The sequence below is a fragment of the Phalaenopsis equestris genome, unplaced genomic scaffold, assembly GCF_001263595.1.
Source record: "Phalaenopsis equestris unplaced genomic scaffold, ASM126359v1 Scaffold000002, whole genome shotgun sequence".
Classification (NCBI taxonomy): domain Eukaryota; kingdom Viridiplantae; phylum Streptophyta; class Magnoliopsida; order Asparagales; family Orchidaceae; genus Phalaenopsis; species Phalaenopsis equestris.
The window spans coordinates 60,636,075-60,704,773 of record NW_018164444.1 but is presented as its reverse complement, the minus strand read 5'-3'; the positions used below and the strand labels follow the sequence as shown (position 1 = coordinate 60,704,773).

Genomic DNA, 68,699 nt, shown 5'->3' with positions numbered 1-68,699 from the left:
TATATATATATATATAACTTATGTCTATATAAATTATGCATTTTTATCATGATTACAAAATATATATATATCAAACATTATAAAATATATATCATCAACAAATACTATCAGCCCACTAAATTGGAGTCTTACATTTCTTTAAGAAAATTTAAATGCAACTAGAGCGAGAGCACAACATGGTAAGTTACACAAAACCTGCAACTACAATCAATAAATGTAATAAAATAATATGCATGACTACATCATAATCTTCTATTGTATACTAAAAAATAAGTCTATAGGTCACTAAACATGAAAATGTATATTGTTAGATACATAAATCACAATATGTCATCAAATCACAAATAATAATAGTGTGTATATATCATATCATTAAATATATTTACCATCATTCATATACTATGCAAGTCAGGTGCTTTAGCTAATCATATGTAGTTTTTTTTCTTAAATTAATCATAATGAGGTATGTATAATATAATATCATGCCATATCAATAAGAATAAAAAAACCAGTCAGGTGGCATAATATATGAGAGTCGCCACTCTCAACCCATTGACACTCATAACGTATTACATTCACCTCTTACAATTCCCACTAAATATCGAGTTTACAACACTAACACATTTAGTCCATCGACCCGCTCTTCTATGTAGAGTAACATATCTCTGTCAAATTAAATCATAATATCTAGCATTTCATGTATACACACATATTTCATAGTATTCAAAGCATTTTCAAACAATTGTATCATATTCAATACCTGCTTCGTCATGGTAACAGAACATAATGTACCATTTTAATTATATTTTGTTAAAATTTTATATAAATCTAATTAGATAATATGCCTAAAACATAAGAAATATTAGATGAAAATTTAATATGCTTATATCAAAATATGCAGAATAGCTAGGATAACAACATATTAAAAATTATAAGATGAAAATTTATAAAAATACAGAGATATCATAATTTTTATAAGTTTTGGACAAACAAAGATTTGGAATACTCACAAAATGACAATACTGTTTTAATGAGAGGTCAGGTAGTAGGCGCCTACATTGGGCTTCCAAAACGTCGCTCCCTCCCTCTTAATTTTTCTTAAATCCTTATTGATTTGGAAATAAGAGAAGCCATGTTGTGAAAAAAGACGGAAATAAAGCGAAAAATGGAACAAGTAAAATTACACGCAGAAAAACATCAGAGCGACACACAGATTTACGTAGTTTGACAAATTTGTCTACGTCCACGGAGCTGCAGTGTATTTTATTACTTCGCGGAATTACACCGTCGAGCATCTCGACATTTACAAGAAAATCTCTATTTTCTTCTCTCCCTTCCTCTCTCTCTCTCTCTCTCTCTCTCTCTCTCTCTCTCTCTCTCTCTCTCTCTCTCTCTCTCTCTCTCTCTCTCTCTCTCTCTCTCTCTCTCTCTCTCTCTCTCTCTCTCTCTCTCTCTCTCTCTCTCTCTCTCTCTCTCTCTCTCTCTCTCTCTCTTCCTCTCTTTCTCTTAGCTCTCAAGAGGACTTGGTTTGGTCTTGCTTGACTTGGCTTGGCTTATGACAAGTCATAAGAGGCTATTTATAGAAACTAGGAGAGCGGTATGTGGGAGGTAGGTGAGCGGTAGGTGGGATTCTTAATTAGGAAGCTAATTAAATTGCGGGGATCAGATCTCCACATTACCCAACAAAGTCATAATGTAGGCTCTGGATAAAACCATTAGTAGATTTTATATAAACCAATGTCCCAAAGACATATTTGTAACTATCCAAATTATTTGGAGATTGTTGAATAGTCTATATTCATCTTGTTATATCATGAAATATGTCTCTCCAAAAATTATGAAGAAAAAGAGATTTGAAATAAGTAATATGTTTAGGATGTTTTGGTGAAGACATGTTGCCAAAAAAATGTCATATTTGTGATTCCAGTATTGTTTCATAATCAAATAGATTATAGTTTTCTTTTATATATTTTCAAACTATTCATTGTTTCATAATCAAATAATTAAAAAATAAAAATAAAATCAAAATGATTTAAAAATATATCTTAATAAACATATTGAAGTGTTTGTTAATAAATTAAGCACTCAAGCATTGTGGTTGATTCTTATATGTACATTAGACTTGGGTATTACACAATATAACCACTAATTATAAATAGCTTGATTATTTATGTATGCAATGCTTCTATCTCATGTCTTTGCCCTCATGTAAATTAGTCATTAGTGAGGCCAATCCACAAAATAATATGAATAATCCTAAAAAATGTATTCAATTTTGGTGTTGAAACATAATTATTTAAGCTTTAAGATACTAAAAGAATTAGATTAATAGAAGTTAAGATATATAATTTCCGCTTTTTCTATCAAATATTGATAAGCTTGGGGCAAAAATTGAAGTCAATGTTCTAAAATTGGGTGATGGTTTGCAACAAGTTTACTTGCTCTCCTGATAGAGGAAGTAACATGATTGAAAAAGTTGTTTAAAATTAGGGCATTGGGTGATGGTCCATATGAAGTATTCGTTAATCCATCAACTTTTAACTATGGATCCAATTGCAAAGTTTTCATCTATAAACCTAAATTGTAAGAAATTTCATCATAAAGAAAATATATTTGACAACCATTGACAAACTCTATTATTTTCTTTGTTAGTAATTGCATTAGTGATAGGTAATACTAGAAGTTAGGTGATTGTGGGTTATCGACTTGATCATTCTCTTTATAAAAATACAGATCGAACAATCTATAAAAATGTAGGCATGAAAGTCGGTAACTCATGAATGTTGAATGTCAGTCGTTTATAGATGTACGGTGACATCAAAATTTGAAGGCTAGATGTTGGATGTTAATGGGTGGTCAGTATAATTTTTGTTCTGATTGGAGTTAGATGATATATAAGAGATGAGAAAACTCTTAACAAACTTAAATATGTGAAATATTTACAATCATACCGGTCATCTTATGTATTTACATGTATAACCCCTATAGTTTCTTTTTTACATATATGCAATTTTATCTATATTTGAAAATGCGTGTTTTCTTTTTCAAATTTAAATAATGAAATTTTTATTTTGGTAGGAAAGATTTGAATGTTATAAATGTCAAAAATAAAATTGAGTTCTTAGATATGTAAATATACATAGAATTTCGGTGGAATGAATGCCAATGCCCTAATTTTTTTTTATGTGGCCCCACCAGGGACAGTAACGCTGAAAAGTACGTTTTAAGGTCCAGGAATGAAGAACGAATAACATCTAATGATTGGCTCCCCCACATTACTAACCTGGTAATGGTCTACATTCAGTGCCCAAAGAATCACGTGCGTCTTGGCTAGTTAGCAATTTAAATTTGGCTTTTTTCTATGTATAAAATAGCCGACATGCAGCAAATTATATATATATATATATATATATATATATATATATATAGTGTAATTATTAAATATTTTATAGGGGTTTATTGTATGTGGGAAAATCAATGATGATATGAATTATTGTGTTAGTATTGCATGAAAATTTAATACATGTAGATAAGAAAATATAGCGAAGGGAAATGAAACAATTTTTATGTGGAAAAGCTCCTGAAAAGAAAAAAGATGACGGGGACTCACCCAATAAAAGTAATCTATATACGTTTGTAATTATGGAGGTACGTCTTTCTCATAACATAGAAAGAACGATGTTACAATTTTACACTGAAAACTATATTTTTCTTTATTTAGTTAAGAAAATACAAGTATTAAGAAATTCAACAACGATCATAGTCTTGTTATAACAGTTGCAAGTAGTGGTCATCAACAGCCGGTGGTCTGCAACGGCAGAGTTTGATGGCGGGTGGTTGTCGGCAGTGGTTGGCTGCTACAGAGGTTGGTGGTTACTCGCTTGGTATTTTTGGTGGTCACTCACCTGATATTTTCTCCAAAATATATTATGAAATTTCAATTATCTATCTCTTTTTCTTCTCCCTCAAGTGAAGAGAGGTAGCTTATTTATAACATTTTTTTGAGGGGCATTTTGGTTTTTTAGCACATAACTTTCTTGTTCACTTGATCAGATGGTCCATGCAGACCCCACTTGATCATAGGTGATGTTTTAAGGATTTGAGCGTCTTAATGCAACCGCTGTGTTGGTTGATTATCAAACAACCCCGTAAAATGTAATTTATTTGAATTATTACCGTAATTCACATTTTGTCAATGTCAATTAGATTTTATAGTGAATTTCCATTTTGGAAATGAAAATTAGATTTTAAAATAAATTTCTATTTTGGCAATGAAAAATAAACTTTAATTAAATGATGCAATAAAAATTCTTACATCATATGAAATAATTCATTCTAAGAATATATTTCGAGGTGTGGACTTAATAGCGTGTAGGGTTTGCAGAGACGAGAATGCTTAGATGTATGATTAGCTTTTCACTTGGAAAGAAAATGGGAAAGAAATAAACTCGTGCAAGATTTGATGTAGCTATGATGACGAACAAGATTAGATCAAAAAATATGAAAAAAAAATTAAATTGATTATCTATCTTCGACAACCATAATAATAGCAAGTTGTTAGTATTCTACTTTCTAGTCGAACTTGGATCTAATATAAAGAAATTTGATCCAAAATTTTGGCTCGTAGCTTGACTCATTTATTTCGATATGATCTCTATTCGATCAAAAATTCAAAGAAATCAATTTTTGAGCAATTAATGTTGCTCGAGCTACCTAAAGCGTTCAATTTTTTTAATGATTTGATCACACATTATTATAGCTCTGTGATTATGACAACTACTAAATATAAAGTCTCGTACTCATTGAATTGCACTTTGTAATGTGTTGATTTTTTTCAAGTTTGTAAGTAAATATGAATGTTTGTGCAACAAGATTTTGGATGTGCGATATGCTTTATCCAAACATAAAAGGTATCACCAAAGAATTCTTGAACGATGCAGAGGCCTTCACGGCTACAACATCGCAGTCTCTATCTTACCTAACTGAGGGTATGTTTCGATGTCCATATTCAAAACACAAAACTATAGCACACATAATGCCTAATGAAATAAGATATGATTTATTTCATCAGAGGGTTCAGCCTGATTATTGGATCTTAACTTTGCATGGGGAAGCTAATCCATAAATTTTTCAATTTACTTGTGATATTATCTTCAACTTTGCATTGATGGAAATATTATAACAAGCTAATTCATAAATTTTTCAATTTGGTAACAATTTATTTTTAGATTCGTTGAACTCAGTTGAAGATGATATCACAGGCAAGAAACTAGAGAATAATTTTTCTCAATGGTTCACAACACATGTAATTTAGAGTTTAAAAAATTTATTATCTTTAATGAGACATAAGTTTTTTATGAATTACTAGACTCATGATCGGAATAATAGAGTAACGGATCAGGGATTGATAGATTTTGCTTGGGGACCCATGCGCATCGCAAAAATTTGGTCATCGGTAAATATATTGCCTACGGTTTAGTTGTTATTACTAATGATATTTGATTATTGGTAATAATTAAAAATCCTGTATTGCTACGATTTATAAATAAGAGATTTTTTTTTCATGCAGTGGGTGCATTTGGGCTCTCCAACCATTTAAGCATCACATCCCCCTTCTTTTGTAACATCTTTCAATATATAAAATATGCACGAGAACCCGGAGAACATTCCCAATTTTCCCCACTGAGGACAATCACAATTGTTGGGTCACTTCTTCTTTTTTGTCGTTTTCTCTCTCTCTCTCTCTCATTTTTTCTCTCCCTCAGTCTCACACTCTATGCCTTAGGCATGCTCAAAATGAAAAATTTGCATCCAACATTAGCATTAATATATGAATTAAAATAAAGTGTTTTAAGAAAAATTAAGAATATAATTCATTACTTTTTAATTATATTACCAATCTCTAGGCTAAACAACAAAATTACATGCGCATTGTACTTTTATATTTCAAAATCATGAGTATTCTATTAATGATCAAATGACTCTAAAATTTATTTAAATCATATATTTCAATAGTCATAAAAGAAGAAAAATTTTTATCAAATATTTGATGTCCATAATAACAAACATTAAATGAGAAGAATGATGACTCGTCTCATTTAAGGAGTACAATTCATTGAATACATACATCTATGCAAACTTTGATGTCCGGATATGTTTAAGACAACTTTCTGTTTGTTTTGTGTTTCAACTCGTCCCTACCATTATGTTTGACGAATCACTTTCTAGAAATTTTTGTAGCGGAAAGCTGTTTTTTAAACCAAAAATTAAAGTGTGGTGATTGTATGAGACCTATTATCTTTTTTTTTAACAATGTATATTTATAACTCTTACCATAGCTTTCTAACAAGTTAATTTCTCCACCACAGCTTCTATAACCGTATGTTTTAAAGCCGCAACCACCCCAAACAGACCAAAATCAAAATGCAATTTATTATGATACATGGACTCACAAGAAAATAGCAATAGTTAAGAAAAGATTTAGCATATCTAAAGTGGAGAGTCAATGCCACATCTTCTTTTAATATATCCCAAAAAATGACATTAAAATTAAATGTTTTGATTCAATAGAGTGAATGAATCATTTCTCTATTAACATTAAAATCTTTGTGCAAAATATCTTTACCAAAATGAATAAAACTCATTTATGCTAAGATATGCATATTCATACATTGAAATAAGCCAAACAATGGAGGTCTATATCTTTTCCATTCCTTACCCCTCCCATGAACAAACACCTAACCGAAGTGACATGAAGGAATGTTCTCGTTAAAGTTTTATTGTCTTTTATATCTATAGATTTTCTTAGATATAAAAGGTAATAATGTAAATTATGAAAAAAAAATATCATGCCTAACTTGCCATTTTCTATGTTATTAATTGAGCTGCCTTCTTGATAACCGGCAGCTTGGGCTCACGGCCAAGTGAGCTTGGACTTCATAGAGTTATGTCCTCACATCAATTACAATCATTTATTTCTTTCTGCAATGTTGCATCTCTGTGTCTTTGTCACTCTATATAAGTGCAAGGCAGCCAGATTATTTGAAGGCATCAAGGCATAAAATGTAAGGTTTTATGGACATAAATTGATTATATATATATATATATATATATATATATGGTGGGGCAATTACATTCGGACCACCCCAAACTTGCTATTTACAATTCATTTGTCAAATTCTCTCACAAATATCATAATTCAGGGTAAAACCACAACTTATATTTTTCATTTTTTATCAAATTACCAATTATTTGATCGTGGCACATATAAATATATCGGTTCTTTAAGAAATTCACATGGATGATTAATTTGTAAATATCAATGTTTCTGAGGGTTTGTATGTAATTATCCCAAAAAAAATTATTTAGTCATGATATTATGTCATATGTGCACTTTTTTTTTTTTCTTTTTAATATCTGAATGTCGGTTAGAATGAGTTTCTTAGACAGACTTGAAAAAAGGCTATTTTCCTTTTTTTTTCCCCTTGTTAAAGAGCAATAATTTCATTTTTCTACGTGACCTTTGCAAAAACATTGTGTGGATCGACTAATTACACGTTCATAATTGCGTTTTAGCTAAAAATAAATGTGAAATTATATTGCAGCTAGTTGTTACCCCCGGTTTACTGGTTGACTCATACCCTGTGGAATAATAAGAGCATTATAGGAGTGAGGATGAAAAGAAGTTAGTCCATACAAAGTAAAAGAAGTAAAAAGACGGAAAACACAATTGGATCACACCAAGCTAGTTGAAACAACTTACTTGTCATTGACATGACTTACAAACAAATGAACTTTTCTCAAATTTGTAGAACATGGAAAAATAATACATATTAAAATAATGATGTCCTAGAAGTTTGTGATGCAAGAGATTGGGTGAGGAGAGTGATCTTATTAGCTCTCTTTGTATAATTCTACGTCATGTAACCTTAAGATGTCCAACAAGTTTGTGCTGAAGCCTAAAGATGGCCGTTAAATATGGTTGGATTAGTCCACTTCTAATGGCTAAGCGGGCATGATAAGATGATGAGAAAACATATTGTTGGTTTCAAATATCATTGAGAATACGTTCAAATCTTACTTACTTGACTCATGACATCTTAACATAGCTAAAATGAAAGCAAGATATAGAAATGAAGAGGGGAAGACAAAAGAAAGCGAAATTAAGATTGATGATTTTTTGGTTAGTAAGCTCAAAAATCTTATGACTTTCATTCGGTAGATTTTTAATTATATATGATTTGTCAAATTAGTAGCCTAACTCTACCTAATTTTCAAAACACTACTATTTAGCTTTGACAAGCATTTCAAAGTGAATTAGACCATCTTGTAATTGAATTTTAACCAAATACAACATGAAACCGTCCCAACCCAACCCGGACATATTAAACCCAAAATTAGGGAGCATTCATGTCAACCATGTCGGCAAAGAGCAACCCCGTTTCCATCCCTCTCCTCCCAATTGGCGCCTGGTTATGCAATCCGACGGCCAAGATCACGTCGGACTAACCATCTTCCCGATCATTAACGAATCCACCCCCCTTACCAACCTAGGCTACGGTCAAACCTCAAACATTTGAACCGCATGCCTGCCGTTTTTCCCTCCGTTCACATTTCACAGTGTAATTTTATAATAAATAATCCAAATCAATTAAAGTAGATAAATTACTTTATTTAATTAATATCTTCACGTTGGAATTAGCCTTCCCTCTCTTCTCCTATATAAGCCACACCGGCCAGTCTGATTTTTCTTATGAAGTCCCAAATACATGCCAAAATTTCAGATAATTGAACACAATCATTATAACTCAGGCTTATTAATGTCCTTCAAAGTGGCGAATCCACGAGAGTTTTTGCCGACGGCGGACGCGGAGGACGAAGAAGAGTTGTCGATGTTTTCGAGACGACGGCAGGCCGACGAGATGTCGGTGATGGTTTCGGCTTTAACACGAGTCATCGCCCGCGAAGAGCCGAAGGTGGGTGGCTATTTGGGTTCGGGTTCTTCAACATCAATACCACATTCTTCGCCGTATGATGCTTCTCTTCTATCCGGGCATTCTGCATTGGATGTTGGTGTTGGCAGTGGTGGTTTGAAGAGGGAGAGAGATGAGGGAAAAACAGAGTCAATGCTAGGGTATTATTCTGGAGGTAATGATCTTTTATATCATCTTCATATTATTTTCATTGCATTTGTAATTACTTGTATAATACCATGTTTGCAGCAATGTGATCAAATAGTCCTTTTGTTGTAATATTTACATTTATTTTCTTATGATAAACTTTTTAGATAAATATGATCATGTGAACTTTGCATATGAGTTTCTGATGTATTAGATATATATTTTTAATAGAAATTTTCATAAATACTACATGATTCAGATTCATTTATACATGCAACACCTAAATTTGATATTTTTATTTATAGCACAATGGAAAATGTATTTTTCACTTTTAAAATGTTACTTAAAGTGATAATTTTTATGAATGTTAAATACTTTAGTGGTATCTACTTTGTGGTATGCATGTATAAATGCCTCTATTTTTATTTTTTATTTTAACTATTTTAAAGTAATGATAAATTAATGATATTTATCTTTGGTCATTAAAATGTTCTTGTAAGTACGTTGTCGGGATGTCTGGAAAATGTCGTGGATCGTACCACGACGTGTGATTTTTCGAACATAAAATTTTCTCATTAATGATATAGAGATTAAGTACCAATAATAATATTTTCTAACTATAATGCATTTTGATTAAGCCATAAGATAATTATCAAAGTTTTTACAAGACAATAAACAAAAGTAATAACAAGAAATCATAAGAAAACATAAAATAACTAAACCATACATCTAAATAAAGATAAACTTGATTGTATGTTTAGGATTTAAGACATCTATAATAGTTCACAAATCCTAAGATTTATAAGATAATTTAAGATATTTTTTAATGCAAACTATCTTTTAATCATAAAAACATCACAATCTTGTATATTTAGAAAACAATAATATTTAATAATTTCTTAAGGTCTTTTTTTAATGATATGTTTAAACTTATCTTATATTTTGAATAATTCCTTACCAATTATAATCCTCAGCAAACTTCTTTATATCATGTTCTCAAGCTTTATTATAACATAACGCCAAAATCACATCTTTCTTATCTTCAATAAAACATTCAATCTAAAATGTTTTAGTACAGATTTAAAGACATAAAATTCATATTTTTGTATGGATATCTCTCATCATCATCACATGATTTATATGATTCATAACTCATAAGTAAGAGATAAACATTTAAAATATTTTAATTAAGTTTTGTATGAAACAAGCAAAACGGCCAAAAATGTCATTTTTTAACTGATACTCTTCTCCCCATTACAGCATCACCCTCCGTCCCTCACTCCACAATCTCCTCCCAACCTCCATCAACGCATGAACAAACACCTTCTTCCCAAACCGAAATAGAGGGCCAGCCTCGCCGGCGATACAGAGGAGTTCGCCAACGCCCATGGGGAAAATGGGCAGCCGAAATCCGCGACCCGCATAAGGCTGCCCGTGTTTGGCTTGGCACCTTCGATACCGCGGAAGCCGCAGCTCGAGCTTACGATGAAGCCGCTCTTCGCTTTCGTGGCAGCCGGGCAAAGCTCAACTTCCCGGAAAATGCGCGTTTACAGCCGCCGGAGATTGATTCAAGCGGCCAGAGTATCACGCCGGACTTAAGTGCTTCGAGGGATTATTTGGAGTATTCGAGATTGTTGAGAGGTGATGGACAGTATGCGAATCTGGAGTACTCGCGTTTGAATTCAGCTTCCCCTGTTTCTTCTTCTTCTACTTCGTCGTCTTCTTCCTCTGTTTTGAATCGTTTTTATGGAATGGGAGGGGAAGAAGAGCAGAGGATGCGGTATTTGGGGCAGTCGGAGATTTGGGGAACGGCTTTTCCGGCGAATAAATGGGAGGATTCCGGCGAGCTTCCGCCGCCGTCGTCTTCAGGCTAGATGGAAATGATGAGTAATTAGCCTTTATTATTCATTAGGGTTTAGTTGCAAGGGATTTTTTTTTTTATTTGATAATAAGAGGATTGTAATTTTGTTTTGCATTTGTTTCTTTTTCGGGTGAGAATTTGCGATGAATAAAAAGAGAAAATGGTTATTTTATATTTGACAAATATATATATATATATACACCATATAATTTTTCTGTGTATTTACATTTGTAACACAGGGAAATTTTAATATTTACGTTATAATGTTATAAATTTTTTTATAATATATATATATATATATATATATATATATATATATATTGCGGGTACCATCCCTACCATGGTGCGTGGAGGGTCGAATTATAGCCACATGGCGCGGGCTCTAATCATAGGACCGAATTGTGCAAGGGAAATCGATATTTGGGCCTCTGCCAAATATCAAATTAGTGCTCTATCAAGATCATCCACTCAAATTAAAAAACAGAAAGCAAGGTGATTCAAACCCATCTAAAAGTCCAAAATATTACCTAAATATTTTTTTTTCTTGCTCACTTGTTATGTAACCAATAAAAAAAATATGCTTCTAAAAACTAATTTCATTTTTTCTTTCAATCGCCAAAAATACAGGAGTATTACATCCGGAGTTTATATGCATGCAGACTACATGTACAATAGTGTAGTGCTACAACAAATATAACTGTGTACATCACTATTGAACATGGAGTTTGTATGCTTAAAAACTATAATACTTCTTTTCAAAAATACACCACACCTAAAAGTATGGAAGCCTTCGAGCCACATTGGAGACCTACGTGTTGCTGACTGTTCCACTCTTCAAACCCCACTCCTTAATTCAGACCAATTATTATACATATTGTAACCCCTTAGTCTAGAGGTATTGATTGTCAGAGTTAATATCAACTGAATTATTAATTTGTTGATAAAATTTATTTAATATTTTTAAATTTTTTTGTTATAAATTTGAACAATCATCAATTTTAAATATTTTTTTCCTTTTTTTTTTTTATGTTTTCATTTTTACATCTCTAATGGGAAATACTTTTTTTTTTTTTTTGGTAAAAAGGTTAAAAAAATTCATATGTTGTAGCTTTCCATTGAGATAATTCAAGTCTCTTGTGTTGCCTTCATTGCATCAAGAGTTACAATTGCAAAACAAGTTGGTATTATTTTTGTAAGTAAACTTATTATAATTGGCCTTCTCAATTTTGATTGTTGGTAATGGGGCTTTTATTTTTAGAAGAGTTAAAAAGCATAATTTGAAAGTTCAAATGTGAAATTTTTGCCTTTATTAAAGTTTTTTATATCTTGTAGTTGTTTTCTTTATTATGTTTCTTCTGTTTTTAGGATTGTTGTGACTTGAATCTATTTCGTTGTTAGCTGAATCATTCTCTGTTTTTTCTTTAATCTATATTTAGCTGGTTTGGATGAGCTTGTTTTTGGAACTTTAATTAGGCTAATTTGTAGTTTTATGGCTTCTGTTATTTTGTTTTGCAGCCTATTGTTTGGGTTGATTCTCTTATTTGTATTTTGGCTGGTTTGTTATAGCCTTTTCATGGGATTGTTTTGTGACTTATTGAGTTTTTAGTTTCTACTTTTTCTTATAATTGATATCAATTTTATACTTGATTTTTTCTGGAACGAACAATTTGGTTGAGCTATGATGATTTTCATTAATATATTAAATTTCAACCGTTCATTTGAATTTTATTATTCATTAGCTCCTGGAAGGAAATTTAGTAGTTCTGCATGTATGTTCTAACCTCTAAGTCTGTCTCTGCCTTCAAATTTTTTTTTTACCCCTCAATTCTTTTGATTTACTGGCTTTCTTTATCTTTGTTAGCTGTTTATTTTTGCTCTCTTGTTTTGTTTATTTATTTCACAAATGGAAAGTTTATTGGTCTTCAGAAGCTTTGTATAGAAGTTACTGTGGTGTTCTTTGGATTGTCTATATCAAGTCTTAGGAGTGTTTGTTGCTCTTGTGGATCTAAACTCTCGTGCCCCTTGTTTCTTCTGCCTCTTCTAGGATTGTTGTATTCCCTTTTTTTCTTCTTTAAATAAAGTTAGACGTGACTCTCATTTTCCCATAAACAAATATATATTATATGAAATTGTTTAGAACCACACATGTATCGTACCGATTCAGTAGTGCTTACAGGTAACTAAGTGGGTGTTTTTCATAGGGATTGAGGATGATAAAAATTGAACCTTGGCAATTAGGGGTGGGCGCAATTCCATTTGATTTTAATCATAAATTATTTAGAGTCAGTTCTCACCGAAAAGAATTCAACTAAAATCAGTCTGGTACCCTTTTTTTATTGTTTGCCTTACTTTAAAGCATAAAACATATTTGTTTAGTATTTTTTTTGCATATTTTTATTTTTTATTTTTAAAAATTAATTAATTTATTTTTTGAAAACACTTGAATTATAAACAACATAATAATTCCCAATGGTTTTCCCTTGAACAAAAATAAATAAGATGATGGATAATTTGCAAAATGTTGGGAAGAAAACATTAATAGTTACATAGACTATTTATGATAACAAATAGTCATTTCATTTGGTTTAAAACATGATGAAGCTAATAATTATACAGTATATCTAAATGATTTTATTTATGATGAAGCTAATGTGATTATTAATAACTCATCTTATTAAGTATCAAATGCTGCTTCATTTAAACCAAATGAACTATCAAGGTTCATAAAAAAAAAATCAAATTTTAAAACAAGAGCACATGGATTTCTATTGAACACATTGTTAACCAAAAAAATTGAGCAGGGTAGTGTTAAAAATTAGAAAAAATTATTAAATGATCATGTGACTCATTTGAGGTTGTTAGTAAAGATTTTGACATACCACTAGTTATGTGAACATTTTTTTAAAAGGGTAAATTTTGATTAAGATCTATAGTAATTTTAAGCCATGTTGTGGGTGACAAGATCTCAAGAAGGTGCAAATGATGGATTCATATTTATTATTTTCACATTAAATATGAATTCAAAACCAATATATAACACAGAAATATATAATTCAAAATCTTCTTAAACATCTTCAGCACAAACCATCAAAATTCAAAACAAATACATCAACAAGAGTCGGATACATCATCAAACTTGAATGTAGTGTCAACATAAGAAAAAAAAGCATTCTCTCATAAAAAAATGTTATTTAGAATCTCAAAATTACAACTAGAACCTCCTCCTCTTTTAAGCCTTGAGCTTTCCATAGAATTTCTGCTTCTCCTGGGTGGTCTGGAAACGTCCGTGGCCAAACTTGGACGAAGTATCAATGAATTTGAGCTTAATCTCCTCGAGGGCGAGACGAGATGTCTGCTTGAGCAGAGACTGGCGAAGCGTGACGACTCTCTTCTTCGGTCCAACGCAGCAACCTTTGATCAGAAGATAGTCATCTTTCACCACACCATAGTGAGGGAAGCCACCAATGGGAGTGATATCCTTTTCAGTCCTATGCAAGCAGGAAATAAGAAAAGATTTATCTCATCACAAGCAAACAGAGCCTAAAAGAATAAAATTTAGGTTTCAGTTTCAAATTTGGTTTACAAGGGATTAACATTGTGTTTCTTGTGAAGGGATTTGCAACTGAAATTTCACATTAATTCATATTTCTACTTGAATTAACAGTTGATAAATTATATTATAATTAGAAAGCCAGTATGATACTATAAAATTAAATACAATTCCGTTTCCCTCAATACCTTCAACACCAAAAAAATATAATTCCTTCCCCATTTCTTTCCCATTAATTAACTAACGTCAAATCAGACAACTTTTCCAAGAGGAAAATAACAGCAAAATAAGACCAATCAACAACATTAAAAAAGACATTCATGACTAATATCACATCCTAAATCGAAAAAAATGCAAGTGATGAGCAAAGAGATTACCTATCAAACTCAGTGCTTGCCGAGTGGGACTCATCTCCAGCTTTTCCGATCTTATACACCTTCTTGTTCATCTCTGTACGGTGGTGATAACCGTTCTGACCAGCACGTGCAACAGTGAAAGAAACTCGGGCAGGATGCCATGCACCGATACAAGCAACCTTGCGAAGTCCCCTGTGAGTCTTTCGAGGTAGACGAGTCACGCCCCAACGAGTAACAACACCCTCATATCCCTTACCCTTAGTCACACCAATAATATCAATCATCTCATCTTTCTGGAAGACCGCATCAATGGGGGCCTGCTTCTCAAAGAAACTATAGGCATAGTCAACTTTTTGAGCAACAGTTCCGCCATTCACCTGAATCTCCATCAAATGAGCCTTCTTCTGCTTCAGGCCCTTCATCTTCCTAATCTGAAGGGGGGAAAAAAGCAGGAAAATTTGCATAAATTTAGAATAACCATGATGACTTCACATAGAATGAACTCAGTTGCAGCAGCGTGAACCAAAAAAAAAAAAAAAAAAAAAAAAGTATGGAATTAAACTTGTGAGGATATTTGTGTAAGGTGACATGGACCCATACTCTTTCAGAATTTCAAATACAAAGATTGGATAGATACTTAATTTAATGCAAAAATTAAAAAAAATAAAATAAAATAAACATAATTGTGAAATCACGACTACAACAGAGCAACAATTTGAGCACCGAGATGAAATCAAATGTCAAATGCTGACTTTAGATCAATAAATAATTATAGGAGGCCAAAAAAATTGTTCAATCCAAACAGGCTTCTTTGCTGTGTGTTTCATGAATAACTGTTGCAGTGACAACAATCGCATATTTATTTATCTGCATTCAAGTGAAAATGCATCATATTGCAAAAAGAACTGTTTGAAGTCAAAAAGTATTAGGCTACTATTGTTCATATGGAATTATACTGGCAAGTAACAATAACACCCTAGACTCATCCAACTGTTTGAATCGGAATTATGAACCTTTATTTTCCATTCTTTTCTATTGAACATTGTTTAAAGCGTTGAAATATATTTCGCAAATTTTTCAACTTCTACCAATGCAAATTTAGGTCTAACAAATTTCCTTCATAACCCTGAAACTAATTTTATTACCTTCTCAAACATGTATACTTCCTACAATCCATTGTATATATCCAAACCATTCAAGAATATTTTTTATCACCTTATATTCAATAGATGGCACTCCAACTCATTCCTCGGTTTAGCCTTACTAGGATTATCACACACCAATCTTAATATTCTCATTTATCACACTCGATTTAGAAATCACGATTTTTTAAAGCCTCACATTTGGATACACTTAATAATTGCAGTATAAAAATTTATATTTAAGCCTTCAAAATCTTCTTATCACAAAAAAAATCCTTGAAACACTTTTTTTCCATTTTTACCATCTAGCATTAACTCTAGAAGTTAAGCCAACATACATACCTTCATTTTTTTGCAAAATAGATGCAAAATAGTTAAATCTATCTACCAAGTTAACACCTACTCTTAATAAAGATAATTGTTAATATTATACCCACTAAAATTAAATATAATGTCTTCATTTTTGCTCTAATAATTATAAAGCATCCAAATTAAAATATTTAATAAGTTCTCACAAAAAACATCTAATAGCACACGATGACGACCAATTTATAAGTAAAATATCCATATTTAGTTATAAGCTCTCTTATCATTGAATAAAGTCTTATATATGACCACATGAAAGTTGACATGAATGAATCTTTAAATAAAGATTCGCTTTGTCCACAAGCAATGAGCGCTGGAAGTAAGAAACTGTCGTAATAATGACAATTTCCAATGGCAGTAAACTGGAATTTTTTGTTTAAAGATTCCTTGGACCAATATTCATTAAAAATTTCAAACCGAAATCAAGGATATCTACCTAATTTAACAAAAATGAAAGAGTAAAAGAAAATCAAATAAACATAATTGTGTGATAGGCACCTATAACAAATCTTCCATTTGAGCAGCAAGATAAAATCAAATGTCGAATGTTGACAGTTGGTTAACAAATAATACATAGAAGGTGAAAAATTTTGCCAAATCCAAACACACGCTTCTCTCTGTTTCCACGATTAATGTTGTAGTGATGAAAGCCGCATTTATATTTCACTGCAATCAGTAAGAAATAATATAACCTCTTGTAGGACTGTCAAAAAGGCTCATTGTTTGTGAACAGCTCGTGTTCGGCTCGAAATACAACTCATCAATTATATATATATATATATATATATATATATATATTGATGAGTACTATTTTTTAAAAAAATTAATTAACTACAAGGCTACAAAGATTTATAACCAATTATAAGTACTAATTAAGAAAATAGATAAAAAATTATTATATTAAATTCAAATGATGTTTTATTGTAAACAATAATTTTTAAATCTTGCCCCAATTCTTAAAATCTTTTGGCTACGTGATTAGAGTCATTAAAATGACTCTTTGTTCGTGAACAGCTCGTGCTCGGCTCGCTAAGCTAACTGGCTAAACACGAACACACTTTTTGAGCTCGAAATATAAACGAGCCGAACACAAGCTGAGACTAGGCTCTCTCGTGTTCGGCTCGTCTACACCCCTACCCACTTGCAAATAGACTAGGGTTATAATCAAGCCGAGTTGAGTCTGTTGAATCAAGCATGTCATAGAATGGACTTGGCTCAGTCGAATCACAAGTCGTTCTTCTTTACTACAAGCTTGACTAGAGCTTACATATATATGTTCATACTTGGCATGCTTAATTTTATTAATGATCATACTTGATATGTATTTGGCTTGTTTATTTTAATTGAAGCTAAAAAATAGAATGTGTACTTGATTTTTTTTATAAACTAAAAATTTAAATTAAACATGATTTTTCATATAAACTATTAAAAACAAGCTAAAAATTCAAATAAGAATTAAATTTTTATATAGAGTAATTTAAAAATAACGTTACCAATCTAATAAATCAACAATATAAAAATTCAAATTAGACACCAAGTAAATAAAATAATATATGTAAGTTATAAGTAAACTTTCATACCATCAAATAACATAAATAAGTATTAACAAGCTAATTCATTGAAATAAAAAAATAAGAAATGCATTAAATTTTTATACATATAGACAAAAAAATTATCTTGTTACTAAAAAAATATATATTAAATTATAGTTAATCTAATCTATTTAAAAAATTATATCACATAAACATAGAGCATTTACAAGTTATTTATTGAATAAGAAAAGAGTTGTTCGTGAACATTAATAAGTAGGTTAACTATTTTATTATTTAGTTCATTTAACCTTCAAGTTTCAAAAAAAGTATTCATGATTATTTATTTACTAATTTAAACAAACATGAACAAGTATTAATCGAACTAAGTTCGAGTTGTTAATCAAATATATTAGTTCATTTACAACCCTAAAAAGGACTTATTTGAAATTGATAAGTGTTGGACAACTATTATTCCTATATTATAACACTAATCATTATTATCATCAACAACATCTTCATCATCAAACTTGTACACTAGACGGTTGGCATTATGAATCCTTTTTTTTTATTCTTATTTTGTGTGATGCAGTGTTTATGGTGGTAAAATACATTCCTCGCAAATCAATTTGAACTTCTATGCATGTTAATTTAGGTCTACCGATTTTCATCATCCTCGGGAACTAATTTTATCAACTCCTCCAACATGTGCCCAAACAACTTATCTCTATTTTCAACCATCTTATCTCCATTGAAGACACTCAATCTTTTCCTTTAATATTCATTACTTATTTTATCTCTTAAATTCTGTTACACATTCATATTAATAATTCTCATTTATCACACTCAATGTAGATATCAATTGATTATTTAAAGGCTAACATCTGAATCAAAATAATATTGTCAACGAAACTGCACTAAAAAATTTCTATTTATTTACTAATTTAAACAAACATGAACAAGTATTAATCGAACTAAGTTCGAGTTGTTAATCAAATATATTAGTTCATTTACAACCCTAAAAAAGACTTAATTGAAATTGATAAGTGTTGGACTACTATGATTCCTATATTATAACACTAATCATTATTATCATCAACAACATCTTCATCATCAAACTTATACACTAGTTGGGTTGGCATTATGAATCCTTTTTATTTATTATTCTTATTTTGTGTGGTGCAGCGTCTACGGTGGTAAAATACATTCCTCGCAAATCAATTTGAACTTCTATGCATGTTAATTTAGGTCTACCGATTTTCATCATCCTCGGGAACTAATTTTATCAACTCCTCCAACATGTGCCCAAACAACTTATCTCTATTTTCAACCATCTTATCTCCATTGAAGACACTCAATCTTTTCCTTTAATATTCATTACTTATTTTATCTCTTAAATTCTGTTACACATTCATATTAATAATTCTCATTTATCACACTCAATGTAGATATCAATTGATTATTTAAAGGCTAACATCTGAATCAAAATAATATTGTCAACGAAACTGCACTAAAAAATTTCTATTTATTTACTAATTTAAACAAACATGAACAAGTATTAATCGAACTAAGTTCGAGTTGTTAATCAAATATATTAGTTCATTTACAACCCTAAAAAAGACTTAATTGAAATTGATAAGTGTTGGACTACTATGATTCCTATATTATAACACTAATCATTATTATCATCAACAACATCTTCATCATCAAACTTATACACTAGTTGGGTTGGCATTATGAATCCTTTTTATTTATTATTCTTATTTTGTGTGGTGCAGCGTCTACGGTGGTAAAATACATTCCTCGCAAATCAATTTGAACTTCTATGCATGTTAATTTAGGTCTACCAATTTTCATCATCCTCGGGAACTACTTTTATCAACTCCTCCAACATATGCCCAAACAACTTATCTCTATTTTCAACCATCTTATCTTCCATTGAAGACACTCCATCTTTTCCTTTAATATTCATTACTTATTTTATCTCTTAAAATTTGTTACACATCCATATTAATAATTCTCATTCATCAAACTCAATTTAGATATCAATGATTATTTAAAGGCTAACATCTGATCAAAATAATATTGTCAACGAAATTGAACTAAAAAATTTCTATTTAAGCGTTTTTAATCTTCGTATCACACAAAATTCTGGAAATACTTGTCCATTTCAAACACCTAGCTTTAACTCTAAAAGTTCCTCATCTACATCTCCATTTTTTTTTTCATATAAGTATGAAATACTTAAGAATCTATCACCCAAGTAACATATCTTTTAATAATGATGATTGTTAATATCATACACACTAAAACTACATATAATAAACTCATTTTTGATCTAATAATTCTAAAGCATCTAACTTTAAAATATTTATTAACACAGTGTAACGACCAATTTATGAGTGAAGTATCAATATTTAATTATAAGCTCCATTATCATTGAACAAGAAGATTAATCATTAAATGAAGTTCCACACTATCCACAACCCGTTAAAGGTAAGAAAAAATTGTATTAATGACAACATCCGATGGTAGTACACTCGCTGGAATTTTCTTTCAAGGGACTCATTATCATTCAAAATTTTAAATAGAAAACATGGATGGCTACTTAAATATACAAATAAACATAATAGTCAAGAAAGCAACTACAACATATCTCTAATTTTAGCACTAGATGAAATCAATTGTCAAATGCTAACTGCTAGGTTAACAAATATTACAAAAATCGATAAAGCCAAACATGCTCCTCTGTGTTTCCATAATTAGTATTGCAATGACAACAATCAAACTTTTAATTCACTGCATTCAGTAAGTGATAATACTTCCTCTTGCAAAAAAAATTGTTCCAAATTGATAAGAATAGGGCTACTATTATTCCCATATTGTAACACTAATCATTATTGTCGTCATCAACATCTTTGTCATTAAACTTATACAACTATTTGGGTTGGAATTATGAATCCTTTTTAATTCTTTTTTTTTAGCATTGTCAAGGGTGTTAAAATATATTCTTCATAAATTGTTTTGAAAATATATGCATGTTAATTTAGGTTTGCCAATTTTAAACATCCTCTAACAATTAAATTATCAACTTCTCTAACAAGCGTCTCAACCAGTAATCTCTATTTTGATCATCTTATCTCTAATAGATGGCGATCAATATTCTCCTTTAATATATTCATTCCTTATTTATCTATTATAAATTTATCACACATCAATACTAATGTTATCATTTATCACACTCAATTTAGATATCAATAATCTGTATAGCCTAGCATTTAGAGCCATACAACATTGTGGACATGATTGCAGTTTAAAAAAATTCTATTTAATCCTTTGTGAATTCCTTTATCACACAAAACTCATGAAGCACTCCTCCATTATAATCATCCAACATTAAGTCTGGAAGTTACATCCACACCTACATGTCTATTTTTTTTCTTTCGTACAGTTGATCTACTATACTTAAATACATCACATATGTAACACCTCATCTTCTAACAATAAAGTTATATTTGTTAATACCGTACCCACAAAAATACATAATCATATATTCAGCTCTACCAATTCTAACACATCTTATGTATAAATATTTTCTTTGCATAGTTCTATTAATTTTTCACAAAACAACACTTAATAGCACAATGCAGTATAAATTACACTGACAGCTGACTTGTTTGAATCGAGGCACAAGAAGTGATTCGAAACAAGTTCCAACATTTAGTTGGTAGATAAAAATAAGAAACTACAACTGAAGATCACTCTCATTGGTGAGAATAAGATTGTTAAAGCTGACAAATCGCCCGAGTTTTCGCTCAAATCGAAATTTACTTGAGTTTATTTGAGTTTTGAACTCAGTGAGAAACTCAAATTTTTTCAAAGTCAATTCTCAGTATTTTTTGTTACCACGAAAATGATTTGATTAACTAAAAATGCATATAAATATAAAACTGGTTACCTTTTTTACTAAAAATTGGTAACTTAAGCTTAGTGGCTTGCTATCAAAAATCAATAGGTGGAGAAGGGCAACAGATGGTAAATTTGATTCCTGGTGGTTTCAAATTTTATCATGGTTTTTCTAAAGTAGCATACATATTGCCCATTGGGATCAGATTATTTCAAATCCAATAGCCAAATATCCCCTCAATGCCTCCATAAAAGCACACACAATAAATCTTCATAGTGCATCCTCTTCCCTCATTCACAGGCAAGGTATAAACATGAAAGAATCCAAAACATAAAGCTCGAGACCCTTTTTTTGTGGGCTTTCCTTCTGTTTTTCTTTATTCTTTTAAAGCGGCAAGGTTTGTGGCACTTTCATCCCTCATCTCTACTTCCCCTTGCCATGCATATGTAGGTGAACAATGTAGAGTTCCCACTATTATATTCATTTTTTTCCTACTTCACTGAACCCTTATCAACTATTCAATCCTCACCTTTAAGCTGCTTTCCCATACTGAATAGCAGAAAAAAATGAAGTTTTGATAAGCAAAAAAAATATGAGACCTTTGGTTAGGGTTTATGTTTTGTTCATTATTTTTTATTTGGTTCCTCGGCTTCAGCACCATATTTCCTGGGATATAAGACTATGTGTGCCTCTTCCTTGCTCGCCTATCAGGTAAAATAGCTGGACTTCATTTACTAGACCCAAGTTACCTTTAATAGTTGCATTAAGATTGTGTATTTTTTAACAGATGATAAGGTTTAGGGAATTAATCGTATACTAGTTATACAGTACTGGGCAAGGACATTCTGAAGAAGGCCTGTTGTTTTAGGTCAGTATAAGTTGCCCCTTACTAAATTATTTCATTAATCCAATGATGAATTTTAGTGGCCTAAGATCATTTATTTATGGCATCAGGGAGGCCAATGAAAGTAACAAGACAGTAAGAAATTAAAGATATTACGAACAAAAAATATTTTAAATTAAAAGAGCATCATAGCTGCATGCAACAAGAAGAAAAACAATCAGATTGAGCACCTGAGTGTGAGCCAATACACGGACAACAGATGCATATTTTTTCATCTTCTCCAGTTGAGTTTGGATCTCTTTCTTTCCATCCTCAGATTCATATTTCTTTGAATATTTGGTAAATGCCTTCTTCTTGGACTTATACCAGTTCTTATAAAACCTTCTCCTGAGTTCCTCACTCAGATGTTGAGCCCATATAGTATTAAGCGAACGAAGGCCGCGAGGGGTCTTAATATAACCAACCACCCCAACAATGACCATGGGTGGAGTCTCAATGACCGTCACAGCCTCACATGTTTCTTTCTTGTGAAGCTCTAAAAATTGTGAAAAAAAAAAAATAGATATGATTCATAAAAGATGAAACTTATGAAATTAGAGAACAATAACGAGAATCTTAAATAAATGAATAATTCTGGTAATGTTAAGCTAGGTAAAATTCATCTTATAAATTGCATTAAAAAAACACATGGATATAAATTATTTAGTTGAAAAGTAAAATGCTAAAACATGTGTAAGAACGGGCTTAACTGCTTCTGCAAGGCCCCACTTATATCCACATTTTTCACTGAAGTGGACTGAAACCATTTAAAATTTGAGAGAATTATAAATAGTGAATAATAAGATAAAGCTGCCATCAAAAAATAAACAGGATGCAATCATCTTTTGAAAAACGTGAACTAATTTTAACAAAAAGCCAATAATAAGTTCAATATTCCTATTATTAAGTCTAAGAAAATCAGTGATGTTAAGGTAAGTCGAGCTCTCCATTAAAGGTAAGATAGGATCATAGCATCTCGCACACCCTCGAAAAAGGCAAAATTATTGAAGCACATAGACAAAAGTCTCACCTTAAGGTGTTGCGCTGTGAGGTTTGCACATTGCATTGATTGAAGATATGTGCATTTAATTATTCAAATGTGAAATATGAATTACACAAACTATAGAAACAAGAACTTCATATTCTAGACTAGCAAGTTTCAAGATTGGAGAAAATGAGTCTACAAAGATAGAAAGAAATGGAGAAAGAAAAATTCATAATTAGGAAAGAGAGCACGAGTGGCAGCATAAATGAAATAGATAATCTGAAAGATAGATTATCACTCCATTCATGTTACAAAATTAAGAAAATTGATGCATTTGTTTAAGATAACGTATTTAAGAAAGCAATAACTTGACATAAAATGGAACTTCAAAATTCATAATTTTCCTCTATTTACTTTTAAAACAGAGAATATCACCACATTATCTTAAAAGGGTATTCACATACATAAAAGTAGTTTAAAAAGGATATAATTTTGTCTTTCTTAATACCCCAGTAAAAACTCGTGTAATGCTTAGCTCCTAGGAAAACGAAATTGCCTCGAGAACAAACATAGCACATTTACAACATTAAAATCAACATAGCAGGCAAATTATAACACTAAACTCTACCAGCACAAGATTTGGTTGGCAGTACAATCCTTATAGAAAAGATCTGAGTATTGTTATTGAGAAATTTTGTGATGCATCAAATTTTTATTGAAAAAAAAAAAAAGAAAAGCCAGTGGTACAGAAAGCACAAAAACTTACTTGATCCCGGTTTCTCCACCTCACGAACAATGTGAGTCATGCCCGCCTTATACCCAAGGAAAGCTGTAAGTTTGCATGGTTTTGATGGGTCATCCCTTGGGAATGACTTAACTGCGATAAAATTGCATCAGTAAGAGAGTGATTGAATACTGCACAGAAAATAAATAGGACGCATTCATGTAGAAATGTATAAAAAGTTGACAAGTACATCAAAATTACAACAGTAATGCAAACATGATAATAAGCATAATTTTCTTCGAAGAACAAGCCCTTAACACAGAATTAAATCTTTTAATGGTGAAACTTAAGAGATATGCCACCTTCTGGCACAAAGAAATAGAAATTGAGTAACCAAAAAATGATGCTTCTAATATCCATTGAAAGATCAGAAATTACAACAAACCTGACCAAACAAAGCTAACTTATCAACAATAGAAAACATAAAAAAGTACATGAATCATGCACTGTTTAAAATTGCACAATTGCCTTGCCTTGAGGTCCGTCAGAAAGGGGTGTACGGCTCAAGCAGCTTTGATGAGGCGCATGCCTCAGATTAGTTAAGGCACACATCCCAAGACACGTCTAGCCTCAATTCTGAGGAGGCATTTGTCTCTCTCGTTTAGATTTTTTCCCCCCATATTAGATTGTTCGAAAACAAACTGAAGCCTTAATCTCATGCTAAGAGCTTCCCTCTCCCCAATTCGGCTTCCCAACATCAATGCCTACTTCTTTTGCCATTGGCGCCACCTTGGTCGATGCTGCCGCCACTACTTGTTGCTTCTGGAAATAGCAACCGCCTGCTTCTTCTGCTATAGCAGCTGCTGCACTTGTTGTAGCCACCACCACCTACCACACATTTTATTGTTGCCGCCACCGTCACCTGCTGCTTTGACTTTTGATTATTAATTATGTTCTTATTTAGAACTATGGATTTTATTATATTTGTTGAATAATATGAGTGAGAGAAGGCAGCAAAGCTAAATACATCGTATGCCTTCAATATTTTATGTTATATTTATTTCATTAATGTTAGTATGATAATTTGATCAATTTACATTTACCTTATACTTTTGTATTTTGCATATTATTATGCAATCTATTATTTCAAAAAAAAAAACACAATTTATCACTTTTACTAAGATTAAATGTTAATATTGTTCCACAATTTATCACTTTTACTAAGATTTTACTAAGATTAAATGTTAATATTGTTCTTTAATAAATTTATAGGTTATGATGCCAATATATTACTTTTACCCCTTTATTTTGATTTATGCAAATTTCAAAGTGTAAGAGTTACTCGTCAAACTTCCTCAAATCTTTCCATCTCTCCTCTCGAATGTAAAATGCCCAAATACCTAATTGCGCAATTTTAAACATTACGGGCCTGTTTTGTAGACGCTTTTAAGAAGGATTTATAAATCCTGTCAAACGGCGAAAACAATCTCGTAAATCCTGAGATCCTGTAAAAATTGCAATCAAATTGATTCACGATAAATCCCGGATTTACTAAATCTTACAGTTTCGCTGATTTAAGAGGATTTATTGAAAACAAACTCTCGCGCGGCGTCCTGGCCTGTTTCATTGCACTCTTTTGTGAATCCTATGGTTTTTTATTCGCTCTTGTAATTCTCCACCATCATTCGCCACGGCTTCCTCTAACCCAATCAACTCCTTATTTGTGTGTTTTTCCTCCTCGGTCACTCACACGACGTCATTTTTTTTTTCAACTTTTCATCAGGTATGTGATGTCATCTTTTACAAGTTTTTTTTAATTTGTTTTCATGCAATATTTTCAAAAAGCTACAAAGTTGAGCTGCAAATATTGTGTAGATTATAATTTTTTGGGATGTTGGATATTTATTTATTTTTTACCTGATTTAAATATTTTTTTGGAAATTTGTAATTTTCAAGAATAATTTCATTTATAAACCTTAGAGTGCAAATCATAAATTTCTTTTGAGATGGCGATTACCAGATTTCCTCCAAGAATTGTGTAATAACTTAATGCTAATCTTTTATCTGTTTAGATCCTGGGTAATTAATATATGTATAGTATTCTAGCCGAAGTTCATTATTTCTTTTAATTAAAACTCTTTTTACTTGAATTAACTTCATATTTGAATAAATTGTTTGATTGTGTCAGTTAGGATGGTGCATAGATCTCCTCACAAGAATAATAGCAAGATGTAAGGATTAATATATAATAGGCACATAACCTATTATATATGTAAGGATTAATCTGTTTAGATCCTGGGTAATTAATATATGTATAGTATTATAGCCGAAGTTCATTATTTCTTTTAATTAAAACTCTTTTTACTTGAATTAACTTCATATTTGAATAAATTGTTTGATTGTGTCAGTTAGGATGGTGCATAGATCTCCTCACAAGAATAATAGCAAGATGTAAGGATTAATATATAATAGGCACATAACCTATTATATATGTAAGGATTAATCTGTTTAGATCCTGGGTAATTAATATATGTATAGTATTATAGCCGAAGTTCATTATTTCTTTTAATTAAAACTCTTTTTACTTTAATTAACTTCATATTTGAATAAATTGTTTGATTGTGTCAGTTAGGTGCATAGATCTCCTCACAAGAATAATAGCAAGATGTAAGGATTAATATATAATAGGCACATAACCTAGTCTAAAACATATATTGGCGCCATGATACTGTTTTCCTTCCAAATCTCAAAAAATTTCTTGTAGACATTGGAGACAAAAGGGGCTGCATGAAACACAGGTGGTAGGATAGAATTTTTGTATAGGAGTTTCTTCAAGCAACCCTGCAAATAGACTGCAAGAACAAAGATAAATGATCTCCTCACCATAATAATTGCTTTAAGACAACGCATAGATCTACCATAATAGAGTAGCACATAAACGAAGCATAATATCACAAAAGAAAATGAACACTTGTTATAACCATGAGCATTTCAACTACCATTCAATAGTATTTGATAATCTAGGAGCACTGAAGTTGAAGTTGGAGTATTAATTTGTGTGTGCGTATAGCTTTATATTCACTTAATTGATCAAGAAAGGTAGCATCTTTTCTCCCACATATTAATAATATATAAGCAGATACTGAAAAAATAGTTGTTGGAATTTATTAAAACAATCTTTCCTTTGAAGATTAGATTTCTTGATGGATTGACACCAATAAATTATCTTTATGAGCACCCTAAAGAGAATTCTAAACTACAAAAGACTTAAAAGGGCTTAACTCCACAGAACATTAATGAGCGTTAATGAAATACTTTTTAAGCTTTAATATTTTCTTGAATATTTTAATACAAAATGATGTGTAAGGCAGCAAGATTTTCCCCCTCTTAAGATTAGTTATGTTTAGCTCAATTATTTCATCTTTATTATAATATACGATGCAATAACTTAGCATTTCAAAGAAGTAGGAGATAACCAAGTATGACCACATCTGAAGACGTTTCTAGCAATGAGACTGGCACTGTCCTTAGAAAACACATCACTTTAAATATTCTCCAAATGGACTAGGACATTTAATTGATCAAGAATCATCAAATGTGTGCTACTTAACATAAGAGATGATTGCGGATAAATTAGAAAAAATTGAACAACAAAATGATATTCTTTCTTGCCAACATTCATGCTTTCTTATTAATATCTACTAAATAAATACAATAGAACTAATGAGTTGTTAATTTCGCAGTGACCATGAAAGCATTATTGAAAGGAAAATCAATTCAACAAGATAGTTCTAGCAAAAAAAAAAAACATCTCTCGATGAAGATATTTCAATTCACATGAGATTGCCAAAGGTTTCGACCAGAGTTCTGAAATGCTCTGAGGAACAAAACTTCATCCTTGTTGGGTTATTGCTTGAACAATACTTTTTGGATAATATGATAAAGAACATTGAAATGGTATACCTAATGCAATGAATCTTGTATTGGTACAAATTATACAGAAGAGATAGTGACGACACATAAGGTGTATTATCAACTACCTAATCGTAGTAATTAGGGTTAAGATGTTGAGCTGCATGTCCCAATCACGACTGATGGAATATGGGATGAGATTATTAAGGTGAGTATTTGTGCGTCAAATATTATCCAAAAAAAAAGTATTATAGGTTTAATAAAATTAATTAAAGATCTCATTACAAAAAAATATTCCAAAATGGCTAAATTTTGTAGCCACCATTCCCTCAATATGACATAATTGAGAAAATCTATGCAGAAAACATTGCAGTCGGTGCTGGCGCTCGAGGTTCGCGTAAGCCCACTACTAAATATTTTGTGGTTCGGGAGGAAACTGTGGAAGAAGTTGTTGATAATTATTATTTGCACACGATCTAACTTTTACGACAGATGAGGGAGCAAATGAGTCATTTCCAAGTATTGAGATCAGTGTTGAACCAGAAATGGAACAAATATTGCCACATAAGAGTGGAGATAAACATTTTGGGGAGTATCTGGAGAGATGTCACGAAAAAGTAGAAAACAACCTAACAAGTCTACGATGAAAAGTTTACTAGAGAAGCAAAGTGCAAATGCTACAAAAATGAGGGAGGTATTAGAACGTCATTGCAAGTACACGATGTTTGAACGGTTGGCAAATCTTGGAGGTTTTAAGAATATATCAAAAGAAATTATTGTTGTGCAAGAGGCACTGATGGAAAAAAAAATTAAATAGTAATGACTTGGAATGGAGCATTTTTACATGTGGATCGAGTATGTGCTCAGTTGTCATCAACATTTTTACGCATTTCTAGCTTGGTTGTATTAGTTTAAATTAATTCCTTACTAAGGAATATGGAGCAAACCCCTCACATTCTAGGCTTATTTATAGTGGCATAGCCACAAAAAATCAGGGAAGTTCATTTTTTAGCAATAATAACATTTAATTTGTAAATTTTATGTTTTTTGTATAAAGAAAAAAAATTCCCCTGCTCTCGTACGCCGCACGTCTTTCAAGAAACAAGAGAATATGGAAACTAAATATGTATAAAAAAAATATGTAGGTATGAATCCCAAGACAATCAGACCGTTCAAAAGAAATTGGGCGATCGGCTGAATGACTATCGTCCTTAGATATCGACAGATGGTCGCCAGACGACCAACGCATCAAAGGTTGATTAGCGTATCAAAGGACTTCACCCCTAGGAAAAACGATCGGTTGCAATCAAACTGATCACCATGTGATTCTGCCAAGGATCAACTATTAATCAAGTAAACGTAGAACGGGCAATCTACGAGGTTCCAACCAACAAGATGAGTCAACCGATCTTACTGTATTCAATATTCTTGTAACTTACTAAAAGACCCCTCCAAAATAGCTAATGATGAGGGGTTAATCTATAATTTCATAATCCCAAGGTCCTATGTCTATAAATATGTCTTCATAATAAAGGGGTTACGCACACTTTACTGTTCATTAGTTATTGGACTTTTGAGTTGATGATATGATGGGCTTCATCTTTGTAAGCAGTTTGGATGATGGCACTCCTGCATTCTTCATGTCATTCCAATTTAGATACATGATGTTTGCAAGTATATTAGTTATTCAATGAAATAATCGTGAATCCTATAACTCTGGCCCTCATGCTTCCTTCTTTGGGGTTTCATGTAGATCCTATAAGTGGAATTCAGCTAATAATACATTTTTTCCTAATGTTTTTTTTTTTCAGATTGAATAAGTAAAAATTTTGTTAGAGGACAAGCTGATCACATTGAAGGTGTGCTTTAAATGCCAATTTTTCTCTTATGAGAGGGAGTTTGAGTTTTTTTTTTTTTTTTTTGTAAATTATCTTTTATCAAAATAATATATATAATGTCGGAGTTAACCCAAACCACAATAGAAAGATAAATATTATTGTTAAACTTCGGAAGGTTACAACAGAGACTCTTTGAAATAGAAAATAAATAACAAAAAAACATATGACTCTCTAGGGTGAGAGATAGAATGACGAGTTGTCGGCTTGATAGTACCTGGAGGAAGAGTGGGTGGATGGCAGCAAGCAGGTTGGTTGGAGGAAAATTTAATTTGTTTATGTCACATGATTAGCTATTTGGACAAATATAAACAAAATTTTATTTTGGTCAAAACCTCTACTCAAAATGCGTTCACAGTCCCTCATTGTCTCGTGAACAATCAAATTTTACTGAGGATTTGTAAATAAACAAAGTCTTCAGGAATCTGGGTATTTATGGACATCATCAAAATTTTAAAGATTTTATCATTATGCAAACCTGACTGTTCCACTCCAATATTCCATGTACTATTATTGAATTTTGCTATGCAATAGAATATAATATATCTTCTGCATATTTTCTCATAAGTAACTATTGGAACCAGGACAAATTCAAACCTTATAATTATTTGCACATTTATTCTTACAAACTTCCCATATCTATGTCCATTTCTTTGTGCAATGAAGCACAACAAATACTTTCAGAAAAAGAGAAAGATCTAATAACACCAGATAAATAACAGAACTTGAACGAGAATTAAAAAAAGCTATCCTTAAAGGCTCTATATTGCAAAACCAAATGTGACTAAGAAGCAAGTCTTATTCTTGAATCATATTTTACATTTTAAGCACAGAACAAGAACTTGATAGCTGCTAATTCTTTAGAGGGGCAATCACATACATCGCCCTCGTGCTTGTTAAACCATGGATTTTGTTTCAGTTGTGTGCTTTTGCACCTAAGTTGCTGCTAAATCCTATTAATGCTATCAAATAGTTTATCAGGATTTACTAGGATTTACCTCCTAACATACCAATCAGTTTTCAGGCTTTAGCCACCTCAGGATTTGACAAAGCCTGGTCATTTCTATGATTTACTAAATCCAACTTGAAATAAATCCTACTTGCAGCCAAACAGCCCCTAAAATCATGCAAGTCGTTTACAAGATCCAGAGATCAAATCCCCGTCCAGGCAGTGAAAACTCCAAAAAAGAGGCTTAAGATTCTGTTGAAGAACAACATAAATTTTACCTTTTCCACGGTGACGACTGGAACGCTTCCTTGGAAGAAACCCTAGCGACCCGTGCCTTGGATGCTCAAATTTCCTGTGCGACATTCTGCTTCCTTACCTGTTCAGTATGGCGAAAATCACCTAAGATCTCTACGTAAGACAAAATTTAGGAAACACAAAGAGGATAAACAAATGTTACAGTGACTGTTTCTGTTAGAAAGAACTTTGCTTTCTTCCCCTATGGTGTCATGGGTTCATCAATGAAGTATTTTCGATCAAAAGCCACGTTAAGAAGCAAAATCAAAAAGGAGAAACTGTAAGGCTAGCATTATTTGAATGGAGACAAACGAACCTGATGCTCCTCGAAGACGGCGGACTTTCTCCGGCTGCGAAGCTAAACCCTAACAAGGTTATTTATGAGCGAGCGAATGCAGGATGTTATTTTAACTCGCTGACCAAAATACCCCTCGTGAAAGGCAAATTTGACGCTGTATGCCCATTTAAGCCAAATTGGGCTTGGACTGGCCATTAAACTTTATGGGGATTTACATACATTTCAAATATTTTTATTTGCACGGTGGGGATCAAAATATGAAAAAACGAGGAGACAAATTAAAAATTAAATTAAATTAATTAAAAATTAAATATTTTTCCTAATATTAATATAATTAATTAATTTAAATTTGATTTTGTAAATATTTATCTAAATATATTTTCTTAATATTTTATTATTAATATAAAAAAAAAGTTTTGTGGAAGTTGTCAGTCGCCGGAATCAGAATCTCTTCACCCACTTCAGAGGGGCATTTTAATTTATATATATATATATATATATTTAAAAAAAATTATGGTAACGATACATTTTATATTAATAGTATAGTTTATAATAATTATTAAGAATAAGAAATTTATGAAATTAAAATTTTTAAATTTTGATTTTTTTTAAATATCCTTATATTTTACAATTCAATTAATATTTCCAAAGCCAAACAAACACTACTCAATCCTTCATTTTCACGGACTAAGGATATGTTTAGAGCAGTTGCAGTTTCTCAGTTTTCAGTTGCAGCTTAGCTGTCCTAAGGAGTTGCTACAGGGAAATTGGTTGGTTGTTTGTTGCAGTTGTTTGAAAACATTTGTGGACGGATGTTTCTGGACAAATGATCATTTTGCCCCATATTTAATAATGTTGTTTGTAACAGAAATGTAATAGTCTTATATTTGATACATAATATTCTAAATTAGTTATTTACAAAACGAATACAAATGTTCATCTGTTTCTTAAATTTGTACTCAAATATAAAAATTCAAAATAAAAACCTCAGCTGATATTTTTCATTCTTATCATATCTAATCTATTAATCGTGAATTGTGTAAATGCACCCATTCTGTAGTTCACAAATTTTGTGTGAGAAAATAAAATACTCTCTTTGAGTTGTTTGGAAGGTGAATATGCATAAATTTCCAAAGAAATAATGTGCTACAAAAAAATAGTATTTTTTAACTTCGAGCAACCAGTGAGCTTTGCCCATTTAGATTTCATATTATTTCAAGGATCTTTTGTTGTAATTATGTGATAACTAGCACACATAATTACTCAAATCTAGGGTTACATCAATGCAATGTGAGTTGCAATATTTAATAGCAATAGATCCTATTAACCTGCATCTAAACATTACAAAGCTCAACAAAGAGATTTTTAAGGTTATTTTGTGGTAAATCAGAGAACCTCAAAACAAAGCATAAACTTCTCCATCAAAAACAGTAGTAGAGAGTGAAAAACAGCCTGCGACGCACTCCCGACGCACTCTCAAACGGCCGTAGTTTGCAGCCGCTCCCCTTGACTCAATGCTGATGCACTCCCAAATGGAGCCTAAATCATATATTAAGGGTCTGTTTGGGGCAGCTGCAACTTATCCAGATTATCCAGATAAGCTGTTTATCCTGATAATCTGTTGATAAGCAGCTGATCCGGATAAAATTTTTTGTTGTTTGGTTTGTGCATTTGGAAAACAGCTGATTCTGAACAAATGACCAGTCTGCCCCTATTTTGAAAAAACTGTGTAACTGTTTGGTTTGTGCGTTTTTGTAAATAGCTGATCTTCCAAAATTAAAATGAGTGTAATGGAAATCAATTAAGAAAATATAAAGTACACAAGTTGAAAATTTCATAACTTCAATTAAAAAAATGTGTTTTGATAACCGTTCTTTATATCAAAGAGTTGCTAAACATACCAAGCTCAATAAAAAATTTGTATACTCTCCTATAATGATCAAGTTTGGAAAATGTTCAATTTAAAGAATGATATATGATGACTGAAATAAAAGTACATATTTGTTAGATCCACCTTAATCCTTCAAGTGTAAGAAAATAGTAAAAATGTTTGCAAACCTAGCTCTAACGAAAGTTTCATATTGAATTTTTACAAATCTAAGGAGATGAAAGATTAAAAAAATAAAATAACAAATAATGCACAAACAAATCCAAATGAGAGAAAAAAAAGCCATCCTAAGGAGAGGAAAGAACAAATTTTTTTCTAAAAAAATACAACAGTTTATAGAGCTTGAGCCGAGAGAAATGGGGGCAAGAAGCAGGCGAGTCGGAGGAGGAGAGGAGATACTGAGTCTTCGGCGCAGGTGCTCCGCCCGTTCTCTAATCGTGTGAGAGGAGAGTCGATCGGTGCGAGAGGAGTGTTGTTTTTGCGAGATTTATATATACCAGTTGATGTGGCATATATATAAATCAAACAGGAGAACGTTCGACAAAATGAAAAATATAACGAGAAAAATTACACCAGAAAAGAACAACACAGCGGCGGAACACACAGATTTACGTGGTTCGGCAAATTACCTACGTCTACGGAGTTGCAGAGAATTTTAGTACTTGATGAATTTACACCAGTCGGTCAACTTGACTTACAAGAGGAATCTCTCACCCTCACTTCATTGCTCTCTCTTCTTCTCTCTCTTTTCTTCTCTCTCTACACCGAAATACACCGAAGAAACTTTACACTGAGATACAACGAATAAAATAAACTTAAAAGAGAAATAAACCTAATTTCTCTTCAGCCACAGGCCACCAAGAAGAAGCAAAGGGAGAACAATACTCTTCTTCTTCTTTCTTCTTCCTTCACCGCAAGGAACTATCTCTTGCACTTCTCTTCCTTCTATCCCGAGGAAGCCCAAAGAAGAAAACCGTGACTACTAAACCCAAGGAGAGTCATCCGAAGCTTTTATCACGAACAGGAGTGAGCGAAGAGATGTTTCACTTCACAAAAGAGGAAGTTGTGAGTGGTTATTTGTGAAGAGGTGTGACTCTTCAAAGCAAAGTAATCCCCCAAGCATAGTGGACCGGGCTCCACCGTTTCTGACAAGGAGAAGAGGAGATCGGTTCGATCGAACGCTTAGGCGAGAGGAGGAGGAGAGGAGATCAGTTGATCGGTGGAATGCTTGGGAGAGAGGAGATCGATCGAGCAGTTACGGCTAGGGGTGTAAATGAGCCGAACACGAGCGAGCTCGGCTCGTTTATATTTCGAGCTCAAAAAGTGTGTTCGTGTTCGGCTCGTCGAACACGAGCTGTTCACGAACAAAGAGTCATTTTAACAACCTTAATCATGCAGTCATAAGACAATAAGGGTTTGAGCAAGATTTAAAAATTATTATTTATATTAAAACAGCATTTGAATCTAATTTAATAATTTTTATTTTATTTTCTCAATCAATATTTTAATTGGTTATAAATCTTTGTAGTCTTGTAGTCAATTAGATTTTCTTAAAATACTACTTAATACATAAACTTGATGAGTAGTATTTCGAGCCAAAACGAGCCGAACACGAACTAACACATCTTAGTTCGTGTTCGACTAGTTAACTTATCGAACGAAATTAACGAGCCGAACACGAGCTGTTCGCGAACAACGAGACGTTTTGACAGCCCTAGTTACGGCAGAGAGCGAGGCGAGGGCAACGAATGTCTTTCGCTCGATCGAAATGCGGTTCACGGGGTCATACCCGCGATCCGCGTCTAAGAGAAATTAGGAAATTACATGTTAAAAAAGCCCATAAAATGCAATATTCAAACAGCCGGTGGCGTTTTCAATACGCCACTGTCGTGAATAAGCCTCCCCAAACGCACCTAACTCCAACAACTTTTTAATCTTAAATTATGAAGAAAACATCATTTCATTGTTTAAATAGAAAAAAAAAAAAAGTTTACTATTTGAGCTCCTCAGCTTGGTAGACAAGCTATGAACTAGTTTGATTCAACTCATATTATTTAGATTTAAAATTTATAAATTAATAAATATATTTTTAAATTAATATCATTTATAGAACTGTCTTATATAAAAATTTTAACCATTTAATTGATAATAGAAGTGATTTAAAATGTAAATTGAATTGGTTGGTTTTATATAACTAGTACCGATTCAATGCAAAAATTATTCTTGAGGCTATCCAGACCGCTCGTATATCTAATTCAAGAAACCAACTGAATCGGCCTACTCCAGTTAGAGGTATAAACGAGCTGAACATGAGCTGAGCATAGGCCAACTTGTGTTCGGCTCGTTTATATTTCGAGCTCAAAAAGTTTATTCGTGTTCGGCTCGTTTGTCGTTCATGAACAAAGAGTCATTTTAACAACCCTATTCACGTAGTCATAAGATGTTAATGATTGAAGCAAGGTTTAAAACATCATTTGAATCTAATTTAATAATTTTGTTCTATTTTCTTAATTAATACTTTTAATTAAATATAAATCTTTGTAGTCTTGTACTCAGTTAATTTTTTAAAAATTACAAATATATATATATATATATAATTAGTAATATTTCGAGCCAAAACGAGTCGAACACTAACGAACAAATATTGGTTTATGTTGTTCGTGTTTGGCTCGCTAACTTAGCCGAACAACAAGCCGTTTTGACAGCGCTAAATCCAGTCAAATTTTTAAAACTATGCAATTAATCATATTTTGATAAATATCCTAATCACTTGCTACTTTAAAGTGATATGCTTCTAAATTCTTTTGGGATTAAAATAAGTGAATAACATCTAAACATGCTTGCTCATAATAAATGTAATAAAATGTATTTCAACATTTTTAACAAGGCAAAACAAAAGATAAATATAAAAAGTATAATCACAATATCTATAAATCAATACATTATAAAGTTTATGTAACAATGAATCAAATGATTGTAATACAATAAAATGCTATCATAATATTATGACTCACAAAATTCTAAGATGAATATAATAATATAAATCAATATTTATAACACATATCAATGACAAGCATTAGATTATTTCATAACTAATTGGCTATGAGACAACAAAATTTAAGATAAATATACATCGTAAATCAATAGTTATAGCACATATTAATGATAAACATCACATAATTTCATAGATAATCATTTATATTACTTTAATAGTTGCAATAAATAAAAGTAATTATAATATTTTTTGACAAAAAATGAATAAAATATAAATTATTATGATGTTAGTGGGCACATTGCCTTACAAGTAACTAATCTATAACATTCACTATATAAACTGCATTAACATTACACTGCACAATTTTTCCCATTTAAAAGCCTTTGATTTTTTTAGAAGTTCGCTATTTAGCTTCACTAATGAGGTATTAAAATAACTTTATTTAATTCATTAAGAATCTCAAGAGGGACATATGTTCTAATTGGATATATATTTTAAATAAGTACATGTTGCTAATAATATTTTATATGTATGGATATATCTTATGTGCTTCCATGTTCTTTTAACATCTTCCTCCAAGCATTTATCCAAATCTATCTTATGTAATTTCATGATTTTATGAGAAACTAATTGCCTTTGAGCATGGTATCATTAATTTAATATGTTAATTTGTTTAATTGTAGTTTAATTGCACCTAAAAAAATTAATGCATTCATTAGAATATCCAAGCATATTTTTTTCATTATCAAAAACAAGAGAATGAACTTTGAAACTCATGAGGCTAGCACATCAAAGTAGGGTTAATAACGGACTTTCAATATCATTAGCATTCCCCTTATCCACTCACAATCTTTCACATTTTGCTTGGTTGAACATTTAAAAAAGGGATTGTAGTAAGGATTTAAGTTATTTTCTAGAATCTTGCATAAAAGATTTTACTGGTAAAGACAAAGAAGCTAATAATTTTTTAGAGAATTAACGTAAACAAACACATTTTGAAATTGTATATAATATGTAGGATCCTAAATTATTTGGGAAGTGAAACATTAAATTTTTTTTACTTCAATAATAAATCTCATCAAATAAAAATGGAGAAATAAAAAAATGAACACATAAAAGGACAAAATGTATATACTTTAGAATAAAATTTGACCACAAAGTTAGCATCTTATAGGTTCATCTTACACTGGATTCATCTTTGTATCTTCATGAAACAAAAGAAAACAAAAAAAAGAAAAATAAAAGAGAAAAAAGAAACACCAAAATGACATAAATACACAAAAATCCACTTTTATCTCAAAAGAGAATTCGCTCTAACTAAACTTTACTGTTGGCGTCCTCAAAGTAGCAACATTAGACCTGAAGTTCTTCTGCAAGAACCTATACAAATTATTGATCAACTACTTCCTAAAACACCCACAACTTCTGTTAATATATAATTCAAAATTTCAACCTCATTAGTATTAGCTACAAACACTTTAATCACATCAATAATAGTGCTCACATAGTCTTCTCTATGCATGTTATGTTGATCCTTATAGCCATATTGAACCAAGTATCTATAAAGTCCCTCGGATCAAAGCTTTATCGTAATGTATAGTTTTCGAGGAAGAACAACCCAAATTGGGAGGATTTTTATAATCACAAGATTTGTAATCAATCGAATGGTGGAGTTTCATTGATGAGACCAATACATAAGAAACACACTTTTGAAACTAGAGTGCTATTTCCAACTAGTCAATTGCATTCTTCAAGAACCATCGTTCTATGTTCTTGTGTTTGCTCTTTTTTACTCCTTCCATATGTTAATGAAAGAATCACAAGGCAAAAGGAGGAGATGGAAAATGGGACACAACCACCTTGCACCATTTTGTTAAATAAGCAGCTCCTTTAGATATCTTGATCCTAAGAAAAATGAGCAAGAATGTTAATAATAACTTGATATTTTATCTCATATCACTAATAAATGATCATCACATGCGCTTGATAGCTTATCGGTTAATGATGTGTAAAATGTTAATTTTCCTCCAATTTAAATTTTAATATTATCATTTCAAATGAGATATCTAAAATAACCCTTCTCTTTAACAACATTCTAGTATATTTAGTGGCATACCTGATTTCATAAATTTTGTAAGATTATTTAGTAATCAAGCGAAATTATCAAAAAAAATTTCAATGAATGTCTCCAGTTAATTTAGAGTATATAAACGTTCAATTTGGTCAAATTCAACATGGGTTCATACGGTATTAATTGACGAAATAAAGGAATAATTAAAAAGACTATTACAATGACTTTCATATGCCATCAATTTTTTTTAATTTATTTTTCCCGGTCCATAAATGAATAAATTATTATAAAAATTGAAGAAACTTGATCCACGAGTAATTTTCATGTTATGGTGCCCAATCAATAATATGATATTGAGTCTCACCCTCTTGCTCATTAAAGGTCCACACAAGAACAAGTTGACAAGCCAAACATGAGTAGCTCACGAATACAAAGCTGAGGATAGCTCATGTTGCATAATGTGCTATTTTTTTCTTACATTAGAATAATTATCTTAAGGGAAAAAAAAAACAAGCATATAATGCAAAGTTCATTAGCACCAAAAAGCTTCCATCACTTCTTTTGATTTATATGAAATAAATAGAAAGTATAATGAGTTGATAGAGCATTAAGCACACATGGGTAGAGTAAATTAATATATGTAGCTAGCCTTGCAACTGGAACAATCATTTTTTCCTTGTAGTTCATGCGCTGGCGCAGCAAGGAGTGCGGTGCAAAGGTTCCACCTAAATATAAATGTCGAGAAGAAGATTAATGAACTGTGCATTGATGTTTCAACTTCAGGTTGTGATGAAGCTGTGCAATAGTGTTTTTTAATTATGTACTTTGGAGCAAAACAAGCTCTTATAACTAATTCAGACAAAAATTTACTAAGAATAACAGTAATTCTCAACATAATAATATAGTTGTTATTTGGTTTTGATCATGTATTATTATTATAATAATTATGAAACCACTGACCCCTCAATGTGATAGACATAGAGTCTGTTTGGTGCAGTTGCAGCTTCCCAACTTTTCAACTGCAGTTACGTTGCCTCAGGAAGTTGCTGCGGGGAAGCTGACTGTCTGTTTGTTGCAGCTGTGTGAGAACAACTATGAAACTGCTGTTTTTGTAAAAATGAACATTCTGCCCCTCTTCAGTAAAGTTGTTTAAAACAAAATATAAAATAAATTTTATATTAAATAAATTATTTCTTAAGCGATAAATTTACATTAATAAATAATTAAGTAGTTTTAATAATTAAGAAAATTTATATTTTTATCAAATAATTAAGAACATAAAAATATATTTATAAATTAATTAATTGATCGATAAATAACAATATATAAATTTGTTTAGTTATGATTAATTTGAAATTAATTAATTAATCATTAATTGTTAATAAATTTATATCTTAAAAATTGCACTTAATGTATTTTTGGAATATATATTTTGTTCTGCCCCAACCATCTGATAAGAGATATTTTACATATAATCGATGCTAAAGTGCAAGTGTTTTACATATAATCGATGTTAAGTATGACATGCAAGTTTAAAACTAGGGAAATACCGGCAGGTGCAACCACCACAGTTTATTAGTTCAAAAGATATAATAATTCAATATTAAATTTGAACATCCTATAAACGTGCAACTACTACTTCCATATAAACCATTATTTTTGCTTCTAAAAAGTGAATTTTAACTTTTTATGCATAATCAAGGTTGTATACATGTAAAAATAGAAGTTTATGCATTAGATACGTAAATACATAGGAATTCCGTCGTATGTATGTAAATCTTCAAAAAAGCAAATGAAGAGGTGTAGTATGACACATCAAATTGAGAACTGGAACTGTTTGCAGGTTAAAGATTAGTGAAATCGATAGTTTTTCTTTAAGTTCTGGAGCTGATTCATGCTCAGATTCTTAGGTATGCAGCAACCGCTACCAAATTAAAAAATTATACAAAATGGCTCAACCATCCCTGAAATACCAGAAAATAAACATAAAACATAAATAACTTTTAGCCTCTTATAAGCAGGTTTACTTTGACATTTATAAAAGCACACAAGTCATAGTAAGAGCTTGAAAGGAAAATATAAGACACTCCTTAAAATGAACATGTGAAGTTTAGAATTGTACCTTAAGATTAACAGGTTATCGCCATATTTATCATGCTATGATGTGCAACTTCTATCCACAAATTCAATTTATCCAAAGAGGTGCTAGGTGCATCCTAATATTGCTTGTTTAAGCCTATTATATACATAACTAACCCACTCAACAAATAATTCAAGCACAGCACATCTAGGAAACATACTATTAAAACGACACAACTGTGAACCATAAAAAAATATGCCATCTAGAACACATCCAGTACCAGCATGAATACAGATCATGCAATAGAAAGACAACTATTCACCAAATTCAGAATAAAACTAGCAGCAATAGATCATTAATTGAAGCTATTCAAATGGTTACCCTTATTCATTTGCAGGTTGAATTGGAGGAAAGGGCAGGCTGATTAAAAAAATTTGAGCAAAGCAAAAAAAAATGACTGATGATGCGAACTCACACATGCAGTAAGGTGGCATGGAACACTATGTTCCCAATGGCAAGTATCATATTTGAGATGTGAAGAATGCTAAATCTTTTCTCAAATCATTGCCTTAAAGCATTTACAAGGGATAGCTTTACAATTGAACCGAAAGATACCATGAAAAATGCTGCAGCTATGAAAAGAGAGAACTTATTGCAAATAATCTTACATTTGTCTGCCCCCGTTGATATTTACAACTATAACAAGTGCAGGTATGACTCAAATTTCATATTCTTTAGCATCAACAACCTGCAATTTGTGCCCCTTTAGCTCTCCTAACACAATATTAAAAGAAGAAAAGGAAGATTTGCATACATTTGTTCAATTCTCTTACATTTACATGGGTAACACCTAAACTTTAAATTTTACAAATATGCTATGTTATCTATGCAAAAATAGATGTATTTCATGTTCGAAAACTTACATTAACTAATATCTTAACATGTAAATACATAGGAATTGGCTGGTACGTACGTAATTGCTCCAACAGGAAAATCAAAGTATAAAATAAGTAGTACGAACGAAACATGAATACTTAGGGCTGTCAGCACACTTTCTCTCAGCTGTTCTCCATTCTTTTATATCTAAAATAAAGAATAGATTCAAATTATAATTTAGTTGCAAACATCAGATATTATGTAACACTCATATTCAATTCCATACTCAACGGTAAACTCAGATTCAATTTTATTTTATATTCATAAATGTTTTGGCGTAAACTCATATTCAGATTCAAATATAACAAAATTAAATATAAAATCATATTGCAAAATGCAAAACATTTTGCATTTAATCCATCATTTGAATAATATTCATAAAAATAAATTTTTTGAGAAGGATAAATCGCCATTAGAGATGATAAAGGGAAATGAGAGATCGCCGGATTGAAAACGGGATAATCCTTGAAGGGGGCAGAGAATAGAGAATCCAGAAAGAAAAAGAGAAGCACCTTCTCTCTTGCTCTCTGATGGTGGGAACGAAGGCCGGTATAAGCATACTTCTCTCCTACTCTCCACCGTCCCGACGAACGCCGCTTACAGCAGGGACAAAAAACGCAGCTCACAATCGGGACAAACGCCGCTTATAGTGGGATGTGCATCGCTGAGGCGCAGATCGACACGATACCCTCTCGCTCTTGCTCTCGCATAATAGGACCGGATGGTATCCTCAGCCGCCGTGGAGGATCAAGCAGGGAGGGGCTTCGAAGGCAAGGAAGGGGCTTCGGCTCAATATGTTGCGATTCAGGGGTATTATCAAACGTTCCCCACAAACGCGGGAAGGAAAGCTGGGCCTCGTGGTCGATCCCGAGGTTGGCTTTCCGCCCTCTTTAGCTTCCTTCGGCCGTAAAGTTGGGAGCCAAACGGAAAAGTTTCGCGGTTTAGGGTTTAGGGTTAAAAAAGCGCCCCAAACGGAGCCATAATTAGATGATTAATTCTTGTATAAGCTTAATTAGAGCTGTAGATTAGTTAATAAATTAGTTAATATTGAATTAACAGTATTATATTCTATAAATAGTTCTATCTGGAGTATATTAAAGAATGTAAAATAAAGTAAGCTTCTCTCCTTTCTCTGATTTCTTCATGTCTTGAATCCAATCTAATGGCCACATCCTGGGCACTAAAGTCATCCTTTCTGCAATAGAATATTGAAGGGCTGTAGCTTTATAAAGTCCACACAGACAATTATATAAGATGTTGGTCTACTTTTACACAAGTATTTTGGAAATCAAAACCTTCAATAATTTTTTACAGATTAAGAGCTTTATCAAGACTTCAATTAGCCTATCATTTCTTCATTAATTTTATCAGCCCAAGATTCCCTTTTCTTTCAGAATCTTATATATTTTCCCTCATCCAAAGCTAATTATATATAAAATGGAGGCATTAAGATTATTGATTGTAGACATCACATAAGTCTCAAATACCTTCAAAACTTTTTTGGACCATTATCCTATGTAGCTATTGGTCAGAATTATTGGGATTAGAATATCATAAGAAGGATGATCATTTATGAATAATGATAAAATCACTTTTAAATCTATCAACATATGATAACTTTTTGCTCTTAGTTGAGGTGCATTGGAGTCTAAAAGGATGATGCACACCACCTCTTTGGAACAACATATACGCTGTTGTGAAAAACGACGACAATAAAGCGAAGAACCGGATCGAGAAAAATTGCAAAACATAGAACAACAGTGAAAACACACAGATTTACATGGTTCGGCAAATTGTCTACGTCCACGGAGTTGCAGAGGATTTTATTACTTCGAGGATTTACACAATCGACCACCTTAACGATTACAAGAAACTCTCTTTCTCTCTTCCTCTCTCTCTCTCTCTCTCTCTCTCTCTAACCGAGAGCTACAGGAAGAAGAAGAAGCCAAGAACCAAGCTTGTGTTTTTTGTCCCATAAGCACACAGGAGAGCATAACCATTGAACTCCAGCCATGCCCCTTTTAATCGTTAATTTTGTGGCCCATTAAGGAACAACTTTTTAATTAGTGAATTCCAAATTAGGAGCCTTTAATTAGCGAGTTTCAAAGAAAGAGGCGGAGGAGATATGGAGAAAACAATTTTAACCAATCTTAATAATTATTGCTTTCCTCAATCTACCAACAGAAGGAAAGAGGGAGAATCAATAGAAGAAGGAAGGAATCAAATAAAATTTAATTAACTTCCATAGATGTCAAAATTGCCAAATCAAATTGTGGACCGGGCTCCAAAATACCTAACAATTCTCCCACTTGGAGACTGGGATACTGGCTGCACAATCTATGGTTGCATCGCCCTTTTCCTCAAATGAAATATCCCTCACCTCTGCACAACTTCTGTTTCTCAAAAGTAATACCCTCAGTCAATATATCAACATTAACATAGTATTGTACCTCCAAGCGCTTTCCTGGGTTACTCTTGTATCTGCTAACAACTCTCACTGCATGGGCAATATTCTGCCTCAGTTGTAAGCCCTTTTTAACAAGCCCAGTCGTGTACCTTGACCCAAGAAAAATATGTTGAGATTTTCATATATATTTTATACTATTTTTAATGATATTGCACTTTAAAGAAATATATTTTTGATGTTTTGTTGCAGGAATGATAAATTAGGGTCATTGGAGCAAAAAAAATGCAAAAAGGAGCGAATTTGGAACGAAAATGACCAAAATGTGGAGATTTGAACTAGGTCGCCGACTGCGCCCTCGACCCCGCCAACGGCGAGTTTTTCCCGAGGCTACATGAAAAAATTCTTCAGAAGTCCGCCGACGGTGCCCTTGAGGCCGTCAGCGGTTATGCCTACTCAAGCTTTGAATAAGGCCAAATTTTGAAGGGATGTTTAGGCAACACTTAAGAAAGCTCATACACAACTTTAATAGACTATTTTGGCCGAAAATTAAAAGTGGGGGAGAATCTAGAGAGGGAAGGAAGTGCTTGAGAGAGTTCCTATAGGTTAGAAAGGTTCCAATATTGTGAGGAATTCTTTGAGAGATTGTAAGAGTGGAGGGAAATTGAGATTTTTTCCACCTTGCTGCTTCGAAGAGAAATTCTGTGTGCTGTAAAGAAAGGAAGAGATTCAGAGGAACTTTGAGGAGTGTTCTTTGGGGAGAAATTAGAGATAAGTTATTTACTTACTGTAGTTTGTATGACTTTGATTTTATATATGAATTTCGAGTTTTGTTGTGTTTTCCCCATGAGATCTGAGTAGTTTTCTCTGTTTTTCTCCTTGTCTCGAGATTTGTGAAATGGTGATTTGAATTGGTGAAGCAAGAAAATGTTTAAGAAATTGTGATGATCTTTTTACTTCGATCTTAATTGACTTTCAATCTAGCAAATTAATTTGTTAAAATATGTTGAGTTTTACAACTAAAGTGAAGATTACATCCAAGATTCAGGGAGGTCAAAGCCCTTGGAAGTTGGGTGCAAATAAATAGGAAAATAATATTATCGAACGTAGAATTGGAGATTTTAGAGTGACAGACTAAAATTCCCAATTCGGTCCTATCGTTTGGGTGCTGAAGTGTAGATATTAGCACTCAGGTGAGGGGAACATGGGAGCTCCGAAGTGAGAGCCGGTATCCTCCCAGCCTAGCCACAGATTCAATAAACAAGCGTAGGATTTGTCAATATTCTTTATGTCTGGACCAAAGAGTAAATAATAAGTATGCTCCTATTTGACACAATATAAATTGAACTAAATCAATTTATCCATTCACTATAATTTCTTGACAAGAAGAAGGATGCTTTCTTATATATTGAATATCACAATTAAACCCTCATTAGTATCATTAGTTATTTAATAGTTATTAAAATTACATACTTATTTCAATTGCCTATTAGTGATAGATAAACAAATTGAACTTCGTTGTTGTGATTAAAGTATTGCTTTTCTAAAATCTTAGTTCGCAATTCTAAATCACTCCTCGTGGGATCGATATTTAGGACTCCATTAGAGCCCTATATTACTTGAGCGATACATATACTTGCGTTGATAAGTGTGACTTTACAATTATTGAATATTTATTACATCGATATTTATCTTATATTTTAAGCATATAAAAAGTCGTTGTCATACCTCTTACTGTCATCCAACGCAACCTTCACCCGGTACACCCACTTGTTGTGCAATATCTTCTTCCTTGGTGGAAGTTCTGCCAGCTCTCACTTGCTCGAATTTTCATCTTATTTTCATCTTACAAGACTTACAAGATTTCTTCATAACTCTGTGGTTCTCCACCATCTATCCGTACAAGGTCCGGTTTTCTTGCCTTCGGCGCTCTGTCACTTTTCAGGAAACTAACTTTATTTTGCTTCCCCATAATTCATCTTTGGCTATGTGTCTACGCCTGAGTAAACCTATTGTCATATATAGTGTGTCAGTTTTCTTACCCTGAGTCAGTACTAATGCTTCTTTAGTAATCTTCCAGGTATTTTCTGAGAACACTACTGAATGACCACTCTCATCGAGCTGCCAACAGAAATGAGGTTTTTCTTCAATTCAGGAACGTGCCCGACTTTTTGCAAAATCCATTTGCTTTTGTTAGGGAGTGCAATATCAACGTCTCTCACCTCCGCCACGTCCAGAGCTTTTCCATCAACCAAATATACCTTCCCAAAGTTACCTTTAACAAAATTTCGTATCAACTTCTGGTGTGAAGATATGGAAGGAAGCACCTGAATCCAGTATCCAGTCATCAATGGAACTGTGAACTGCCAGAAATAGTGCACCATGTATCTCTTCAATTATCACAGTTGCGCTATCATTCTCCTTCTTCTTAGGATTATCGCAGTTCCTATTTATGCGACTAGCTTTGCCACAATTCGAGCAGGTTGCTTGCTGACTAGACTTTGATTTCAATCTTCCTTTGTTTGAGTTTTTGTCTTGTGATCTCTCTCTGGAATCAACAATCAGTGTCGAACTTGAACCCGAGGTCTTGTCATAATCTTTCCTGCGCACCTCCTAAACTAAGATAAAATCACGAATATCATCATATTTCAGTTTAGATTTACCTGCAGAACTGCTAACTGTCATCCTTATGGCTTCTCAGCCATTTGGTAATGAGCTAACAATATCAAGACATGTATCTCATCATCAAAATCAATTTTAACAGATGATAATTGATTTGTGATAGTATTGAAATCATTCAGGTCTTGAGTAACATACACACCTTTCACCATCTTCAAGTTAAATAAATTTTTCATCAAGTGTACCTTGTTATTCGTCGATGGCTTTTCATACATACCTGATAAAGGCGTCGAGAGATCTACAGTAGTCCTCTCATTTATGACGTTATGGGCAACAAAACTTGATAGGGTTAATCTTATAACCCCTAGAACCTGTCGATCCAACATATTTCATTCTGTCTCGACCATCTTTTCCGACTTCTTTCCCAATAACGGAACGTGAAGTTTCTTCCCATAGAGGTAGTCCTCTATCTACATCCTCCAGCAACCAAAATCTGTGTCATTGAACTTCTTGATCCCTGATGCCATCACTTCGTGTCCGCCCATTGTTTTCTTTCAGCCTCGAACCAAAACTCTGATACAAGTTATTGTGAAAAACGACAACAATAAAGCGAAGAATCGGATTGAGAAAAATCGCAAAATAGAAAATAACAGCGGAAACACATAAATTTACATGGTTTGGTAAATTGCCTACGTCCACAAGTTGCGGATGATTTTATTACTTAGAGGATTTACACCGTCGAACACCTCGACGATTACAAGAAACTCTCTCTCTCTCTCTCTCTCTCTCTCTTTCTCTAATCGAGAGCTACAGGAAGAAGAAGAAGCCGAAAACAAGCTTGTGTTTTTGGTCCCGTATGCACAGATGAGAGCATAACCATTGAACTTCAGCCAGATCCCTTTTAATTGTCAATTTTATGGCCCATTAAGGAAACAACTTTTAATTAGCTGCCTTTTAATTAGCGAATTGCAAATTAGGAGCCTTTAATTAGCGAGTTCCAAGGGAAGCGGCAGAGGAGATATGGAGAAAGCAATATTAAACAATCTTACTTAATATTGTTTTCCTCAATTTAATAGCAGGACGAAGGCGGGAGAATCAATAAAAGAAGGAAGGAATTAAATAAAATTTGATTAACTTCCATAGAAGTCAAAATTTCCAAATCAAATCGTGGACCGGACTCTGCAACACCCAACAATACCCTTCATATAGAGGATGATTGCAGCCTGCAAACGGGGAATAATGCATTACCTATACACAATAGTTGAGAACCACTCTCAAATAATGTTTTGAAACTTGCAAAGAAAAAGAAGAAAAGTGAATTTTCCTCCTCCAAAAGATATTTATTCTTGGAGATAAGGAGAAGATTTACTTATTTTTGTGATATTTTAAAGAAGTTCTAAACTTTTTTTGGCAATTTTCTACATCAATTTAAATTAAAACAACATTCTAAAACCTTATAAATAAATAGATACATGTATTTGTGATAAAAATTCAGCTTTGAATGTTTCCTATGAGATTCATTATTGAGACAAATAAATTCTGAAATCACCATAGCAGTCATTTGGTATGTGGTTGAGTGCTCGTGCACACTTGATTGACCACTTATGTGCAAGCTTAGGCATGCTTGAGCTAATCACTTACATTTGTGCATCTGCATGTTGACTTGCCTGGTGCAAATGGGTGCTAGCGGAAATAGCCTAGCCTAGCCTAAGTCCTAATGTACCTACTCCATAATTTTTTAAAATTTGGACTCAAACATTGACATGCTTGTTGACAACAGCAGAAAATACCAGCGATTAGTTAAGGAGCTATATGGACTCAAACATTGACATGCTCGTAATCAAATGGAGAAGTTCGGCAAGAGGAATCCCATTCGCCGAATTTAGTTCAATTCTAAGATCACCAAAGCATTTAAATGATGAATAAAAGATATATAATCAAAGAATTATCATGGACTATCTCATAGTGTTTCATGATTTTAGTTAGATTTACCATAAATATCCCTCTCAAAACCATGACAATTCTTAAAGCATTAATATCTCACTCCATTGTTATGAAATTTGTAGCATGCAGTAATGATTATATCATGTATTAATTAATGTTTAAGTAAGAGCAAATTTGGACAATTATACATGAATTAGTTTTGATAACTATAGCTGTATATTTTTTTTTATTTAAAATATATTCTCTATTTTCATATTTTCCTATAAACGAAACAAATAAAATCAAAACAAATGTAAACCAAAATAAGCCGAATGATAGCTAATAAAGATTGTCAAAGTTTTCAGGCGAGGAATTCTATCTCCAACGAAGCTGAATTTACTTATAACTGTTTTTGTTGGTCTCCGCCATCCCTCTTCATGGCTTTTAAAGCTGTACGCTACAAAGCCCATTTAGCACAAACCATGGGAAGTGATAAAAGAAGCAAACATAAGACATTCAGTTCATTTATCATACTGGTTGAGTGTGTAGCTTCCCCATCATGAGGTTGCGGTTAGGGTTGTAAATGAGTCGAGTTTGAGCGAGCATAGATTGAGCTCAAAAAGTTTATTCTTGTTCCGCTCGTTTGCTTAGCGAGTCGAATAAGAATTGTTCTGATAGCATTAGTCACACAATCATAGAACTTTAAGGATAGTGGTGAGATTTAAATCTTATTACTCATAATAAAATATTCATTTAAATAGAATTTAATATATATTTTCATTTTATTTTTTAATTAATAATTTTAATTGAGTATAAATCATTGTAGCTTTTAGCCAATTAAATTATTTAAAAATAATACTCATTAATTATATAAATAAATATATGTAAATAATTTAATTATTTCGAGTCAAATCAAGCCGAACATGAACAAACCAAACATTGTTTGTGTTCGGCTTATCTATAAATGAATCAAGGCCCCTAAGAGCTGCAATAAAATGAAAGATTTGATCTTAGCTTACTAAAGTATCACTTGTTAAGAAATTTGAACTTAAGATGAGTGCAAACATTGTATTTTGATACCAATTTATATTTTCCAATAATTTTAACTTTTATTTTTTGACATGGATATAGGACTTCTTGTGCGGCATAAGGAAGCAAGTTGAAATTCTATAAGAATGGGAGCAACTAGTGTCATGAATAAAAATGATAGCAGTGCTCCGAAATAAAAGTTGAAAGAACTTAAGAGTATTTTTTAAGCATTTACATTCGTACCAGACAGTTTTTTATGTATTTACGTATCTACCGCCTAAATTTTTATATTTTAACATCACATGGCAAATACCATTAGGGGCATTTATATAAATACCTCCAAATTCTAATGTTTCTTACTTATTTGACGCCTAAAGTTCATTTTAATCTTCCACATCATATAAAAAGAAAAAAAACCACAATTTTAATTTTTAAAAGGTAAACTACATCTTTTCATGTATAGATAAGGTGGTATATATATAAAAATTGAAGTTTTTGTGTTAGATATGTAAATACATATGAATTGAATGGTATGTTAAAAGAGAAATGCATCATTTTATGTACACATTTATGAAACCAAAGTTTGATAAACATAAATTTTAAAGTTCAGATATTAGATATATAAATACATATGAATTGTGTACTACATGTGCTATGTTTTCATAGGTTTTTTTTTTTTTTTTCAGTATCAATTTTAAATACACCAGGCTGCTTTTAATCTATCCGTATGTTAGAGTTATTATGACCATAATATGAAGAATTCAAATATGACCACAATCCTACAAATCTAAGATTACCGAAGTTCTGCGACGACGAATTTTATGATCTCTAATGAAGTTGAATGTTGTCGAAGGAGGCTTAAGAGGAATTTCCTCTATCTCTGATCTGATTTTATATGGGCTCACGATAATGTATGTCGTGAAAGCAATACAATTGATTTGAGCCTTAGATCGTTCCCGCGAGGATTCAAAGATGAATGCAACTTAAAGGCAAGTACTAAGTACTCAAACAACTTAAGTTTTATTCAAAGAAATGATTCTTTGGAAAAGGTGATTTTTAGTTCTTTATTTCTTTATGAAATTTCAAAATGCAACAAAATCCGGTTAATTCTTAGTTTATAGTCAAATGAATGAAAAAAGGTTTAAACAATAGCAAGCCATCAATTGGGAGCAAAAGTGGCTCAATGCCTCCATCGATAGCACAAAAACCCTAAAGCCATATCTCTATGCCCAAAGTAAATTAAAAAATTGAATAAGTAAATTTCGCTAAGTGATTGCGAAGATTTAAGAGTAATTGTGTATTCTCCTAAACTAAAGTTGTAAATCTCCATGAATAAAGAATGACTCTTTCGATATCTCAAATTTACACTAGATTTTAGACATTAGTATTTCCATAACTAAATGCTAAATCAAATAGTATGATTCACAAAAGTCCTTTTATATTTTAAAACATTAAAGTGAGTTCATCACATTCTTTTTAAAAATATAAATTCATAATAGTAAAAAAACTTAGCCCAGAATGGTTTCATAAGTAAAACACAAAAACAAATTCATTTCACCGTAAGAAATAAATTTTATAAGAGTTGAAATATGAGAAAGAAAATAAATGAACAAAGTAAGCTGGGATTGCAACAATCTTCAAGTTCTTCCACTAATTTCTTCTTTTTGCTCTACCAAACTAAGCAAACTTCACAATCTTACACTTTACAATGAACTTACTAAAAACACTCACTACTCACTACTTGACATATTCTAGGCTCTTCCCCTCTACTACATATATTCCCCATGCTCTCTAAAACACTTCTTTTAAGTAAGAGTTCCATCCCAATCATCATTCCTTATCCCATAAGAATTTGAAATTCGGGAGGAATAACCATTCTATTGTCGCGTAGCAGCTCTGTAGTCATGATGCATCAATGTTAAGTCAACACTGAGACACCCATAGTTTGGCTTTGGGTTGTTGGATAGCAGTGTTGTGACTCTGGGTTTCTAATGCCATGATAACATCTAATTCACCCGTTAATCTTTAATCCTGACAATGATAATGATATGGCTCTGAAAATATTAGCGACATGGCGTTGGATCCATCTCATCCTCCTATCTTTGGATGGCGTTGAGACATTAACTTTAAGCTTTATGACAGTGCTTGTGGTTCCATGATTCTAAACAAATGGTGTATATAAATTGAGCTATTCGGAAAAAAAATCACTTAGGGTTTTCTTCCTTGACACCTAAGCGCTAGGAGTAGGCCCTGCGACGCTCAAGTGAATTTCATCAATCTTCCTGATTTAGTTCTTAGGGGCTATCTTGCAAAAAACATAAATAATTATGCAAGGGCCGTAGAATATTGCTATGGAGGTAGTAGTTTGTCGTGAATATTGTAGACGGTAGTCATAACACAAACTTGTCAAATAAGATGTAGTTGAAAGCCATGATAGTAATTGGACATGTGGGTTACAGATGATTGCTTCAAGAGTGTTGTTTGGCCACAAAACTATACTAGGAACTTGTACGAGTTGAGAGTCACGTACACCGCAATTGTCACATAGGTTATAGTGGTGAGTTACAATGACGTCCGTAGGTCACAGAGACCGGAATCGAGAGGTGCATGAGCTGTGAGTCATGTAGGTCATAGTTGGTCACATAAGACATAGTGGTGAGCTGTGATGACGTCTGTAGGTCCCAATAGTTGGAGTTGAGAGCTGCACGAGTTGTGTTCCACTTAGGCCATTGTTATTTACGTAGGTCGTAGTGGTGAGCTCTGATGATGTCTGTAGGTCGCAGGAGCAGAAGTCAAGAGCTGCACAAGCTATGAACTACGTAAGTCGTAGGTAGTCACATATACCTTAGTGGTCAGTGATCCCGGATAACTACTTATATGCAACAGTATAACAATGTCTCTGATTATATTTTCACTTATATTTCCTTACTTTGCAGCAGAGTCAAAATTTGATCCTGAAGCAAATAAGAATTTAACTCTTTAATTTATATATTGGGATACTACACCAATATACATATCGTTATAAAGTAATTTATGCTTTTTGATTAAGACCTGAATATCGAACTCACAGGAAAATTATGCAATATGCTCTATTAAACAAAAAATTTTCTATTTTAAAAAGACAATTACTTAAACTAAAGATGTATTCACAGTAATTAAAATTCAAATCCTTTTGGTATTTTTGATATTTTGACAAAATAATAACAATTTAAAAAGGTAACTTTGAGTTTATGTAAAAGAAAAACACTAAATTTGAAAGTATCTCTCTAAGCATAGGAATTCTGTTGCGGTAGTATGCAAATTGTGTTGTGCCAAATATGAGCAATTATATTCTTTACCCTTACTAGAGATGCTATATAAAGAACATTGGCTAATTTAAAGTTTGAATAGTTCTGAACACCAGCTAGGCTGAGAAGATACCAGCTCTCACTCTAGAGTTCCCTCGATTCCCTTCACCTGGGGGCTAACATCTCGTATCAAAACCTAAAATAATCAGGGGCTTTAACTTGTCACTTTAAAGTCCTCTAACTCTATACCCTTCAAAGATTATTTTTCTATTTATTTGCACTAAATCATATGAATTAAATTCTCATTCATACAACTTCATATGATTCTTTCCAATTGTTGACTGAGACAATACCCCGGTTCTTACATATTCTCACAACAAATTTTAACATCTGGATAGGCCAAATCAAGAAATAAATGAATTTAAATCATCACAACTTCTTCTAACGTTAAAGATCAATACTCTCCACAACTTCCATCCAACACTTTAATTACTTATCATTTTAAGGAGAAAGATAAAAAAAAACTACTCAGAATTCATGGAGAAACTACTCAAAGATAAAAAAAAACTACTCAGAATTCATGGAGAAAACAAAACGACAGTTTAGCTTAAAAGTAGAATTCATTGTCAAACAAAGAAGAAATGTCAATTAAAACTAGAAGTAGTTCAAAACAGAAGATAAAAACTTATCTCATATCCTTCACCAAACTCTTGAAGTTCTTTTGAATCTCTTCTCTTTTACAACACTCTCAAAATAAACTAAAAACAAAAAGGATAAAGTAAATTTATGGTGCCTGAAAATCTCTCTAACACTCTCTCCTTTCCAACATTTTTCAGAACTTTCAAACACACTTTAAAAAGTTTCAACTTCCTTCTTTCATAAATTTCCAAGAGGTGTCTTGATAAATCTTTAAAATGTGTCCCAAATCGATGTATTCTCCAAAGGATGCCTCCTTTCATAAGTCTTTTAATAATATTTTTGTTTCTAGTGGTCATAACCATCCTCTTTAGCCAATAGGTGCCTCAGATACCTCTTCAAAATTTGACAAAATGAAGAAAACCGTCAAATAACTGCCTCAAGCGCTTAAGCGCGGGGCCTTTGGCTCTTAGGCGCGGCCTTTTCTGTTTATCTGTTTAACCGACACTTAAGCGCTGGATCTGGCGCTTAGCCGCTAAACCCCTTTAGCAAACTTTACTTCTCTTCATCTCTTTGCTCCAAATTTGATCCGTTTTCACTCATTTTAGCATTTTTCACCTTTTTACTTGTACCTGAAAGAAAAACACACAAATACCTTTTATTAAAGCGTAATATCTCAAAATTAGGTATAAAAATGCGTCTAAAAATACTATATTTTTTTAGGTCTATCAGTCAGCTATGATGACTTTGTAGTTCGCGGGAGCCAAAGTCGAGAGCTGTATGAGCTGCGAACCACATATGCTATAGTTGGTCAGATATGTCATAACAATAAGTTTTGATGACGTATGTAGGCCACAATGGTCGAAGTTTTGAGTTGCATGAGCTGTGCATCACGTACACCGTAGGTAATCTTGTATTCCATAGTGGTGTGTCGTGATGGCGTATGTATGCGGTATGGACTGAAGTCGGAAGTTGCATGGAGCGTGCTTTATGAGATTGGAGAAAGTCATTGTCTTTAGAATGTTTTGTTATGCCGTCTTCGGGAGGTGTTGTTACACCATAAGTGGCATGCGTTGTTAATTTACATTGTATGTTGGGGTTCTGTAGTGCATTTTGTGACTTCACTAGGGACATTGTCGCATGGAGTAGACGATGATAGATGATCGTCGATGGTGGCTAATGATGGTGGATGTCGAAGGCAGCGACGACGAGAATTGGAGGTGGCGACAACAATGGGAGTTGGTCGGAGGGCAATGGTTGCCAGAGTAGCTGAAGTTTGTTGGTGATGGTGGCGATTGTTGGAGTTAGACGAAGGTGGCATCATTCGTAGTAGGCCGGAAGAGATGGTGGTAGGAGTTGTGCAGAGGGCGAAGACAAGAGTTGGTCGTAGGCTGTGGTCAGAGTTGGGCAAAGGCAAAAGTGGTCGTTGTCGGAGGCGGTGGCGACAACCGGAGTTGGCCTACGATGGCAGGAGTTAGCGGGCGACTTTGGCCGGTGGCTCGAAGAGTGAGGTCGATGTTGATCAACATTGGTTGATATTTTTTATTTGAGATGATACATTGCATTCTTTGTCATATTAAATCACAAAAATGTATTTCTAAAACTCTTTTGTTTAATTGATCTATAAACTTCTGTTAGGATTTGTAATTTATGAAATCTAACTTCATGACTCAAAATTCATAAAATTAAATGACCAAGATCTTTGAATTTATGATTTTTCATATACCTATAAATGAGATATACGTACTTGTATTCATGATCATAGAATTCAATTTTAAGAGATAAAATTTCTCTCTATAATCCTTATTTACTTCTGTACTTTTCGATGAAGAGAAAAGATACATTTCTTCTTGGGAGAGAGATGCCCCTTCTCTTATTTATAAGGGAAAAGATAAGTGTCTTGAGAAGAGACACAACCTTTCTCTTAATTATCCATTATTAACCACCATCCATCATGGTGATTATTAACCGATATAATTTAAGATAATTTAATTAATTAATTAAAGCGAAATGATACAGTGTCTATTGAGAAGAGACATGACCCTTCATTTAGGACAATGTAATTAATTAACTAAAGTGAAATGATACATTGTTTATTGAAAAAAGACAAAACCTTTTTTTTAATTAATTAATTAATTACTATTAAAATAAATAACAGTGTACCACATAAATAAAATAATAAAAACTAACAACTTGTAATGGTCTCCTTGGCCTAATATTTGACCAAGTTCAAATCGTAATAATTTATCTCACCCTAAGCCCATCTCTAGCTTGATTTGACCCAAAAATCATATAAAGAGTGTAGTTTCTTTCTTCGATCCTAAAATGACTTATTGTACACGGTCCCCACAACCAGGATGGTTCTTAAAAAAAAGGATTAGTTAAGAGATTCTTATTATCGTATCTTTCCATCAATAATTACTTTTGTTCGCTTGCGGACCTTGTTTTTATATACATCATATAGCATCCAAAGCTGAGTCTATACGTGCTTACTAATCTATTTTTACTCTGTTTTCACGTGCACTTCTATTACTAGATAATATAGTCTTTTGCATGCGTGTGGGTGGTGAAATGACCCAAGTCTTGTTTTATTTGTTTTTCTTTTCGTATTGTCTTACTATAATGTCATTCTTAATACATCATAAGTTTAATATATTGAAATTATGGATGTCATTTTTTTCATTTTCGAAATAAGATTTGACTTTATATGACACAAAGCACTATTCGATGGTGGAAACAGCTAGCGCTTTGGTTTTGGTCTTCCCATGCTTCTTCCTGCTTCGGCTAATTTTATAATTGGATGGCGGAGTGCATGAAACATCTCTTGTCCATTAATATATGGAGAAAATATTACATCAAGAGTTCTGATGCAGTTTTATTTATGGATGATATTATTTATGTGTTATTGGTAGTATTGTGGTGTTATTTTACTAAAATAATACTACAATACTACTAATAACACCTCCAATAACACCATTCACATCTAATTCAGATGTAGATTATTTAGATATAATATTTTTTCAAATACAAGAAGGAGGCAATTTGATCTGAATTTGAAGATATATTTATCAGAGAAAATAAATAGTGAACATATTTATATAATAATAATAATAATTATGAGGTAAATAGTATCAAATTTAAGTTTTAAAAATGAAGCACTTTTGAAATTTTATAATTATTTAAGTTTATTGATATATTTTAATGAGATGAGAGATTAGATGTTGTATTAAATTCTGTCTCTTTCTACAACACCGTCTCTCTTAAGACTTAAATCCAGATTTAATAAATTCGACTGAGAGGCGAATTTAAAGGATTTAATATGCCGTTGCTTAAGGCCTCCATCTTCATCATTTGCTCACCAGACTTACTAGATCCTATTTAATGTAAATACAAGTTGTAACGAAACACCACTTAAGCTTAGTTAAGATTAAACTAATTATTAGTTGATGGATTTTGTATAATACCATAAACACAGAATGTGTAGTTGAGCTTTGTCAAAATCATCATATCAAACATGCACAACCCTACTAGTTAGTCCCCAGCTATTTCTAAAATTTGGGACCAGGATTAGTTTGTGCTTGGTTTGGGCTAGCACATCTGCATGTGCTAGCATAAACCAAATAAATTCTAAGCTTTATCTGAGTATGAACGCAGGTCTGGCTAATGATGCCTTAGGAGTTATTTACACTATTTATCACCTTCCCTAATTTTCATTTTTACACACATAACACTCAAATCTTCATTATCACATCAAAAATAACACTATTATCACTTTTTTAAAATAATATATATTTTTTCACGTATATATTTAAAACACCAAAATATTATATTTGAAAATAACGTCTCTTTTAGAGCCAGCTATAGTTTACTAAAAAAACAGCTATCAAGTCATTTAAAAATAATATGATGTTTAAAAAAATGTGGTGACTATTATATATATATATTAGTAAAAGTCAGCCCGTAACTAGAATGCTGCCACCGCATAGTTAGGACCGGTTAGAAACACATATTTCAGCATCAATTTTTTAAAAAATTGTCAATAAAATTTATCCAAACAGACAAAATTACGATGCGGTGTGGAGCTATACTGCTGCATCAAAACTTAGGTGTAAGATATAAATACACAAGAATTGTATTTCCCATTTTTTTTAAATATTGCCGCACGCATACAAAAGCTGGGGTCTGGCGGGAGAGCCCACCAACATAAAGTACGGGCGGCGTTGTTGAAAATTAAAGGGCGTTTCTCATTTCTAAAATTACCTCCCCGCCCCGCACTTTGACCATTGACTCACCCGGTCCACCCCACGCCTCCACTTCAAAAGGCGCTCTCCCCAGAGCTAAACATGGAGTGAGCAGTAGAACGAAGAAGCTTCCAGTCCAGAACCACAATGAGGAACCGACATCGATCAGATACCAGCATCGCGCAAGCCAGAGGAAGCCCTCACCTTCTCCCCCTCGAGGTCAGCAAAATGGCTCCCCCACCCTGCTTCTTCCGTTGCCCCATCTCCCTAGAGGTTATGCTATCGCCGGTAAGCCTCTGCACCGGCGTCACCTACGACCGCTCCTCCATCCAGCGCTGGCTCGATTCCGGCAACATCACTTGCCCCGCCACCATGCAGCCCCTTTCATCCACCGATCTGATCCCCAACCTCACCCTCCGCCGTCTCATCCACCTCTGGTCCTGCATCCTCTCCGATCCCACCGCAGATAACGCATACAAGCGCCACATCCTTTCCTCCGACGCCTTCCGACCCGCCGCTCTCGCTTCCCTCTTACACGCCCCTGAAAGCCCCGAGATCGCCGTCACCCTCATCTCCCTACTCATCAGCCACGATCTTCTCGACGCAGACCGTAAACGAGAGTTGATCGCCGCTCTGTTGTCAGATCTCGACGCTGCAGTCTCCAGTCTTTGTGCAGTTTTCAAGGTAACCGACTATTTGCCTTCTCGGATCGCCGCCGCTAGGGTTTTGGAAATCTTGATTGCGGAGGAGAAGACGTTGGTTGCGGGTAAGCCGCAATTAATGACGGAGCTACTGAGGTTAATTGGAGAAAGAGATGGGGAAGCGGTGGATGCGGGATTGCGATGCTTGATGGGAGTTATTGAAGCGGGGAGGAGGGTGATAGCGGAGATGGTGAGAATGGGGGGAGTATCTGCGCTTACGAGTGTGTTGGAGAGAGATGGGGTTGAGATCCCGATGGAGGCGGTAGAGAGGTCGATACGGGTTATGGAGGCGGCGGTGGGGACTGTCGAGGGGAGGGCCTCGTTCCGCGCGGAGGCAGAGAGGTGCGTGGCGGCGGTAGTGGGGAGGATGACGAAGGTAGGCTATGAGGGGAGGGAGGGTGCTGTGGTGGTGCTATGGAGAGTTTGCTGTGCCGGCGGGGGGGGTCGGCGGGCGAGGAAGGCCGCCGGTGTGGCGAAAGGGGGATTCGGCGGGAGAGGATGGCCGCCGGTGTGGCGAAAGGGGGATTAGCGAAAGTATTGATGGTGATGCAGGGGGATTGCTCGCCGTTGGTGAGGAGGATGGCCGGCGATTTGCTTAGGGTTTTCCGGGGGGTTTCTAAGGGCTCGATTGCGGCTGCGGGATATGATTCACAGACGATGCACATTACGCCGTATTGAAACTAAAATTGGAATGAGTTCTAACTTCTAACCATGTAGAAATGTGATCAAAGAAAATGAGAATAATATATTTGAAAAATTAATAATTGTTTGATCGTTGAGTTGTGCATTATTATATTTATTTATTTATTTATTTTTAATTTTAAGGCAACAAGTTCAGCTTGCAATAATATTTACTTTATGGACCATATGAAAAATTGAATTTATACTTTAAATTTAAATTAAAGTAATTATAATATTTTATCTTTTTATTCATTTCCAATTTTTTAAAATAAAGTTGATGACTTTACACATTTACATTTACATATGATATAGTAATTGAAGATGTAATTCAAATATTTTTATTCAAATTCTAGTAGGCTTAAACAAAACATTCAAGATGTAATCAAGATATGAACTCGTTTGAAGAGAGAATTGATCTTCAAATCTTCTATGCTTAAGGATAAAATGTGTGAACCAATATGAGGATTGTAATGAGCCCAAATCACACAATTTTAATGCTATAAAGTCACATAGAAATTTAAATAATAGTCTATAATAGGAGTAATTATTGATTGCACAACAAACTATTTTAGGATTGTAGCTGAAAAAATCAAAATATCACTCTAAAAAATATAAATAGAGCCATATTCTATATATGAAGGAGACTTAAAATTGAAGAGAATAAAGATTTGAGTAATGTATGAGATTTATATGATGATTGACGACAATAATCATCGTTGAAGATTAATATCTCCCATTTATTATCTCTTAATCTTCAATGTTTAAAAATTATCTCGGTTGTCTTTTTCTTAGGAAAAACACAAACTTTAAGATTTTATGTTGTAGGGTTTTACTTTTTCTTTTTAATTTCTCTAGTAAAATTGTAGTTTTTTATTTAATGACAGAGGCTTTTGATGAAGACTAGGGCACTATGAGTGTAGGAGTCAGTCTGAATTGACTTCAATAAGTGCACCTTAGAAAGCTGCTTGGGTTAATTCTTTATTGCAACAATCTACGCATCTCATGCTAAGCTTTCTTAAGAAATTTTTTTCTTTCAGAAATGTGTCATGTTGAGAGAACATCAGGAGATCTTGGAAATGTTATATAGCCTATATAGGATAAGGCAAAAAATTCTAAGTCATCCTTTAAGAAAGTTCATTAGATGCTCATGGCCCTACACTGAACTCGCTAAGGGTTCAATTAAAGTAGGAATTTTATCAACAAAAAAAAAATGATTTAAATGATTTCAATTAAGCTTTTTTTTTTCTTTATTGTAAGATTTTATTATGACAGAGACGTCCTTGTCCCGCTGGAGAGAAATGGTTACGACGTCTTTCAAATTTCAACGTCGATGTGAATGGATTTATTGTAAGAAGTGGGCCGCAGTTAATGACGATCGTTGAAGGTCGACAGGTGGTGGTCGACGACGATCGATGATGGTCAACTGTGGTCGGCCGTCGGCGGCGATTGACGGTGGTAGGAGTGGTGTTGGACTTCATCTCATTCTCAAAGTTTTATGTTCTTTCTCAAGCCTCAAACTCTCCTCCCTTTATGAGAGCGGTGATATTTTATTTATAGTGTTCTAGGCTTAATTAATGTATGAATATGAACCACTTTGATAGAACGGTCCGAAGAGTTTCCTTTGATCAAACGATATTTGATGGACATTTGAGTACCATAATAATGTCAGAATTGATCAAATTTGGGCTCGCTGGATTCGTCTTGTTGAGACGCTCGATTCGACTATGAAATAACTGCATTCGAGATTTGTTTAACCTTCCAATTGTGTTCGGAAAACTATCAAATATGGTTTAATGTCTTGATTGGGGTTTTATTTGACTAGGATTAGACCAATTTTGATATAAATAGACCAATCTCTAATCTCCAAAATCTATTAAACTACAAGAAGCATTACTGATAGGACTGAAAACACATGTCTATATGATACATCTTACAATATGTCAAAATTAGTCGAACTTAAACAACATTATTTGATGTTTTACATGTAATTAGTTGCATGTTATTGCCCAAAGATCTTAATCCATTAAACACTAACAGAGTTATATTCCCCATAACACTGAGGAATTGAAAATCCCATCTTTCTAAATGATCAATTGTAGCAAACTCAAGAAGCTTTTGTGTTTAAAAGAAATAATTTAAGCATACTTTCAAGCCATCTCTTTATATCATTGATAGAAATTGTTTAAAGATAGCATGATTTTTACTACAAATATAAATGATATATGTACCCATTACATGAATATGAACATTAATTTACTCTTATGCCCACCAATCTAATAAGAATTTACTTTAATATTAAAAGCTTTTAAATACAATTTATATTATAATAATCTTAAAATGAATTTAATAAGTTAAATATTCATTTTAGTCGGAAAAATAACCAACATATCAAAGTGCATTTACGTACATACCACCTAATTTCTGTGCTTTTGCATATCTAACACCTAAACTTTATTTATTACGTTTTTACCAGCAAAAAATCTTTCATGTCATCTAAGAAATATTATCATTTTAAGTTTTAAGATATTAAATACAATTTTTCACATAGAAAAAGTGACATGCATGTAAAGCTTACTGTTATTTTAACTCTCAATTATTGAACTAAGGTAAAAGGACACTTTTGTAATGTTATACCGCTCACCAACCACATCTCACCTACCAATCTCACAACACTTACAATTGCATTAGAGATGTAATTAAATATACAAGAATTGAGTGGTCTATGCATAAATCTTCCCAAGTCAATGCATGTTAACTGTTCGATACACAGGAGGGGCCATGTACCATAGAATAGAATAGACAGGGAGCATTGAGAAAGAAAATGTTTTTTAGAGCAAGGGTTTTTTTATTGAGTCCCAAGTAGGGATGTAAATGAGTCAGACTGTCTCGTTAATTAGCTCGTGATTGAACTCAATGGGCTAAAAAGTCAGGCTCGAACTCGTCCCGACTCTGCCTCGTTAATTAGCTCGTGACTGAACTCAATGGGCTAACAAGTCAAGCTCGAACCCGTCCCGACTCTATTTGTTAGCTCGTGAGCCTGCTAGTTTGATAAAATATAATATAAAATATACTAAGAAAATATTAAATTTGAAGATTTTATTTTTAAAGTTTTAAATTTTTTAAAACTAATATTTTATATTTTATATTAATTGATTTCTTATTATTTTTCTTCTAATTGTTCATTTTTTTTTTTGAAAGAGCCTTAAATAAATATTATTTTTCTCTTCATTATATTAAACAAGCCGGTTCGAGAGCTAACTTGAAATCATAGACTTAAGAATTGTTTGGGGCAGCTGTAGTTTATTGAATAATCTGCTGATAAGCCGATTAAAATAATATGTTGATACACTAGGTGCGGTGGCTATTACAAATTTTTATTTTTTTTTGGAAAAGCCAGATTGTTACCAATAAGCTGCCACCGCACCTAGATAAGTGCGGTGTGAAAATACTGTTTTCTGCATTTTGAAAACGCATAAGCTGTCAAAACACAGTTTACCCAAACAGACCATGTGCGTTTTCAAAACGCCACCGCATAATATAAGCTGCCCCAAACGGGCCCTTAAGCTCGAGCTCGAGCTCAAACTCGATAAAATTAATCAAGCTCAAGCTCAAACTAAGGGTGGCTCGAGCTCGACTCAATTCGTTTACACCCCTAATCTAAGAGAGCTCTCTTTGATCCCCTCACTCTGCATCCACACAATGAAATATAAGAAATTATACAATATATCAAGTAAAATGTTACATCTATTCATAATGTCTTGATGAAAAAATGACATTATGGATGTCAGGAGGCGTCATTATTATAGATAAGTGTATGTATTTTAAGGTAGTGATGGTCCTCTTCGATACTTTGTTTGCCCCCGGTCTAGTTGACCATTCAAGAGGAGGGTTTGGTTCAACCCCTTTGAGAGGTGGGCGAGTCTCCACGTGGAATATATATACATACACACACATGTATACATACATAAGCCGAGATCTTGGGTGGGATTTGCATCAGAAACTGTTCATGAATATGACAATTTAAATGTGGGGAAAGAAGAGAACAAAATAAAAGATAACTTTGACCGGGAAAGCTGATGCTGTTTCCTCAGTATTAATTAAAGTCTTGTTGACTTACTATATATAATAAAAAATTAAGAAAACAATTTAGCCACATACGCTTTTTAATTTACATATGTCATATAATCCTACATAAATCATTAATTAACATAATTATTCATGAACTATTTATATGAATAATTTGCTTAAATTATTCATATAATAAATTAAGCTTAGCCGGAGATTGCAATCTACGAATGAAATAAAAAAAAACATATCCGATAAAAATTGTTTAATCCGGTAAAATTAGTCTAATCAAATTTACATATCCCTGTTTACATAAAATTAATGCATGTCATTCAATTATATATATATATATATATATATATATATAGACACACACACACGATAGATCGCAATATTTAAGTATTTATATGTCTAACAACTACGCCCGGTTGGGATTAATTTTCTGTTTTTTATTTAAAAAAAAAAACAAACCTAAAAATAATAGTTGTTTATTCTTTTTTTTTTAATTTTTTTAATTTTATTTTTAAGACATAAAAGACTTCTTTTTAAAACATCAAAATTAAAAAAACACAGAAATTGTTTTTAAAATATATTTTTCGGAGAATTAGATGTGCGAGGTTCGCCGCCTGGTGTCTGTCGTAGCACGCCGGCTGTCCGCAGCTGCCCTCTGCCACTGCGGGGTCTGTCCATAGGTAATACTTTGTGTTGGGTGGAACAAAGAAGACTATAAAAAATAGGAATCAAAACTTAATACAGGAGGTCACGTGAATCCAATCTTTTTTAAACACATAAAAATAAAAAAAAAACAGAAAGTGATCCTAAACATGCCCCTAGACATTTACCTGCATACCGCCAATTTCCTATGTATTTGCATATCCTAGAAGCTCCTAATAACCCACAACCAATTAGTCCAAACCAACTAGATCCATTTACTATCAAATACGTAATAAACTCAGCCATATAGCTCCACAGTGTTGTCACGTTAAGAATATCTATTATCAACCTGCAAAGACTTCATCACCCACAACCAATATTTCCTCCTCCTCTACCAACCCAGATTAGTACATAAATACAATGCAAACATCATGGCTCACATTAGAATTTGATCAATTACAACAAGCCGAACCCTATTAGGGTAATGTGTATGTGTTTGGAGGCAATGAGAACATGGTCTTCATACATAATGCAGGTCATGACATACTTACCACACCCAACTGTAAGCTCATTGTATCCAAAATGCTTCATAAAACTTAAATATCTCATAACTTGATATCCATTTCCCAGCTAACCACGAATAATAATTGTCTTATAACATTTGATGTTGTTGGATTTCAAATAAAGGATAGAGTCATTCAAAATATCCTACTATAAGACCCCTGTAGTAATGGCTGTTGGCATTATTTTTGAAAGATCACGAGTGTAGGGTGTCCACCAGCCCAACTCGAAATGGCCTACGATTTGTCCGTAGCATCCGGTAGCTCCAGACATCCACTCGGGACTCTCTAGCACTTGTTCGAAACAAGAAGCTAAAGTTGTCGGTGATTTAGCCTTACCTGAGAAACCTACTGTCGAGAAGGCTTTGTAAGGATGTGGAACATGCTTAGTGCCTAATATAATGATTAGAAGTCACCACACATACATCTGGAGCCTCCCATGGCCAAAGGAAGTCGTAGAGCCCTCATATACGCGATACAGAAAAATTAGGATTTGGGAGATAACCTACACGCACCGTGGCCTAGGGCAGCCTAGGGCGACCGCTGGCGGTGATTTCCCCAGTATATGGCCGATCAAAATACTTTGTTTCGGAGTTACGAGACTATCTTTCACTCATATGGAACCTCCTATTACTTTTGGATCAAGAAAACCCTCTATTTAGCGCTTCCAACAAAAATTAGGGTTTAAACGCTGACCTCGGGTGCCGACGAGCCTGAAATGCTTTCCCATTCCATCGAGCTTGAACCTCCGGAGGTCTAGCACTTGCTTTTGGCACTTGAACACCATATTGGGCTCTTAGACACCAATATTGGGCGCTTAGGCGCCTAAGAACACCAAAAAATAGTCATTTTCTCGAGAGCTGAAAAAGTAGGCGCCGTTCAGGCTGTGCCTAGGCGCCAAAGAGACTGGTACCTAGGCACCCAAGGGTTGGGCACTTAAGCATCAGTTTCTCACAAGTGATAGATTTTAGCCATTTTTGGGCGCCATTCGGGCTCCCGATACGCCAGAATGGTAGGCCGTGTGATTATGAGCCTTAAAGGTGGGAAAGGGTGGTGTGAAAGGACTCTTTTGCCCTCAGTGGAAGCAATCTCATATATACAATCGATCAACACGATCAGTCAATAAGAGCATCTTGCGATTGATAAATATTATATTTCTTTTGTATTCCAATATATTTTTCCCTCGATAGACACATTAATTCAGTTATTTGGGCGGTTATTGTAACTATTCTCCCTCTTTTCTGTAACAGTATTTTTAGACCTCTATAAGTAGAATGTCATGACATAAATGAAGAGGGGACATTATCTCTCTCTCTTTTCTCCTCCCAACCCTAACTCTCGAGGGCGTGTATACCAAAAGACAAGTCAAGATTCACCAGCAAACAACATGTATTTACAATAACTCCAACCGGGTTAGCAGCTTCCATTTGGAAAGTTCCCATCAGCAAAAAATATGAGACGAAATAGTAACATTTCTTAAGTTATGCTAAAAACAAAATTGCAGTAAAAGGCTAGTAAAAGAGCTTATATTTCTTTCCGACCTCCCTTGCTTGGTTCTTATGCTGTCAAGTGTCAGGAGAGTTTTAAACATGCTTTATTTTCACTATAAAACTATCTTTGGAGAGTGGCACTGATATCACAGTTTGATATTCTAACAATGTAATGAGAAGAAAGTATGTTTATATGTATTTTATTTTTAGAAAAATCATTGTAGTTGTATGCCACAAAACTATGCAGCTCAATGCAGACTTCATAAATTCGTAGATTTAACACTGCTAATCATTTGCTATGTTATGATATTGAATTTTACTTTTAATATTTATATTTAATGTTCTGTCGTAGCATTCTGCCGTAACCCAAATTCATAAATAGATGTTCAAAGAGTGAGCAATGTACATTCAATCTAATATTTAAAGCTTGTATTTTTAGACAATTTAACAGAATTATAAAGCTTCTAACTCGAGGTTATCATTCCCCATTCTCTTTTCTCTTATTTTACTGTCATCAATGTCAGTAAGGCTCTGATATTGTCTAATACATTTTTTAAATCCAACATTTTTTCAGGCACAATAAGTTTGGAGAGGAATGATTGATCAGAATGATTTAAGGAGTCATAAGTGACTAAATTCATTTGCGGGAAAGTTTCAACTCATAAATACTTATATATATATATATGAAAACTATTAAGCTTCCAAAAGTTGTCTGAGAATCATAGCAACATCAATAGCAATGATCAATTAAGTATTGGAGCAACTTCAAGCTGATAGAAACTAAAACTTATTGTAACAATCAATGACTAAATTGACAACACCGTAGGCAAGTTGAGTGTAAGAACTTGTTGACTTACCAACCTTACTAAAAACAAGTCATCAATAACTAATACATGTCCAACTTATAATTTCTTATAGGTATCTTATACATATTTAGTGATTGCATCCAAAGCTAAGTAATACATCTAACAGACATCTCCGCTATATGTGTGACCTCATACTCAAGAACAATCAACACAGTACACTTTCTATAAAGATTGCAATATGACATATTATCAACATCTTTACAACCTAGTTGAAGAACTCATCAATGTGAAAATGTTTAGAGAGTTTGTTTTTGACCATCCTAAATTGTGACTAAGAAATAAAGAAGAAGAAAAAAGAACCATATAAGCACGTTTTATTCAGATAGCAAAAAGCTTTTCAATAGCTTGAAAAGAAAATGAAGCCTAGTTTTTCGTAGACATTTTATTGAAGTGCATTATGTTTCATGTATATTTCTATAAAAAACAATGAAATTTAAAATTTTTATTTATTTAATAAAAATATGTTTTTGAAATAGTATTTTTTTTGTTTAATCACATTTTACTCAAGAAATCCAATACCCAAACATAACTAAAATTCCTTACTCAGTCATACTTGATACTTAATAATTCTCAAGGAATCAATAATAGGTTGTACTTCAAATGTTGGCCCAAGAGTCTTGATGCCTTGTTTAAAAAAGATCAAATATTAAAGCTAATTTCATTTATTCAATTTGAATTTGGCAAAACTTCAAATTTAAAATCAAAATTACTAATGATATTAAAATTAGAAAAAAAACTAAATCATAAATGTTACTCAACTATTTAGCTAAAAACCAATGTACTAATGACATTAAAATTAGGAAACCCCAAAAACTTAAATGTAACTCAACTAGTTAAATTAACAAGAAACTAACTTAAGCTTTGAATTAAATTATTCTCAATAAGATTCAAATTTGTAACTTACATGACTACACCATATATGAAGTTAATGTCCTCCTAAGTAGATGTATAAATTGTCCCTAAGGAAGTTTTCCTAACACTTAAATTTAAGAATGGGTTTTATTCAAGAAATAAAAATAAACATTTGATAAAATCTAGTAAACTAATAATATAATCCACTCAATAACTCATATATTCAATATTTAGTTAATTTACATTATCATCAATTAATAAACTCATATGTTATGTAATTCATCAATTCGATAATATGCATATTCAATAACTTATTACTTTGTCAACCCACATATGAAATAATTCCACAATTTGTTAACTCACATAATTATTTACGCAACAATTAATTAATCCACTTGTCGGCACTATTTTTGGTGTGGGGTTTGCCCGTAAGAAGCTGTCGGTCATCGGAATTGAAATCCCGTTGCCCGCTTCGGAAGGACGCTTTAAAAATTTTTATTTTTGAAAAAGATGAAGTCAAACTGACCCCATAATTTTCATAGTTTAAATGAAAGAGCGTTTTACCTCAAATCCTGTATCTATCCCGAAGGATGAACACAAGAATTGAGGGTGAGGCTCAATCAAATAAACTAAAAAAAAATATGACATCCGTTTGGTCTGCGAAACCAATGTATTGGCCGAAAAATTCCCCTATTTAATATAAGGAATTAAATAGGGTTTATATTATGCTGGGTTCGGAAAAAGCTTCCTATAAGGGCAAGCCCCTATAGTTAATTACATCTTAGATAACTGAAATTACCTAAGAATACTCTCGATAAAAATCAAGAAAAATTACCTTCAAGGAGTTCAAATGGTAAGGACATCTCAAAGATATCGGACTAAGAAGTGTGAAGGGGGATTGGTTCAAATTTAAAACATTTTGTTTTGGAGTCCAAAGGAGGAAACACTAGA

At 32.9% G+C, this 68,699-nt stretch overlaps 3 protein-coding genes across 4 annotated transcripts; 2 read left to right on the top strand and 1 right to left on the bottom strand.

The window, feature by feature from the left end:
• Positions 1-8,741: 8,741 nt before the first annotated feature.
• On the top strand, positions 8,742-11,107 carry LOC110036215 (ethylene-responsive transcription factor ERF110-like). Its single transcript, XM_020740611.1, has 2 exons — positions 8,742-9,147; positions 10,380-11,107. The coding sequence occupies exons 1-2, from the start codon at positions 8,769-8,771 to the stop codon at positions 10,991-10,993; spliced, it is 993 nt and encodes a 330-aa protein (XP_020596270.1). The 5' UTR covers positions 8,742-8,768; the 3' UTR covers positions 10,994-11,107.
• Positions 11,108-14,051: 2,944 nt separating this feature from the next.
• Positions 14,052-31,882, bottom strand: LOC110025602 (60S ribosomal protein L3). Of its 2 annotated transcripts, XM_020726185.1 has the most exons (7): positions 31,789-31,828; positions 31,636-31,674; positions 31,457-31,554; positions 24,465-24,575; positions 22,905-23,209; positions 14,908-15,317; positions 14,052-14,468 (listed from the first exon to the last, which is right to left on the bottom strand). In XM_020726185.1, exons 3-7 carry the CDS (start codon positions 31,539-31,541, stop codon positions 14,210-14,212), a joined length of 1,170 nt encoding a protein of 389 aa, XP_020581844.1. In that variant the 5' UTR covers positions 31,542-31,554; positions 31,636-31,674; positions 31,789-31,828; the 3' UTR covers positions 14,052-14,209. The 2 variants fall into 2 exon arrangements, with proteins under 2 accessions (XP_020581844.1, XP_020581837.1); XM_020726178.1 differs by lacking the exon at positions 31,636-31,674 and having other exon boundaries at positions 14,054-14,468; positions 31,789-31,882.
• Positions 31,883-57,721: 25,839 nt separating this feature from the next.
• On the top strand, positions 57,722-59,298 carry LOC110033403 (U-box domain-containing protein 27-like). The gene is given in 2 exon segments (XM_020737373.1): positions 57,722-59,061; positions 59,064-59,298. Coding segments are annotated over 2 exon segments (1,230 nt in total). The 5' UTR covers positions 57,722-58,026; the 3' UTR covers positions 59,259-59,298.
• Positions 59,299-68,699: the final 9,401 nt, after the last annotated feature.

What these genes read in the sequence shown, in the direction of transcription:
- LOC110025602 (XM_020726178.1), bottom strand. Translation starts at nt 31,541, where the DNA reads ATGTCGCACAGGAAATTTGAGCATCCAAGGCACGGGTCGCTAGGGTTT. An exon ending in GTGTATTGGCTCACACTCAG is followed by an intron (nt 15,318 to 22,904) that starts GTGCTCAATCTG and finishes TCCCCCCTTCAG; the next exon opens with ATTAGGAAGATGAAGGGCCT. An exon ending in GCAAGCACTGAGTTTGATAG is followed by an intron (nt 14,469 to 14,907) that starts GTAATCTCTTTG and finishes CTGCTTGCATAG; the next exon opens with GACTGAAAAGGATATCACTC.
- LOC110036215 (XM_020740611.1), top strand. Translation starts at nt 8,769, where the DNA reads ATGCCAAAATTTCAGATAATTGAACACAATCATTATAACTCAGGCTTA. An exon ending in GCTAGGGTATTATTCTGGAG is followed by an intron (nt 9,148 to 10,379) that starts GTAATGATCTTT and finishes TCCCCATTACAG; the next exon opens with CATCACCCTCCGTCCCTCAC.